Genomic DNA, 70,464 nt, shown 5'->3' on the forward strand with positions numbered 1-70,464 from the left:
TCAATCCCCAGCATCCACGTTGTGGCTTATAAGCATCTATTAACTCCACTTCCCCAGTGCCTTCTTTCAACCTCTCCATGGGCACCAGGCACACATGGTACACATACATACAGGCAGGCAAATAGTCATCTACATTAAAAATACATAAAAGGCCAAAGCCTCTTAATAGATCTTTCACAAAAGGAAATGTTGAACGCACATGCTGGTTAGAGAAATGAATGCTCTAACACAGCACCATTGATGGGGCACAACAGCAACTACGGCAGTTTTACTGCTGGATATGAGGTGGATCTCTTGAAAAGCTGGCCATTTACTATAAACACATTGAGAGACCCAGAGGATCTGGTAGGGGAGCATGGCTACTTGTATTCTCTAGACGGAGAAACTGTCTTCCTCAGCTGGGGAAACTCATCCTGTTTGATAGGGCATGCAGCTTTGAAAGAGACAGTGTGCTGAGGAAGATGAGACCAGCCATATTAATGCTAGAGATCAAGTGTGACAGATCACCCTCACATCCAGAAGTAAACAATCATGCTCCTTGCTATTTACCCAAAGGTGTTAAATGTTTACACAAAAAAACCGTTTTTATCGAGAGTGGCTTTATTCTTAATTACCTAAACTAGAAAGAAACTGAGGCATCTTCTAGGAGGCAAATGGAACTTGAATATCCAACTATTACTCAGCAGTAACAATAAATGAGTTATTAAGCCCCAAGTAGGGAGGTTAAAGGTTAAAATGCTAATACTAGGTTACACAGAGAAAGAAAACAGAGCTGGGATTTGGTGTATCTACAGTTGAAGACAGCAGCAGGATAACTTGAGCCCAGACTTCAACTTAACAAAGGGTTCAAAAACCACAAGAATTTAAACATTATCTCCTACCATGAACAAACCAGAATAAAAGTACTAATTTCTGAACCCAGAAACATGGAGGTAATAGCAATTTTGCTGCAGAGACCTATTTCCTTCAGTAATTTTCTTACAGTAAATTTAGTATAAAAAAAAAAAAAAAAAAAAAACCTCACATTTTGCCACCTAACTGGTCTGTTCAGTTTAAACAGTAACTTTCTCTAAGTGTTCAACCTGCCAACTATTTCTTTTTTTACCATATATTTTAAAACTAAAAAGGCCTGTTGGCGCACATCTTTAATCCCAGCGCTCAGGAGATGGAGGCAGGCAGATCTCTTGAAATTTGAGGCCAGCTTGATCTATAGTTCCAGGCTAGTCAGGGCTGCAATTTGTCTTGAAATAAAACCAAAAACAAAAAAAAGCTCTGAAGTCAGGCAGAAATGGTGGCTATTGTTCAAGGTCAGCCTGTTTCAAGTTTTGAGAACAGGAGGGATTATGAGACTGTCTTTGTTTTTCCTGATAAACTGTTACTTATGCATGTCATTTTCCTTCAGGTGAACTGCCAACCTGATACTTTCTGGGCCTTCCCAACTTGCAGTCAAAGTGGCTGGAGAGACAGTGCACTGTTGCTCCATTACCAGGTGGCTCACAATCATTGGGAATCCAATACTCTCCCCTCTGTGCACCTGCGCTAAATAAGCCCAACAAAAACTAGCTAGTCCTTTAATATAGTTGTAGCCCAGGCTAGATCCCATCTCAAAATGCTCCTGCCTCAGCCTCCAGTATGCCAATGCAGATATGTCTCACTATGCCAGGTCTCCAACTTACTATGTAGCAGAGAATGACCTTGGGCTCCTCATCTTCAGGGCTCCATTACCCAAAGGCTAAAATTACACTAATATTCAACACAGGGTCTGGTCACTGGTTAATAGAAACTGAATGAAGTACCAGCACGTTTTCAGTCTAAGTAGTGGTGGTCACTACTAAAATTTTAAAAAAGTGGACTAGAACTGTCACTGAGATGTGTACCACAGAAAAGCACACTGGCCTACACACAGCCAGTGCTCTTCCTGTGAAAAGCAGAACTGTTTACTGGGATAATGTTTTACTCCATCCCATCCCTTCAGGCTCTATTTAGAATGCTACACTATAAAGCTACGGGGTTATCTGTAACTTTTGGCTCAGATATACTTCCAAAAACTTGAGTATCAGGATTTGTTCAATCTCTGCAGATTTATTGAACAAACTTAATTTTTATCGAATACAGAACAATTAAAGCTAACCAAGGGCAACAGATAAGTCTGCCAATTATACATAGCTTCATACCAACCATGTACTCAACCCATCAATTCTAAAAACAAAGAAGCCAAGTGGCTTTCAACATCTAGTGGCCACCCAGCCAAATAAATCTGAGGCAGACCAGTATTCAAGTTGCAAGACTATCAGACAACTTTGTTGAAAAAGCCTAAAATGGACAAGGACAGACTCCTGTGCTACTTGTTTTTACACCAAGGCTAAGAATATAGTAAAAAGCTTGTCCAAAAAAACAAAACACTCAAAAAGACCATTACTGCCCTATTATGCTTAATATATTTAAGGTCTGAATAAGAACCTACTTGGCTATATCACTCTAAGGTCTACCAAATACTAACAAAAGAAAAAATAAAATAAAATAAACTTAAAAACTTAGCTACATGAAATGCTGCTAAATATGGAAGGTTTACAAAACTGCTTTGTCTTGTTAACATTTTTGCTTGACATCTCTATACCAGCTTGGCAAAATATAAGTGCTTGTTGTCAGGAACTGCAAAATCTAACTCCGATAACAAAGTTTTTGTTTTTCACAGGATAAGGCAATCCATTCAAAGGAACAGTATTGGGACTGGATAATTTTGCAAAGCTGGTTTACAAGGTTTTGTTCCAAATTCAGACAATTCCTCAAACATGCATTTTTTTTTTTTTTGGTATTAAATTGGCTGTTCGAAAGAAAAAGTACATTAAGCAGAATCATCCTAACTTAGTCAGAAAAGCCACACAGCTACTAAGAATCTCAGCCTCTAGGAATCAGTTTCTACTTCTTAATCACATTTACTTCAGTAACTGCTAAGTTTCTGTCATGCACCCATTTGTAGGCTAAATCAGTGGTCCCTCTAGCTTGACGATTTGAGATTGTTAGTTTGACTTCTAGTTAACACCAATTTTCAGTTAGAGATCTGCCATGATGCATTCATGCTATTAAGGACTCAAGATCAAATTACCCAAAGGTACAAGGGTAAAATGGAATTTTCAAAGTCCTTTAAGATCCTGGCCAGTGTTATGTATAGAACAGTTAATGATGTTTAATATTTAACACCATTAAACTTTGAATACAAGCCCATATAAATATGGTCAACAATAATTGTCTTCGACACCTGATGCTAACCCAATTGTAAAGTATTAATATTGAACACAAATCAAAAAAATCTAGTTAGAAACATTTTATTTAAATGTGCCAAATAAAAACCCACATTTTCAGACCATAAGATGTTAATACATTCAACAAAACAATATTTTACTGCTGTGAATTTTACAGAGTAATAATCCAGATCCATTCTGATTAGATGGTTGATCCTTCCTAGGTTACACTTTACAGACATAACAAATCCCTTATAATAATGTAAACAAAATAACTTTTCCCTAATGGGTGAACTTGAGAACTTCAGTCCATTCTTTCAGGACTTGCACTTCTGCGTGGGCTTCCTGATGGGGAACGACTACAAAAAACACAAGATTGGAACCAATTAGTGTAGTGAAGCTTCCTTCTTTGTACAAGTCATAACAATTCAGTATCTCAATACATTCAAAGGGATCAAATTCCTGTGGCCAAAGATCTAACTAACAAGCTAATTTATATAATCCCCTCTGATCTTGCTTGGTATTTTTTCTTAAAAGAGTATTTTAGTTATGGTGTGAAATATACGTACAGTACCTGGAGAGGGTCCCCTAACACCTGTCATGGGTACTGGGTTGCAAATAACAGTATGTGCTCTTAACCACTAGGCCATCTCTCCAGCCTCAGAATTAGGGTTTTAAAGAACCATTCTACTCAAAATGGCAAATTTATAGTAAATAGAACTATTTGAAGTTTAGGGGAGTGGGTCATAAGGGACAATGGAAAGGAATAATTTAGTTTCAATATTTCAATTTGCAACTATTTTCATGACTATAATTTTCATTATGTGGACATTTCCTTTTCAGCTATTATACACATAGGAAAAAAAAAAAGGTTTATTTCTTAAGCACAACGTTCCTACAACTAAAACAACTTACATTTTCCTAACACTTACGGTTATTTATTTTCAACTAAAGGTTAACTAACACAAGACAAAGAGCCATCATTTAAAAATGTCTCCAATCTATACAGCACCAATTTTCCAAAGAGTTCAAAGATCACTAAGTAGGCAGTTAAATTCTCCAAGAGGCCGTATGTTGACAAGATTTGGCAACAAAACATTTCGCTTACCTTCTTTTAGGAGATGGAGATCTGGATTTTGATCGGCTGTTAAAACATGAGAAATTCTAGTAAGAAAAGGCACTAACGAATCTCTTCCTTACAGTCCTATTATAAAAACAAACACCCAAATTATCTTATAATTAAAATGTAGCTAAAATTTCAGTGCCCATTTCATTTCCTTTAAAATGCCAATCTTAAAGGGCCTATTTTTTTTTTTTTTTCATAAAATGAGTGAACTGCTGTGTTACTACAGTTCATCTTTTACATACTGCCACAAAGCACATTTCTCAGAATGCTTCTCTTATGCACCTATAACTTTTAGGGCCTCTTAACCTCCAAAGTAAGTTCTCCATGAATTTGGCCACATAATAGGCCAGGTAAAAATGAAGTTCTCAACTGGATAAAAAGGTACAGTTATTTCTACTTAACACTCAAGCTTTGGGCTAACACCCAAGTCTCAATAATTTACAATACTTTGAACTCTTTGGATATTGGTGCTATATAATTTTAAGAGCACTGAATCAGATAAAATCTGACCCTACCTGCTTCTCGGTCGTGAAATAGACCTGGATCTTGATCTGGACCTTGAGCGGGATCTTAATAAAAAGGAAAGGGGACACAATTACACAAGAACTCCTTTATAACCTTCCCAGGTAGTATAGACAGGACAGAGAAGCAGAGACTATTGCCTTACACTGACCCCATGTAGTACAAATGATCTAACAGGAAGATTTCGAATACAGGGAACCACTGTTTCAAACATCTGCTTCCACCATACAATAGTCACTACTCCTGTGCAGGCACAACAGTCCCATTTTAAAATACAAATAAGCAAAATTAACAGATGGTTCCACCTGAGAAAATTGCTATGACTTGGTTTTTCATTCTTATCATGGTTGAAGGTCCTTAATTTGTCAAACCAAGTTAGGCTGACTATGTATCTCTTAAAAATCTTGGGGCTCTATAATTATCTAGTGATGGTTCAATTATTTTTCTCCAATCACTAATTCATGAATTAATGTACTTGAAGGTTTCTAGTATTACACAGCAGTAAAGTCCAGTGGCTTTTATATACAACCCCTTCATCTGTAGTACAAATTCCTTACTTACAAAATACATTTTAAGGCCTTCTATAGGGGTCAAGTTGACTTTTTAAATACATTGAATCCAAATATTAAGAAACCCCTATTCAGCTGGTGTGATGGTACTTTTAATCCCAGCATTAAGAGGCAGGTAGACTACCTTTCAGACTCTCAATGTACTCATTCCAAAAATGTTTTAAAATTTACATTCATCTATTGGAGTTTGTGTTTAAGTAGGTGAATGCCACAACCTTCCAGAAGTCAAGAGAGCAACTTGTGGGAATTGGTTCTCTCTTCCTTCTATGTGGGTTCCAGGACCAAAAGATTTATCAAACTTAGCAAGTTCTTTAGCCAAACACTTTCTTCAGCTAGCTAGTATCATGCCTGCCCAGATTATTCACTGGAATAATTTACATTTTTTTCTGTTCTGAGGTGGAATAGGCATCTCACTATGCTCCCTGTCTGTTTCAGTCTCTGTCTAAATGCTAGAAGTACAGGTGAGCACAACACTTAATAAACCTTTTACACCTCAAATAGACTGAAGGACCTCATTTAAATTAGATACTTCACTGTGCCATTAAGATGTGACAATCCATCCATCTACAAGTAAGCAGGAAAAAATGTGCTACATACTGGAAATACCTCGATCCTTTTATAGAACCAGACCTAGATCTTCTGAGTGAAGCTGATCTTGATCTACGAAGAGACACAGACCTTGACCGTCGAAGAGATGCTGATCTTGACCTAAAATTAAAAGAAGTTCTAAGTCCATGCCCCTCTCTTTTTCCCACTTGCTAAAACTTGAATTTTACAAGATTTCTCACCTCCTTCCCCTGCTCCTGCTGCGTGAGCGAGAGTATCGCCTTCCCCTGGATCGAGAATGTGATCTAGATCGTGACCTATTTTTCAAGTTAGAAAAATAGAAAGTATTAGACCATAACTCAGTTTTAGTGTTTGTGTACCTCTGCTGAAATCAAATCTCCAAACTATTTAAAATTTAGTATCTCTTTTGGAAAAACTCTGGGCCTATTAAGATTTTTTTTTTTTACTACCTAAAAAAAGATTTGTTAAAAGCTGAATTACAACTTAGAATTACAAATATAAAACACCATAATGTGTATTTAAAATAAACCTTGCAAGTTTGCAGGTCGACCCTCTTTGGCCCATGGTCTAGTAGTAGGTCTAGTAGATCTAGACGATCTAGAAGTATCTATAGCCGATCGCTGCATCTAGATGTTTTCTTCAATCTAACGACGATCATACTGACAGCCAAAAGAGCCAGGTGAGGCTTGATTGACGCAAGAAGATTTTTCTAGTTGGGAATGTGGTCAATCTGGTGTTCCTCTTTCTAAAGCGGAGGGGGGCCCCAATTGTAAGCCAAATTTACTGTTACGGCGATCACCGACTCAAATTTTCTGCCCTTTAAAGAATAAGGTGAAGCTAGGTGTAGATGACTCGAGGGGATCTGGCCTCTTATGCTGATCACCTCAAGGTCTAGGAGGATCTTAATTGTCGGATTTGCAAGGCGCCTCAGCATGATATCATAAGGCTCGTGACATTCTGAATCAAGGCGACTGACTCAAACGAAGAAACCTGAAAGGTTTTGACCAGGTTGATTATTAATATATTAACATTTTTAATTAAACAAAATTGTAAAATACACCTGTACAATTAACATTCAAGTTTATAGAAAAACACTAGTTTCTGCCTTGCTAATAAAAGAATTACTTTGATTAACTAGAATACCAACCATTCCTTCATTAATTAAATACCTGCTTCTTCTTCGACGGCTATAGCGATGACAGTCATAAGCATAATGTCCCTTTTCACCACACTCATAGCATCTATCATTAGGATCAAAGGGACGACGGGCAGGTGGCCTATCAAAACGAGATCTCCGAGGCATGCCTGTTGATAGTTCAACCCTCACTCGAGAACCACAAATCACCCTATAAAACATTAAGGAAATGCTAATGTTAACTAAATTTAAAATAAGTCTATCAACAAACCACTCATTCCCCTAGAAGCTTTGTCTTTGTCCACAATGCTCTCCCAATTCCACCTTTGGTCTTCAATCTTAAGGGACACTATCAAAAACAATGCCCACCCCCAAAGAATTTATGACCAGCACCAAGATTAATATCTAGCCATCTAGCCCACTGAACATTTTAAATTTTAAAACCTACTTACTTCCCATCCAATCCTCGAACTGCATCTTCTGCATCTCTGGGATCTTCAAATTCCACAAAGGCAAATCCTGGAGGATTTCTGGCGATCCATACAGTTCTTAAGGGCCCATAGTAACTGAATGCCCTTTCTAACTCTCCTTTACCAGCGCCCGTTCCCAGGTTACCAACATAAACCTTGGTTTCTGTTTAAAAACACAAGCAAACAAATGTTATTCAGAGCGTGCCTCAAGTTTGAATTAATCTCTTTAGCACGGAGCATCCTTACAAGAGCTGCACATGTTGTTTTGGAGACCTTGAGCCGGCTCTACTATGAAGCCACAACTACAAATATTTATCTATAGATCACAAGGGACCCTCGTGCCTCGGCCTCCCCTGGGCAGCTGGGACTAATGAATGACCTGGGCCACCATTCCTGGCTCCTCTTATCTGGCGCCCTTCGAGTACTACGTTTCAGTCTTTAGCCCCGTGAAATGCTGAAAGCCGGCCTCGCGACCGAGTTCTGGCGTCCTTACAGGGCGGAGACGCTGGAGAACTGCAAAGGAGCGTGGTAGGTACGAGGCGTGGGGTGGGCCCGGCCCCGCCCCCTGGGCCCGGCCGCCCCGGGCGCGCCAGCGCGGGGACTCCCGTGACCCGGCCCGCTGCGAGGTCTGCGCGGAAGAGGGCCGCAGCGGCTCCCGGCTCCCACAGCAGGCGCGGGCTCCCCCAAGTCCCCGCCCCAGGCCAGACGCCACGCTTGGAACGACTGAAGAAAAAAAAAAAAAAAAACAGAAAAAAAAAAAAAAAAAAAAAAAAAAAAAGAAAGAAAAGGCCTCCGCCAGTCGTAACGGTCCTCCCCTCACGCCTCAGTTCCAACCGCTCGGCTGCCGGTTCCTCCCGTCGCCGACTCGGCCGGGACCCTGAGGCCCAGACGGCCCCGCTCCGCTCCAGTGGCGGGAAAGCGCCGAGGAAATGCGCCACCGCGGTCGTCAATGCGCTCAAAATGGCAGCCGCGGCCGCCGAGGGCGGGGGGTGGCGGCGGCGGCGGACGGGCGCCCGCAAGGGCAGCGCCGCCGCGGCGCCCCCGCCGGGCTTCGGCCTGGCCGGGGGACCGAGGCGGCCCGGCGCCGGACCCCGCCGGGCACTCATGCCCTCGGGTCCCGCTCTCCCTCCCACACCCCGCCCCCGCGCCTCAGGCTTCGTACGGCGTGCGCCTAAGCCGCCATTACGCACGCGGAATAACCGTCTCCAACCGCCGCGCCGACCCTACGGCCTCGCTCGGCTCCGTCGGCGGACGGCCCCGGCCTCCCCTGGGCCCCGGCCGCTCACCTCCTCCATACCGCCCGTATCGCGACATGATGGCCGGCCCGCGCACTCGGCTCTAGCTCGCAGTGATCGCAGCACGAGTAGCACGGCAGCGGCGACGCAGCCTCCTCGCCAACGACCCCGGCGGCACTACAAGGAAGATGCCGGAGTCGCGCTTATATATGCGGCGGGCGGGGGATTCTTTTTTTTTTTTTCGCCTCGCGCATGCGCCGTGCCAACGTTCTGCGCGGCACAAAGGAGCTGGGCGGAAACAGCCTAGAGGCGGAGCGGAGGTAACCGGGAGGCCGGCTCTGGGCGCGGGCGGAGGGATACGTTTCCATGGGAACGCCGAGATCTCGCCCATAAACCTGTGGCCTTCCGGGAGGCATCCTGCTCCCTCCCCTTCCCCTTTCCCTTTTTCCGAACCCCACTTTCTCTCCTCACCTTCTCCCAATCCTTCCACCTCTTCATTTTAATCTGGGAACTGACAGCGCTAGTAACCTTAGTGCAGGTGCATTAGACCGATCTGTGCAAGTCTGTAAAATTTAACCGCTGATGTCGCTGTCGCCACCTTTCGGCTTGGGGTACCTGGCCTAGTCTGCTATTCACTGATCTTTAAGGCTCATCGGAGGTAATTAGACCGTGACCGGAGTGAAAACGAGCCATACCCCGCCATTCTGCGTAATGGTCATTGCATCACAGGCATAAAAAGGGGTGACTTCCCCCAGGGATAATACCTCTCCTATTTGCACTGACTGACAGTCCCTTAACCAGTCAGTCACTAATTTGTCACCAAGTTTGATCTGCCTCTTTAGGAATTTGCTGAACAAAGGGGTAGAGTTGGGGGGAAGTGGTTCTGGCAATGTTAAAATTGTAGAAAACTGTAAAAGTTTGCAAGCATACTGAGCCAAGACAATTCTTAAATTACTTGCATCGGAAGCACAAAGTAATTTATTTTCCCCTTCTAGTGCTTTGGGTTTTTGTTAAAGTTGTGCTTGAGTTTTTACTTAAAACCTTACAGTTCAGCCACTCACTATCAATAAGTGAAATTCTTATCTCTATATTAGAGTTGCTTAAAATCTGCCTTTGACTTTACACAATGCACTTGCCAGAATCCAGCTCTAAAAATACAGTTATGTTCTTTTTATCAACTACCAAAAAATACAGACATCACACCATAAACACTCAAGAGTTGGAAACTTAACACATAGAAGAAGAAATCCTTAGGTATGTGTATTTTATCTTTTTCCTTTTCATTTGGTGTGTATAGATGCAGGTGCAGAGTACAGAGAAAGGAGGCCTACTTGGTCAATAAAGTATGAGACTCAAGTGTTACCAATTTATATGCACATCAATTTTCAAATATTTCAAATTATAGACTGTTTCAAGACTTAACAAGTACAGCATATTAATAATTACTCAATAGCTTCTATTAGCAAATGTTAGGATTTTGTTGACTTAAGTAGATTCATTTAAACTGAATCTTGAGGCCGGGCATGGTGGTACACACGGTTAATTCAAGCACTGGCAAGAAAATAGAAGCTCTCTACAGTACATTTGCTCTTCCTCAGTCTTGCTGTTGTGGGTGCTTGCTTGCCACAGGCTCCCCTGCAGTCCAGGCTAGCCTTAGGTTAACTATGCACAGAACCCAGAGCTTTTACGTATGCTAGGGAAAACACCCTTCTAACCTGAACTACATCTCCAGCCCCTGGTTTTTGTCATCTGCTTCTCTTCTGAAAAGCATTAACAGTAATTATAAAGATTTTTTTATACTCTCCGAAGGAATAGCAATTCTATAAAACACAATTAATTTCACTTTTTTGTTTGATTGGTTTTCAAGATGTAGTCTCTCTGAATAGCCCTAGCTGTCCTGGAACTTCCTCTGTGGACCAGGCTAGCCTGGAACACACAGAGATCAGCTTGCCTCTGCCTCATCAGTGCTTGAATTAAACATGTGTGCCACCATGCCCGGCCTCAAGATTCAGTTTAAATGAATCTACTTAAGTTAACAAAATCCTAACATCTGCTAACATAAGCTATTGAGTAATTATTAATATGCTGTGCTTGTTAAGTCTTGCCTATGTTACCAGTTTAAAATTGGATGTTGTGGCTGAGACAGGAAAATCATTAGAGGCCAACCTGGGTTACATAGTAAATTATAAGGCAGTCTGATCTGCATCAGAAGACCCTGTCTTTGAATTTAAGAAAAAAACAAAACAAAACAAGGTAGAATATTGACAATCTTTTTGCACCAATTTTTAAAATTTATCTTCATTTACTAAATTTAGCATTTCCAGAAGAGAGTTAGACAGTCATTTTTGTTGATGGTGTTTGTTTATTGAAACAGAATTTTGCTGTAAGCTCTTCCTACATCTACCTTCCAGTGCTGAGGGAGAAGGCACCAAGATTCCTTACTTTTACATTTTTTAAAATATAACAAGGTGTTCCTTAGAAACCCTGGCAATTCTCGGTATTGTTTTAAACTCCTAAGCATCCTTGGCATTAGTTTTCTTCTTCCTCATTTTACTCTCACACCTCTGCTCTCACCCCCCCCCTTTTTTTTACAGTAGTGGAGACTGCACTTCCCTCATGCCTCAGGCATATACAGGAGGCAAGGAGAACATTCACTTATAAATCTTGTTTTAGTTTAGTTTTTAAATTACTGTCACCATTAGGTCAGATGAGAAAAAAACCTAAAACAAGACAAGCAAGTTTTTTGTACAGCGCTCTCTCTCTCTCTCTTTTTGGGTTTCTCTGTGTAGCCTTGGCTGTCCTCTGCCTCCCAGAGTGCTGGGATTACAGGAGTGTGCCCACCACGCCCAGCTTTTTCTCTCTTTCTTTTTTAACACAAAGAAATAATGTAGGCCGGTGGTGGTGGCACACATCTTTAATCCCAGCACCCAGGAGGCAGAGACAAGTAACTCTCTGTGAGTTTGAGGCCAGCCTGGTCTGTAGAGTGAGTTCTAGGACAGTAAAGGCTACAAAGAAAAACCATGTCTACAAAAACCAAAACCAAAATAACCCTAAAATGATGATCTTTAAATGTGTATTTATGTATGATCTACATACACATGTACCTATTCACTGTAGGTTACTCCAAATATTCATGCTCAACTAGATTCTTTCCTTCCTTTTCTGTATATCAAGATCATCTGATTCCCCCAGAATGCTTTTAGAAAATCTGGAAAGGAAAGGTTTGTAGAATATATAATTCTTTTATATTATAAGAAATGAACTTCTCATTAGCCGAATACTACATACATTTCAAACAATAGTAAAGTATGAAGGTGGAAAGCAATAATAAAGAGCTCTGAGTGCTTTAGCCACCTTCCAACAAATAGCGCATGGCAGCTCATGCCTATAATTCTAGCATTTATCAGGCAATCAGGAGACTCCTGGGTTGGAGGACAACCGCAGCTACATAGAAGACAAGTGTGTGGGGGGAAGAAAACTAATGCAAAGGATGCTTAGGAGTTTAAAACAATACCGAGAATTGCCAGGGTTTCTAAGGAACACCTTGTTATATGTAAAAGTAAGAAATCTTGACGTCCTTAACAAGTCAATCATGTTCTTTCTTCAGAAGAAAGAACACTGATGAGTGGGCCTGGATCTGATGAGCGATGTCTTAACTGCAGAGCTGGATTACTTCAGGCTTAGGATTCAACAGTTTATTCTGCCCTATTTTGGAAGGAGAGAACCGTGTAAGTAGAGGTAGTGCAAGGGTGAATGTGTGTAGTTTAAATAGGATAATTTTTGGAGGCTTTCTAAGGCAAACTCTTTAAAACTGTTTTACATCATAATTTAGTGTATACAGAATTGCTTGTGAACAATGTAAATTTCAAGGTTTCTTCCATGAAAAATATTGATCCTTAAGACATAGGATTCACAGCCAGGCACTCAGAGGGGAGAGGCAGGAAGATCTCTGTGAGTGTGAGGCTAGCCTGGTCTACAAAGTGAGTCCAGGACAGCCAGGGCTTGTTACATAGAGAAACTGTGTCTTGAAAAACAAAACAAAACAAAATGGGATTCACCTATGGAACCTTTGTTTGTAACTGGCTGTTGACTATACTTAGAGAAACACTTTAAGACCATTGACTTTTCTTTGATACTGATCTAGACCCTAGAAATGATTTGATTCTGCCATAAGTTAAGAAATAGCCAAGTGTGGCAGCATGTACCTATAATCCCAGTATGGGGGAGGTAAATTGAGAAGGATTACTACAAGTTTGAGGCTAGCCTGTTACAGGCAGAAAGTTATAGAGCGATCAGGGCTATGTAAGGAGACTGTCTTGAAAAGATGTTTAAAAGGCTCATAAGATGGCTCAGTAGATAAAGGTGCTGTTGCTATCCCTTAAAGTTTCATCTCCAAGACCAACTTGGTAGGAAGAAAGGTACTCATGCAAGTTTTTTCTGACTTCAACATGAGTGTGCTCTCTCTTTCTCTCTCTCTCATACACACAGAGTAAATGAATGTATTTTAAAATTTTAAATGTATTTTAGTTTAAAAAGTCATTTTCTAAGAAAATCCCAGCACTTAGGATGGAGAGGCAGGCATCTCTATGAGTTCAAGGCCAGCCTGGTCTACATTGAGAATTCCAGCTAGCCAGGGTTAGATAGTGATAGTGAGAGCTTGTCCCAAAATTTTTAAAGAAGGGAAAAAAACAGTGGAGATAGAGGCAGCAGAGTTAGGAATCCAAGGTCATCCATCACTATATAGTTTGAGGCTACCTTGGGCTACATGAGACTGTATCAAAACAAAATGGAAGAATAACAGACAGAGATAAAAATATCTGGGCCAGGTGGTTGGTGGCACATGCCTTTAATCCAGCACTTGGTAGGCAGAGGCAGGCAGATCTCTTTGAGTTTGAGGCCAGTCTGATCTACAGAGTAAATTCCAGGAGAGCCAGGGCTACACAGAGAAACTCTGTCTCAAAAAAACAAAAACAAACAAACAAAAAAGGGAAAATTTGTGTATACTAAGTATGTACAGAGTTGCCCTATTCAATACAGTATAACTATTTACACAGTCTGCATTATATTATAATAAATAATATAGAAATGATTTCAAGTCTTCAGGAGGATATGCATGGTTATATGCTTATTTATATAAGGGATTTGAGCATCCATATAGTTCAGTGATGGAGCTCAATAAGACAGCTTTTCTTAATGTGTAAGGCCCTAGGTTCAATCCTCAGTCTCCCCTATCCTCCAAAAACATTTTAAAATTCCAAGAGGCTGAAGGTAGCTTAGTAATAAATACTCATAAGGTTTTATCCCAAACATCAAAAATAAATAGGTGGGGAAAAAAACCAACTCTATAGCATGGTGATGCATGTTTATAAGCCCAGCATTTGGGAGGCAGAGGAAGGAGGACCATGGGAAGTGCTAGGCCAGTCTGATGTACACAGCATGTTCCACTGCAGCTAGGACTACATTGTAAGATCCTGTCCCAAAAGAGCAAAACAAGGGCTCAAGTGCTGTGGAGCAAGATGAAGGGCTGGAGTTCTGATCCCAGGACTCACACTAAAGCAGGGCAGGTGTGCTGGCCAACTGTAATTCCAGGGCTCCGCTGCAGAGAGAGCGAGGAGATTCCTGGAACAAGCTGGCTAGCTATATTACACAGAATCTGAGCTCTGGATCCAGGAAGTCAAAAAATAGAAAGCGATTGTAGAGAATGAGAGTCTATGATATACAATTTGAAAGTAACTTTGTAAAGGCCAGGGGAAGGCAAACTTTGTTCTCAGGCTGAATCTGGCTGTCACCTAGGTGCCTCTACATAACCTTAACAGCGCCACTGTCTCTAGTTTTAGCCTTCATTCCATTTTTCTTTTCTGCTGCTTTTGTGACACTAGGGATAGATCTCAGGGCCTTCTGCACAGTAGACAAGAACTCTACCACTGTGCTACATTTTAGGCACTACCCACTGCTGTTGCCATTCCAAGATTAGGTTCTCTTTCAGTGTACTGCATGGCTTTCCCATGCACAATGAAGTCTTTCAGGGATGTGGGTGGTTAACATTGTTTTACAAAGGTTATTAATTATAGCTGCTTAGTCCTTGAAACATAAGTTATAAAAACAAACATTTCCCTAAATAACCTCTGAGATGGTCTTCATCAATATTTTAAAAAAAGATACAACATTTTTCCTTTTTCCTCTCCCCCCTCTCTTTATTAAAAAAAAAAAGTTGCATTTCTAGTTCTTCTTTTTTTTTTTTTTTTTCCAAGACAGGGTTTCTCCATGTAGTCCTGGCTGTCCTGGACTTATGTTGTAGACTAGGTTGGTCTTGAACTCACAAGAGACCAGCCTGCCTCTGCCTCCCAAGTGCTGGGATTAAAGGCATGCACTACCACCACCACCACCACCTGGCTGAAAAGTTGTGTTTCTTTGATGGGCATGGGGGCTCATTTCTTTAATCCCAGCACTTGAGAGGCAGAGACAGGTGCATCTCTGTGACCTCAGGCCAGCCTGGTCTACAGAGTGAGTTCCAGGAAAGCCAGAGCTAAGTAGAGAGACCTTATTTCAAAACCTCCCACAAACATTCAATCAAACAGAAAACCTAGTTTCGGTGACAATATAGGCACACTATTAAGAATAGTTGGGAAGGCTTTTTCATTCTAACAATCTTTTCTCTTTGGACTAGACAATACACACCTTCCTTAATCTGGTATAGGAATCCTCTGTAAACAGATTCTTGTCTCCTTTTGAGAGACTATGCAGCTATCCTAGTAGAGTTCTGCCACAAAACACACAGAGTGTGAACTTATGCAATTTGTGCTGACTAGGTACAGAAGAACTCTGCTGCTTACAAAGGTTTTTCTTCTGAGTGGTTAGTTTTCTTTAGTCCATTCTAGGTGAACTTTTCGAAATCCGTCTTCTGGGTACATACGTGATCCTCTCCTCGTCTGACATAGATCGTAGAGAATACCCTAATTCTGAATCTCACAGCCAGTCTTGCATTTGCCTCCATTTTAACAGCGACACTTCTGACTGAGCTTCGTGTGGAAGAAGAGACCCTGGTCAGGAGTGCGGCAGCTACTGTCATTGCAACTCCACTTCAGACATCCTACCTCTAAGCAAGGAAGCAAATATGTCACAGTTCCTAAGCAATGAGAATGATGACAGCATGTTAAATATGTCCCTTAGTCTAAGTGAAGGGGAAAGTGACAGAATGCCCCGAGTAACTAGATCACTCAGTCTAAGAGAAAGTGAACCAGAGGACAAGTTTGAGGATGCCCATGAAAGTATCCCTGTGGCAACAACAATGAACCTCTTTTCATCCTTGGAAGAATGCACAACTGGGTTGTATTTATTTCTAAATAACAGATTCTCAGATGCCATCAATCTTATTCAACCGTGGTCAAAAAACAGCCCATACCACGCCCTAATATACAGTATGCTTATGGTTGTCAAGGCCATCCTGACCTTTGAGCCACAGGATATTCAGATTGGAATTAATGCTGCAAAGGATGCTTTGAAAACCTGCAACAATTTCCGAAAAAGACCTAGGATGACGACTTTATCTCGCCTAGTGAGTAGGCAGGGAATAAACTCTATCAAAGAGGAGGAATTGCATGCAGAAGTCTGTTATGCCGAGTGTCTGATCTTGAAGTCTGCCATAACATTTATACAGGACGACAGTTTGCTGAGTTTTTTTAAAAGTGGCATGAACTTTGGGTCAAGCTTTCAAATATACAAAGACTGCCAACGGGTCTTAGCACTTATGTCTGACAACCAGAGCAAAGCCCACAGACACCTGGATGGAGGGGTCAAATTTGGACTTGGCGTATTCAATCTGATGTTTTCACTTGTGCCACCAGCGTCACTTAAACCTCTTAACATGGTTGGCTATTCTGGAGACAGAGAAGTGGGCCTGGCTTTGCTTCACGAGAGTGCATCCGAACCCCACATAAATAACATCTTAAGCGTTTTCACTCTTCTATTTTATTACAATTATGTACGTGTAGTTGTTGGTGTTGAAAAGGTTTCCACTACTGCCACAGAGAGTCTCTTCCTAATCTACCTGGAGAGATTCCCCAACTGTGTTGTACTTAAATTTTTTTGTGCACGTTTTAGCATGCTAAGTGGAAATTTTGAAACCGCACAGTTAAGGTTACAAGAGTGCATCCTTACTCAGAACGAGTGGAAGCAGGTCCACCACCTCTGTTACTGGGAACTCATGTGGTGCCACATTTTCCTGCAGAATTGGAAGCAGGCATACAAATACGCCAATCTACTGTCTCAACATAGCAGGTGGTCTAAGGCAATATATATGTACAGCAAAGCTATAATACTGGCCTTGCTTCCTCCTGATTATGTGGAATCAGAAACTGAGAAAATGAGATCTGTCTTCTTACATGTGGATAGCCTTAGAATCAAAATTTTAGGCTCTTCTCTACCAATAGAAAAGTTTATTGCTGAGAAAAGTCAGCGCTACGGTTCCACAACAGGCTGGTTTACAGCACAGCCCCTTCTGGAATTCATTTACGCCTGGAGTGGTTTCCGAGTCATGAGCAAGAAAATAGAGCTTATTTCAAGTTGGCTAGCAATAATTGACAGAGGAAAAGACCTTTTGAGTGAGAATCAAAAAACAAGCAAGGAGTATGGCACAGATGACATGAGTTTGCTAAATTTGTTGAAAGGTCTGTGCCTGAAACACTTAGGCAAACACTTGAAGGCTGAGCACTACTTTATTCGTGTTATCAAGAAGGAGAAAATGTTAAAATATGACCGCTACTTGGTGCCATACAGTTACTATGAGCTGGGAATGCTGCACTATCTGAAGGGAGACTACACCAGTGCCATGAAGAACCTAGACCACATAAAGAACTATAAAGACTACTCCATGGAAGCCCGGCTACAGTTTAGGGCTCACGTTGCCCTTGAACAGATCTCTAAATTAGAGAAGTGATTCTTAACCCAGTGTACTTTAGTTTAGTAGAAGTGTGATATCTATGATCAGTCAAGTAATTAGTGGGTGGAAAAGTAATTCCTTCGTGGAAAGCAAAAATCCAAGAGGCAGGCGCTAAGAATCTGATAAGAAAGGCATATGTCATTTCTTTGCCCCCTCTCCTTCTCCTTACCCATAAAATGCTTAGACAAAAAAACGGAGTGATGCACATTCTTGGAAAAGGAAAGGCAAATGCTGTACATTGCAAAAACATGAGTTATTATGTTAACAGTTTGAAAACCTCCAAAGGTTTTGCCTCCCATTAGATACTGAATACATCTTGCACATAACAGAGTGAATGTTTATCTGTTAAAGAAATGACCTCAGTATCTTACTGTTTCAAAAATAATGGCACACTCGGTAGTATAAACTCTGAAAGGTTTTCCCTTATAAACAATCGTTTTCATGGGCTTTTATATAGAAGATGATTTTCCCCTGTGTGATAAGGAATATTTTTTACACTTTTACATAAGGAATACTAGGACGCTTTATTTTGAATTTATAATTTGCCAGAGAATAGAGAAGAAAGAAGTCTCCATCCACATATAATCCCTATGATGATAATTGGAGGAAATCAAGATGATGATAGACTATTGGGTAAACAAACAAACAAACAAACAAACACCAGGGAAATGGCTTAGCAAAGCTTGGCAAATTTGCCATAAGCATGAAGACTAGAGTGTGGTTCCCCAGAACCCAGGTAAATTCCTGTAAGAGGTGGGAGGAGATGGGTGTCCCAGGAACAAGCTGGCTAGTTAGAATGAGCCCACGTCTGAGAGCTGTAGGTTCAGTTGAGGCCTCCTCAACAAGGTGGAGAGCAATCAAAGACTGCTAACACCATCCTCAGGCCTCCACATGCACAGGCACACACATACATGTGTCCACGTGTGGGAAGAAGCAAGCACAGGCATATTACACACAACGGAAACAATTGAAAATGAATAAACATTTTTAAGGGAAAAAGGTGAGGCTGTTGGAGGTACAGTTAGTGACTGACTAGCCCTTGCTTTCACTGTCTTCTCTGAGGTGTAATTTCTATCTTGATACCAGCCAGCTCTTCAACGTCAGTAAGCCATTTGATTGGCCAATCTGAGAGCAAATGGTAGTAAGAGATTTGGGACTTGGTGTTGTTTTACCTGCCTCAGGGATAAAAACTGGTCCCCAGTTTCCAGAGCAGTAAGTTGGGCTGAGTATATCCTCGCCCCTTGAAACAAATATGAGGAGAGAAGCAGACACAGTGATGTAGCCTTATAACCCTATTGCTCTCAGGCTGAGGCAGGTGGATTCATCTTCTACCCATTCCTGGGCCACACAGAAAGACCTTGTGTAAGTGAAACAAAACAAAAAGTGAGGTTGATAATGACAGTGTTGCTTGGTTATAAAAGTGCTTGCCTAAAATGTGCAAGACCCTGAGTCTGATCCCCAGCACCCCACCAAAAATAATTATGTGGCTTTTTTTACTTTCTAAGTTTGGACTGCTAAAAACATGCTATCTTAATGCTTAATGAGTGTTGTGTCCAAAGAACTAACTGGAGCACAGTGAGGTGGCAAGTTATTTCAGATTTAGCAATGCTTGGTTTTTTAGATTTTAATTATTTTTAATGTGTATCTGTGTGTGTATATGTGTGTGTGTGTGTGTGTATGTGTGTGTGTGTGTGTCTGGGTGAGTGAGAAAGAGAGACAGAATGCAAGTGAGAGAGGAGTTACAGGCAGCTGTGAACTGCCTGACGTGGGTGCTGGGAACCAAACTTGAGTCCATCTGGAAAAGCACTGCACACTCATAACTGCTGAGCCATCTCTCCAACCCCATAGTTGTTTTGTGTGTGTGTGTGTGTGTGTGTGTGTGTGTGTGTGTGTTTTCTCTCAAGACAGAGAGAGAGAGAGGGGGAGAGGGAGAGAGGCTATTCTCTTGTGTCTAATCTCATCCGTTGGGAAGTGATGACAGAGGATCAGGGTTTTAGGGTCATCCTGAGTTACAAAGTGAGTTAGCAGCTAACCTGGACTACACAAGACTCTGTCTCAAAAACAAAAACAAAAGTAACTTTCATACTTTTCATTTATTGCTTTAGAGTTCGTAAAAGTGTCTTCATCTTAGGAAAACAAGACGAGCTTAAATTGATGCTGGAGAAATCAATCCTGGTTCTCTGAGGTTGTGAACCTTTCCCCTGGGCAAGGCACATAATCCTACTCAGTACAAAGACCCATCATTTTATAATTGGATTTTATATTAAAGATATGGTGTTCTGGAGGTGTTTTTCTGAATATCATTCTTTGCTTTGCTTGGGCACATAGTTTGTTTTACACGAACTTTTGTAGTGTTTTAGTTCTCTATATTCCCCAGGTCCAGTTTTTCTGCATTCCCCCTCCTCTTATTTTGGTCCTTGGAAATTGAGTCCCTGGCTGCTAACATGCTAAGCAGGTGTTTTACTATTGAGACATATTCATAACCCCCTTGCATCCATTCTTTGCATATCTATCTATCTATCTATCTATCTATCTATCTATCTATCTATCTATCTATCATCTATCTATCTATTTTTTTTTTCAAAACAGGGTTTCTCTGTGTGGCCCCGCTGTTATGGAACTCACTTTGGAGACCAGGCTGGCCTTAAACTCAGAGAGTTGCTTGCATCTGCCTCCGAAGTGCTGGGATCAAAGGCATGTGCCACAACTGCCAGGCTCTTTGCATTGATTTAATCATGTCATTACACAGTAAAAAATAAAAATAGACAATTACCTACAAGACTATTTATTCATGCATTAAAAAGACAGGAACATACAGTACCCTTTTAGAGGGTTGCTAGAGAATAGTCAGGGTAACAAAGTGAGACTCCTGTCAATATAACAGTAAGAAAACAATAAACCATTATTAATGTTAACCATTAGGGTTGGGATATAGTTCAATGATAAAGGACTTAACTAACATGCTTGAAACTCTGGGCCTCTCAATGACCACCCCCCCATTCTATATATCGATGATGTTGATGAGTTCTTACAGTGCCTGGCATAGGTGTGTTCCTGCGTCCTGTTGTGTGTCCCTCCTTACCACCCCAGTCTCTCTTGATGCTATGATTACAAGTATACAGCACTACTCCAAGCTTATACAATGCTGGGATCAAACCTAGGCATTCATACACACACTCTACCAACTGGGCTACATCCCCAGCTCAAACACAGAAGTTTTCTTATAGAAATAAAATGTGGTCTGGTGTGATGGTGTTCCAGCACTCTGAAGGCTGATGCAGGAAGATCTTAGTTCTAGGCTAGCTTGGACTACATAGTGAGAGCCTGTCTCAAAAGACAATAATTTTTTTTTAATTCTATTTAATCAGCCAGGCATGGTGGCACACACCTAATCCCAGCACATGGGAGGCAGAGAAGCAGGTGGATATCTGAGTTCAAGGCCAGCCTAGTCTACAAAGTGAGTTCTAGGATGGCTAGGACTACACAGAGAAACACTGTCTTGGGAAAAAAAAAAAGGAAAAAATATAAGCTGAGCACCTACTATATGCCAGGGATAGAGCTGGTTGTGAAGTACATGGTTGCCAATGAAACAAAACATGGCCCCTGCTCACCATTAGAGGGCTTCTAGGGTTAGTGATGTCTTAGTTACAAAATTTTAAAGCTGAAACAATTTTGGATTATCTAATCACACATTTTCATTTCTATATGAGGTGACTAAAATCCAATCAGTGGAATAACATTTACCCACACTTGTGTGCTCACATGCAAGCAAACACACACACAAAGGGAAAAAAAAATCTCGGTTTTTAACTATGCATGGTAATGGATGCTTGTAATCTCAGTACTTGGGAATGAAAGCCAGCCTCAGCTTCACAGCAAGTTCAACGACAGGATGGGCTAAACGAGACCCCACCTAAAAACAGATAATTCTGACAGCAGAAAACATAGCAACAAAACTATAGCAGTATTTTCTGTGTGTGCTTCCTGTGTGGGGACATGTATGTGGGATGCACATTTGTGTGGCTGAACACATGGAAAGGGCTTAGGGTCATTGTCACATCTTCCTGAGTCACTTCTCCAGCTGTGTTTGTGTGTGTATGTGTGTGTATTATATGCATGTATACATATATGCATGTGATGGCCTGGCAGGCACGTGTTGCAGAGAGAGGTTGACTTAAGATGTCTTCCTAAATCACTTATTACTTTTACTATTAATCTTTACTATTAATCTTTAATTATTAATCTTTACTATTATTATTTGAGACACGGTCTCTCCATGTAGCTCTGGCTATCCTGGAACTAATACTGTAGATCAGGTTGGCTTTGAACTCACTGAGATCCACTTGGCTCTGCCTCCTAAGTGCTGAGATTAAAAGCCTGTGCCACTACGCCCAGCTTCTACGTTGTTTTTTGAGTCAGACCTTCTCACAAAACTTGGAACTTGATGCTTTGGCTGACACAGCTGGCTAGCAGGCCTGGGATGGAGCAGTCACTGTTCCCCTCTAAGCCCTGAGGTGGCAGATGCATGCTGCCATGCCAGGCTTTTATGTGAGTGCAGAGGATCCAAACTCAGGACCTCATGGTTGCATAGCAAGGACTTTACATGCTGAACCATCTCACAAGCCCTCTACCTTGGTTTTGTTTGTTTTGTTTTCTGAGACAGGGTCTCTCTAGGTAGCCTTGCCTTGCCTTTGCCTCCCTACTGCTGGGATTAAAGGTATACACCATCACTCCCTACTTAAAACACATGTGTGTGAGGGCTGGAGAGATGGCTCAGCGGTTTAGAGCACTGTCTTCTCTTCCAGAGGTCCTGAGTTTAATTCCCAGCAACCACACGGTGGCTCACAACCATCTATACTGGGATCTGATGCGCTATTCTATCATGCAGGCATCCATGCAAATAGAGTGCTCATGTGTATAAGTACATCTTTAAAAACGTGTGTGTGTGTACAAAAGTCACAGAACTGCAGGAGTTAGTTCTCTCCTTCCACAAACCTCCCAGAGATCAAACTCAAGTCATCAGCGATAGCAGCAAGTTCCTTTACCACTGAGTCCTCTCACTGGACTAGAGGGGCTCATCTGTCTTTGAGGTGGGCCAAGATTCTCATGCTTTCAGTGCAAGCAAGCACTTTACTAACAGCCCTTACCCCAGCCCAATATTTTATGCTTGCATGTAAGTCTGAGCACCACATAGGAACCTGGTGACCAGAGGAGTGTATCAGCCCCTGCCACTGTGTGGAGACTGGGGATTGAATCCTGGCCATCTGAAGAACAGCCAGGACTTCTAACCACTGAGCTGTTTCAAATTTTTTTTTTCCGTTCATTCTCTGTGTGTAAGGGCAGCCTCAGCTTTCATTCTCAGGAAATCCACCCACCTTCATTAACACAAGATCTTATTGGCCCAAATCTTGACAATTAGCCTAGTGAGCCCCAGCAATCCTTTTGTTTCAACTTCCCAGCCATGGGATTACAAATGAACACCACCAAACTGGGTTTTTGTAATACAGCTATTCCTAGTCCCTCAACAAAATATTCTTGATGAATAAACATATACATAGAGGAGAGACACTTCTACTGGCTGGAAAAGCTAGAATACTTTAAATATCTTTTACCTAGTTGCAACACAATACTTGCACCTGAATTTTTATTTATTTATTTGTTTGCTTATTTATTTTTTGGTGACAGGGCTGGTCTGGAACTACGTAGACCAATCGGTCTCGGACTCCACCTACCTCTGCTTCCCATGTACTGGGATTGAAGAAAGGCCAATGTACTACGTGTGGCCCAAATGCAACTTAAATTTCTGATCGTTTGGACAGGGTAGGGGAGTAGCCTTGTCTCAAAAGAGAAAGAAAACATAAGGCCAAGCCTTTTGCGGGAAAGAATGAAGTTTAAAATGCAAGTGAACATGTGTAGCTCTTCTATTCTGCGTTTTTAAAAGGTCAAACATTTTTTCCCACACCCTAATAACTTGGAATTTACATTAGCCCTTTGTAGATTTACAGAGGGTTTTAGCTGGCAAAGTCTAACTTAATTCCTGAAAGCTCCTTAATATAAGCAGTCAGTCACTCAATGAGTGAAGGTTTTAAGAAGGATTATTTAATATGAAATTACAGGTAGTAATAAAAAGCTGATTCATTTTTGTTTTTGCTCTTTTGCTTGATAGTCTTTTAGCTCAATTTTTGTTCATCACCTTTGTTTTTTTCGTATCGGCAGGATCTCAGCATTTACTACCTTGCATCACTTTTCAGTATCACAGTCTCGAAAAAGATTCTGCAGTATGTCAGGGCCCAATTAACCACGTGCCCATAAATCTGAAACAGAAGCAAGGGCTGTATCCCTTTCCACCAGAGTGGTTTGTAATGAGTGACGGTATTCAACACAATCCAGCGCCGATCATTCCGATTTTCGCACCGCCCTTGGGATTTACTGAGCGCACGTCCCAAAATCGCATTTTATCTGCCCCCAAAGAGCCAAATAAGAATCTACGCCATTCACTTCAGCTTCTGGAGCTTTAAGATTTACCCAGAGAGCATTCAGTTGAATCCATGGCAAAATCTCATTTTCATACCCACTTGCCTTGAGGGCATAGTACGAACAATTTCCTCTTACAAAGATCACTTGAAATGTTCACGGTGGCTGAGTGAACTCAGATGTCCTAGTATACAACCTGCACGGCAGGTGACTCCGCCCAGTAGTTGGAAGGAGGCAAAGGACTACAGAGCCGAGGATTCTGGGGGAAGGAAATGACGTCAGGAGCAAAGCATGCTGGTCGCAGGCGGGCCGACTCAAGACAGCTTGGTCGCGTGTGAGCTGAGTGGGATGTAGTGAGGCGTCCTCCTGGGTGGTCGGGAGTAAACAGCCGGCTTGCGTACGCTGCACAGCTGCGTGCAACAGTGGCGGGTGTGGTGGCCGCAGTGCAGGGCCCGGCCTTCTAACTCGAGAGCCTCGCTGGCGCGTCCTCAGCGCTCTCCATGGACATTGGCGCAGACTCCTCTGGAGAGAGTAGGTGGGAATCCGAGAACTCCGCATCAGTTATGCCTGTAAGGGGGTTACGGAGAAATCCTTTTATCGAAGGAAAGCGGAGCTGAAGGGTTTGAGTCTCATCTGGAGGCCAGAGTTTAAGGCCAGGCTGAAAGCGGTATCCGGAATTGGGAGAAGACGGTGGAGTAGACATCAGAGGAGTTGCAGAATCACACCTGTTACCTTTCGGTAGCTCAGGCTGAATTATAAATAACTTTTCTTTTTCCGGATATGGTAAAAAAAAAAAAAAAAATCTCAAGAACCTTAGTATCAGTTTCTTATACCAAAAATAGGCTTTTCGTTTGTTTATTGTTCCTTTTGAGACTGGAAAACCGCACTGTGTCTCAAATTGATGTTCTCAGTGTGGTATGACAGTAAGTGTGAGTTACCAAGACCGGCTCTGTGTATTAATGCTTACTTGTATTAAAAAAAACTTGTTGATTTGAGGCACATTACAGACTTGCTACCTCCAGAATGGCGATTAAGGGTTAAAACACTTGCTTGTGTGGAATATGCATAGTAACTAACCCAAATCGGTAATGGTTTTAGATCTGGCCAGCTGGTAACCATGAGTGAATGGATGAAGAAAAGCCCCTTAGAATGGGAAGATTACGTTTATAAAGAAGTCAGAGTGATAGCCAGTGAGAAGAAGGAGTACAAAGGATGGCTTTTAACTACAGACCCAGTCTCTGCCAAGTGAGTATGCATCTTACCTTCCTGAAATGACAGTCCTATTTACTGACCTGGATAACCAAGATGAGAAGGCAGACCAATGAGAAGCTGGTTATTCCCCCCACCATAAGAATGGCTTTTGAGCCTGGTGTGGTAGTACATGCCTGCAATCTCAGCACTCAGGAAGGCAGAGACAGGTGTCTCTCCATGAGTTTGAGGCCAGCTGGTCTACAAAGTGAATCCAGGACAGCCAGGGTTACACAGAAAAACTCTGTCTTGAGAAACAAACAAAAGAATTGCTTTTGAGCTAAATGCCATTTTTAACTGCGGATTACAATAGCAAACTATACACAGTTATAGGAATAAAAAATATACATTCTCTCCTCTCCTAACTCTTCTTTCACAGGGTCTCATGTAGCCCAGGCTGGCCTTGAGTGGGCTGTACAGCTAAAGATGACATTAAACTTCTGATTCATCTGCTTTTACTTCCTGAATGCTAGGACACTGCAGTCAGCCTTTTCTTTCTTTCTTTTTTCTTTCTTTCTTTCTTTTTTTTTTTTTTTTTTTTTTTTTATAAGTCTCACATAACTCAGGCTGGCCACATTGTGTAGCTGAGGATAAATGTGAACTCCTGATCCTTCTATGTCTGTCTTCCATATATTGAGACTAGGTGTGAGCTACCATAGTTTCGAGAAATTCTCTCAAAAAGTAAAAAAGGGCTGAGGCTTCGTAGAGGGAAAATGCCAATACCGTTTACTGGCAAAATCTAAACTTTATTGAAGTACCAAGTAGAATTTTGAAAAAACTGTGGAGGAGGATTATATCATACCCTCTGTCTCCCATTCTCTGTATTTATTGTGAAATGTATCAAACTCAAAATCTTCCTACTTTAGCCTCATGGGCACTGTGATTATAGGCATGAGCTATCATACCAGGCTGAAGCTAATATCAGAAACTGAGGACAAGATTACAAAAAGGCTATTAAGCTAATTCCATTTATGAGTACAAACACCCAGATCGTTAATATATAGTCTCCTACAAAGAGACCTTGTTTTCAAAATAAAAAATTTCACTTCCATACTACTCTTTCCCCAAAGCCTCATAATTCTTAGCATATTTATGAGAAAACTCCTCACAGCCAAAAACTGAGACACTCTAAAAACAGCTCACTTGTACTTTTCAAAACTCTCAAGATTATAGGAAGCAAATTAAGATTGAAAAACAGATCAGAGGAGAGCAAGGAAACTGAAAAACATCAGAGGAGAACTAAATGAAACCTAAGATCTTGGATTGGAAATGTAACCTAGGATCTTAGATTAGATTCTAGAACAGAAAAAAGACCATCCGTGGAAAAGGCAATGCCAAATAACATCTGTGGTTTGGTTAGTATAAACTTAGTTTTGACAAAAGCACCATCAGTATGTGCGACTTTGGGGTTAGCTTAGTGATGGGTGGATACTCTGTAATGACTTTACAACATCTTTTCTGTTAGTCAGAAATCGTCTGTGTTTATGACAAATGGCCTAACTCTTAAAAAAAAAAAAAAAATATATATATATATATATATATATATATATATATATATATATATATATATATATATATATGGCAGAAGTGGCCACTAAACCTTTAATTGTAGGATTTAGGAATTAGAGGCAGGACCGTTTCTGTCTTTTAAGACTATTTTCGTCTATAAAATGAGTTACAGGCAGGGCTATACAGTGTCTCAAAAGAAGAAATCAAACAAACAACAAAAACAAAAAGGTAGGGGCCTTACCAAGTTGCCCCAGGCTGGCCTTGAGTTTTGATCCTCACACTTCATCCTTAAGAATAGCTGGGATTATATGTCTTTGCACTGAGGTCTGTTGTGGAAGTTTTCTAAGTTTCAGAATTATTGTTATAAATATGTTCATAATATTTTAAGTATGTTGCCTTATTACTAATATTGTGTCCCTTTTGTCTGTCTTGCCTAAGGTTTGTGAATTTTGGTTTTGTTTTGTTTTTCAAAAAACAACTTGGGGCTCAGTGTGGTGGCATACACCTTTAGTCCCAGCACTTGGGAGGCAGAGCAGGTGTATCTCTGAGTTTGAGGCCAACCTGGGCTTCAGAGGAAGTTGTAGGACAGCTTGGGCTACATAGACAAACCCTGTCTTGAAAAATAAACAGGCCTGGTGGTGGTGGTGGCGGTGGTGGTGGCGGTGGTGGTGGCACACGCCTTTAATCCCAGCACTTCAGAGGCAGAGGCAGACAGATCTCTGTGAGTTTGAGGCCAGCCTGGTCTACAGAGTAAGTTCCAGGACAGCTAAGCTAAGACAGAGAAACCCTATCTTGAAAAAAAAAAAGAAAAAAAAGAAAAGGAAAAACCAAAAGAGAAAACTTTGAGAGTGCATGTATGCACGTGTATACTTGGTGCTAAGGATTGAACCTAGAGCCTCATACATGCCAGACACAGACTCTACCACTCAGTTTACCCACCTTCAACTTTGGGTTCGATTATCCTTTGGCTTCTGCTTTAATATTTTTGAGTTTGAATTTTTAAATATTTTAAAATTTCTTTAAATTTATGCTTTGTTTTGTGTGTTCAGCTTTAACGTTTATTTTTCTTCACAGGTTTATGTCTATGGTCTATGTGCATGTATATAAGCATATTCATGCGTGGCATGTGCAGTGCAGTTAAGCAGGAACATAGGTGGGGTTTCCCACCTGAACCCAAAGCTTGCCATGTGGCTAGGCTAACCAGCCACATGGCTCTGGGGATCTTCTGTGATGCCCACATGCTGGGATTCTACCTGGACTGCCAGGGATCCAGCCTCACTCCTCGACACAGCTTCATCTACTTTTGCTTTTAATTCTATAGTTAAATGTTTACCTTGTCTTATACATATAGAAGGCGTTTATAACCCTTTTTATGTTTTTCTTTGTGCTAAGCATGCACTCCAAGCCTTTCACTCTTTAGATACTACAATAGCTATGTCCTGTAATGATTAGCTAGGCCAAATGTGTAAATTTTTAGGAGCTCGGTGAATACTTGTGGAACAAATAGAAGCACTTGGTGGTGAGATGATTAATTTTTAACAGGGACAGTTGTTCCCTTTTGTCCAAGGACCTGTTTGGGTTGGTGATGCTCTCATTCCACTGCTTCTTCATAGTTCTTGAGGTTTTTCTTTTGAAAATCTGCTCTGAACTTATCTTTTCTTTACAGTATTGTCCTTGTGAACTTCCTTGAAAATGGCAGATTGTCTGTGACTGGAATTATGGGACATTCTGTGCAGACTGTGGAAGCTGTGAATGAAGTGGACCATAGAGTAAGAGAGAAGCTGGTTCATTTGTTCACATCTGGAGATTCTAAAGGATACAGCCCTGAGGATCTGGAAAAGAAAAAAAATAGCCTAAAGAAATGGCTTGAGAAGAACCACATTCCTGTCACTGAACAGGGAGATGCACAAAGGACTCTCTGTGTGGCTGGGGTTCTGACGATAGAGCCCCCATATGCTCCAGAGAACTGCAGCAGTTCTAATGAGATCATCCTGTCCCGTGTTCAGGATCTGATTCAAGGACATAGTTCAGCCTTCCAGTGAGAGGCCAAGCACTATGAACCCGACCCAAAGGACGTCACTGTTTGATTCTGTATTAAATGCTTCGAATGTAAGTTGATTGTATTATAGGACTTCAGAAGCGTGTGTGTGTGTGTGCATGCATATTTTAAGTTTTTGTAAACTCAGATGAGATCATTAGTGATGATTTCCTTGAGAAATGAAGGGTACATGAATAACATTCCGTGCACTGAAATTAACACAAGAAAGTCAGACTTGTAAGGAGCTTTTTGTGATGAGGGTAAATCACCTTTTTTGTGAGGCAAGAATGCGTTTTGAATAGGTGTAACAATGTGAAATAAATTTATAAATTTCAATATAAGATATTAAGGTAAAAATCAGAGTCTCAGGTCCCTTGACTAACTATATCTCTGTTCTTAAAATGTTGGTCTTTCACTTTCACATGGACATATATGCAACTGAAATACCAGTACACATAAACACACACACACACACACACACACACACACACACACACACACACAAAAAGATTAGGGGCTGGAGCAATGGCTCAGAGGTTAAGAGCACTGGTTGCTCCTTTCAGAGGTCCTGAGTTCAATTTGCAGCAACCACATGGTAGCTCACATCCATCTTTTACGAGATCTGGTGCCCTCTTCTGGCAGGCATACATGCAGACAGAATACTATATACATAATAAATAAATCTTTAAAAAAAAAAAAAAAGGATTAAAAAAGAATGTTGCTTTTTGCTGGGTTGTGGTGGTGCACTCCTTTAATCCCAGCACTTGGGAGGCAGAGCAGGCAGGTAACTGAGTTCAAGGCCTGCCTGGTCTACAGAGTGAGTTCCAGGACAGCCAGGGCTACACAGAGAAACCCTGCCTGGAAAAACAAAAACAAACAAAAAGTTGGTCTTTGAGGTTGATTCAGCAACAATTTTTGAATTAGAGTAAGCTGTGGTTTGGCTGTAGCTTGTGCACCGTTCCAGTTCTTATGATGGGAACTTCTAACTTTAAGAGATGAGACTTAGAAGCCAGGCATGGTGGCTCAGGCCTTTAATCCTAGCACTTGGGAGGCAGAGGCAGGCAGATCTCTGTGTGTTCCAGGCCAGCTTGGTCTACAAAGTGAGTCTAGGATAGCCAAGGCTACACAGAGGAACTCTGAGTCAAAAAACAAGCAAACAAAAAGAGAAGAGACTTGGGGCTAGAGAAATGGCTCAGCGGTTAAGAGCACTAGCTGTTTTTCCAAACGACCCACGCTCAATTCCCAGCACCCACATGACAGCTTACAACTGTCTAACTTCAGTTCCAAGGGATCTGACATCCTCACACAGATATGCATGTAGGCAAAACACCAATGCACATAAAATAAAAAAATCATTTTTTAAAAAGTGAGAGATGAGACATAATGGCAGTCATCAAAGGTGTGCCTTATAGAAGTGTCTTACAGTTTTATTGCTGTGGACATCAGGACCACAGCAACTCTGGGTTTTTGTTTTTGTTTCCTGAGAGGGTTTCTCTGTGAAGCCTTGGCTATCTTCGACTCACTTTGTAGACCAGGCTGGCCTGGAATTCACAGTGATCTGTCTGCCTGTGTCTCCCTGAGTGCTAGGATTACAGGTATGCACCACTGCTGGCTGACAGTTCAGAGGCTTAGTCCATTATCGTCATGGTGGGAAGCATGGCGGTGTGCAGGCAGACACGGTGCTGGAGGGGACAAGAGTTCTACAGCTTGATTCACAGGCAGCAGCAGGAGACTGTGCCACGCTGGGCAGAGCTTGAGCATAGGAGACCTCAAATCGTGACCACAAGGTAAAACACTTCCTCCAAGAAGGCCACACCTACTAACAGCGCTACACCCTATGGACCTAGTAGTACTCAAATACTTGAGACTATGGGACCATTCCTATTTAAAACACCATAGGCAGGATTGTGGGACTTGGTCTCAAACTCCTGTTCGATGATGTAAGCTATTCTTTTACTGTGCTGTGGTGCATCTGGGAAAGGAAAAGTCTGTATGTGAACATGCTCCAGCACTGACCAAATAGAACTGATGCCATATTACTGTACTTTACCTCCAACATTGAGCTCAGTTTCTCTTCTTAAAAAGCTTGTTCCAAGTAGTTAATTTTAGTGACCCAAAGCTGACTAATAATAGATTATTATTATTTATGGTTGAAAGTTTGGATGCTGGTTAAAAAAAAAAAAAAAAAAAAAAAATTGTTCTTTTTGTTTGTTTTTGAGACAGGGTCTCACTATGTAGCCCTGGCTGTCCTAGAACTCATTCTGTAGATCAGGCTGGTCTCAAACTCAAGAGATCCATCTGCCTCTGCCTCCCAAGTGCTGTGATTAAAGATATGTGCCACCACACCCAGCTGTGTGCCTTTTTTTTTTTAATGTATTTTTGGTTCTTAGTCGATAGCCCTTGCTGATTTTGACCCCCTTGACCTCACAATCTCCTTGCCTCAGCCCCCTGTGCTGAGTGCTGAGATTATAAGTGTAAGCCACCATACCTGGCTTTTCCTCACAGCTGTAAGCATGATTTAAAAGATGCTCAATCCTCACTCAGAAAGACAAACCGGATGGGCGTCAGAAGAGGGAGAAAACAGGAAACAGGACAGGAACCTACAACAGAGGGCTCCTGACTCTACCCAGCAGGATATCAAAGCAGATGCTGAGACTCATAGCCAAACTTTGGGCAGAGTGCATGGAATCTTATGAAAGTAGGGAGAGATAGAAAGAACTGAAGGGGACAGGAGCTCCACAAGGAGAACAGAACCAAAAAAAATTGGGCACAGGGATCTTTTCTGAGACTGATACTCCAACCAAGGACCGACCATTCATGGATATAACCTAGAACCCCTGTATGGATGTAGCCCATGGCAGCTCAGTATCCAAGTGGGTTCCCTAGTAATTGGAGCAGGGACTGTCTCTGACATGAACTCAGTGGCTGGCTCTTTGATCACCTTCCCCTGATGGGGGAGCAGCCTTGCCAGGCCACAGAGGAAGACAGTGCAGCCAGACCTGATGAAACCTGATAAGCTAGGGTCAGATGGAAGGGGAGGAGGACCCCCCCCCCATCAGTGGACTTGGAGAGGGGCTTGGGAGGAGATGGGATTGGGAGAGAATGAGGGAGGGGGCTATAGCTGGGAAACAGTGAATAAACTGTAAATATAAGCAAAAATTTAATAAAAAATGAAAAAGTAAAATCCAGTGACTAAGACTCTTTAGAAAAAATTTAATAGAGGAAGGAGAATAGAAAAAAACTGGCTTGATCTTGGAAATTATTCTGACCAGGTAACACTGGTCAGAAAAGAAAGAAGCCATACAGGAAATTAACCACAGGGTCACTCAGGCTCGGTCTTAGCTCAGCAACAGATTCTGGGGCGTTCGTGTTGGTAATCTGTTGGGGACATGTTGTTTCTTGGCAACTGAATCCTCTGGCTGTTTAACCAATTCGCCTACAAATAAAACCTGCCTGCTGGAGAGGGCAAATGCTCCTCTCTGCCATGGAGACTGGCTGCTAAGGCAGTTTCCCTGTCGTTGCCTCAGCTAAGACCCCTGAGAGGTTAGTTCAGCTGTTTGTGATCCTAGGGCCGATGGTTGGGGCTCCAGCTTCCGCAAAGGCAGTCTTCCCCAAAGCTGCCTCTGCTTATGCCTGGCTCTAGGTGGCAGCCAGGGCAGCCTTTGAACATGACATCAATAGTACTTTAAAAAAGGACAAAACCAAACAAAAGACTTGGGCTGGCAAGATGGCTCAGTGGTTAAGAGCACATACTGCTCTTCCGGAGGACCGGAGTTTGATTCCCAACAGTCACAGACATGTCTCACACTATGTAGCTCTGATTGTTCTGAACTCACTTTGTATCAGGCTGGCCTCGAACTCAGAGATCTGCTTGCCTCTGTCTCTCAAGTACTGGGATTAAAGGCCAAGCTTCAAGCTTTATTGGTTTAATTGTTGGTTGTTTTTTTTTTTTTTTTTTTTTTTTTTTGAGCCAGAGTTTTTATGTGTAGCTCTGCTGTCCTGGAACTCACTCTGTAGACCAGGCTGGCCTCAAACTCAGAGATCCACCTGCCTCTGCCTTCCAAGTGCTGGGATTAAAGGCTTGTGCCACCACGTTCTGCTGGCTTTGAGATTTTTAAAAAATTGTTAGAGAAGCAAAGTTTGTAGTAATTTTTTTTTCTCACACAGTATTTATCTGATTTCCTAAACATCTCTATTGTTTCTCAGAGATATTATGGCTGAAATAGATTTTTTTCCCCTAAATTAAGTTTTAAAATCGTGTGAGCTGGTGAGGTGGGACAGTGGGCAAGGGCAAGTGCCACCAAGCCTGATGACCTGAGTTCCACAGTGTGGAAGCAGAGACCTGAGTCCTGCAAGCACCCCACACCAGCAAACAAACGTAAAAATAAAAGCACTAATGAAAATTTAAAAGCCTTCACAGTCAACTGTTAATTTCAAGAGTATTAATGGAAATGTATGATACTCTGAAAGACAGTGTGAGATGCTAGCTTGGGCTAAGGATTACTATCTAAATCATGCTTAGAATTCGGGAGAAATCAGTATATTGGGCGTCTACAGTTGTACATATTTAATTGCTTCTACTTCCAAATACAGTTGATCTTTATAAACCGTTGTTAAGAGATTTTGTTTTACGAAAGACATCCCAGGGTTGGGCAGATGGTCAAGTGTGTGATGTTCCTCCAGCACCAGCAGCAGGACCTGAGTTTGGGTCTCCAGCATTCATGCCTGATGTGGAGACATGAACCTTTGTGCTAGGTTGCTGAGACAGGCAGAACCTAGGGCCTGCTGGCTAGCCAGCCTAGCCAAAATGGCAGCTTCTAGGTTTGGTGATAGATCCTGTGTTGAAAATTAAGACAGGGTTGGAGAGATAGCTCAGCAGTTTCGAGCACGTGCTGTCCCTGCAGAGGGCCAGCGTCAGTGTTCCTGTGCCCTTCTCTGGCCTCCTTGGGCTCCTGCACAGTGTGGTGCACATACATTCAGGTACTTTTTTTTTTTTTTTTTTTTTAAAGTAAGATGGAGAAGTGATTGAGGAAGACATCCTGAATCAATGTCTGGCCTCAGTACACGCCTCTCTCACATGCATAAACCACAGACATAAATCATGAGAAATCACTTCCTTGTAGTCCTTGTAGTTTAATCATTCTGTTTTATCTATTTTTAACCCTTTTTTTTTTTTTTTGAGCTAGGATCTCTTATAGCCTAGGTTAGTCTTGAACAGTGGATGTAGCTGTGGATGGCTTTGAATTGCCTGATCCTCCAGACTTTGCCTCCCAAGTGCTGGGATTGTAGGTATGTGTTAGTATACCTGACAAAAAGTTATTTTTTAGAGAACCTGCGTGTCTCTCTGCTTCTGGGATATCTCAGGATGATCTTTTCTAGTTCCATCCATTTGCCTGCAAATTTCACGATTTCCTTGTTTTTAATAGCTGAGTAGTATTCCATTGTGTAAATGCACCACAATTTCTGTACCACAGTTCTTCAGTTGGGGAGCATCTAGATTGCTACCAGATGCTGGCTATTACCAATAATAGTATATGCTCACTGAAAAGTATATACCAATAATAGTATATACTCACTCATGGTATACTGAGTATACTCACTGAAAAGTGGATAGTAGCCATTTTATATAGGATAAACGTAATAAAATCTACAGACCTACAGAACTAAAAGACAAGGAGGACCCTAGGGAAGATGCTTAATTCTTATTCAGAAGGGAAAACAGAATGGACACCAGAAGCGGTTGAAGAGGGAACAGGACTGGAGCCCACCACAGATGTCCTCTAAAAGACTCCAACCAGCACAGGATCGAAGCAAATGCAGTGACTCACAGCCAAAGTCTGGACAGAGCACAGGGTATCTTATGAAAGAGGGGATATAAAAGGACCCAGAGGGGACAGGGGGACAAGCCCCACAAGGAGACTAACAAAGCCAAATAAAGCAGGACCCAGGGAGTACTGCAGAGATGCAGTACCAAAGACCATCCACAGAGAGGACCTGATGCATCAAGCAAAGACCATACATAGAGAGGACCTAGACCCCCTGCTCAGATGTAGCCCACAGACAGCTCAGTCTCCATGTGGGTTCCTTAGTAAGAGGAGAAGAGACAATCTCTGACGTGAACTCTGTTTCCTGCTCCTTGATCACTTTTTCCTGGTTGAGTGACCTAGCCAGTCCACAGAGGAAGAGGATCCAGATAGTCCTGATGGAACCTGAGAGGCTAGGGTCAGATAGTAAGGGAGGAGGACCTCCCCTATCAGTGGACTAGGCAGTGGGATAGGGGAGGAAGAGGGAGGAAGGATGGGAATGGAAGGAGATGAGGGAGGGAGCAACAACTGGGATACAAAGTGAATAAATTGTAAATAATAATATTTAAGTAATGGGGGTAGGGGGGAAAGAATCTGTATCTGTTAAGATGGCTCAGCTGTTAAAGGCACTTGCTCCAAATGTGAGTTTCACCCCAGGTGGAAGGAGAGAACCAACCCCTGAAAGTTGACCTTTGATCTCCACGTGTGTGCTGTACACACACACACACACACACACACACACATACACACACAACTATAAAAGAATGTTTATAGAAAGGATTGGCCAAGTGTCCAGTGTAACCACTCCATTTTATATTCCATCAGCATCATATCAGGGCTGTAAATGTCCTGCCCAGAAGACTACAGTCCTTTGTAGTTTTCTGCATACAAGACTTATGCTGCTTTTTAATTGTTGTTTCTTTGAGACAAGGTTTCTCTGTATAGCCTGGAACCAGGCTGGCCTTGAACTCACAGAGATCTGTCTGCTTGTCTCTGTCTTCTGAGTACTGGGACTAGAGGCATATACCATCATCACCCAGCTTGTATAACTCTTTTATTTATTTTATTTTATTTTTATTTTTTTGAGATAGGACCTTGGCCTTTCTGTATTTGCCAGGCTGGCCTGGTACTTGCAGTATAGCTCAGCCTGGCTTCACACTTGCAACAATTCTTCTACCTCAGCCTCTCAAGTACACCATCACTCCATTAAACAAGCGCATCTTATTTCGGATGGAGAGAGACTTGAGGATCAAACCCAAGGCCTCTTGCATGCTAGGCAAGTACCCTACTAAGCGCTCCATCTGTAGGCCTGAGAGTGGAAAAGCAGAGTTAGAAAACCTGATACCTTTACTTCCTTTCCTTTTAGTTTTAGTAAGTATCCAGATTCTTCGGCTGCCTTAGCCACTCTGTGTGGCTAAATTCTGTGTGGCTAAATTCTGTTCCAGACTGATTGTATCCGAGTCCACGCCATACCTGTTCTGTGTCCTTGTTTGTTTTTGTGCTCTCAATTTCTACCATGTTGACTGGTCTTCAGCAGCCGATTAAATGCGATGCTTGAATGAAACTCAGAGGTGGGAAGCATTTCTGCAGCTCTGCTGTGGGTTTCAGGATAGCACTGTGCTATATTTTGGTTGTAAGCTGGCCTTTTCTTTTCTACTGAGACAGCATGCCTCAGTTAGTCTGTTCTTAGCCATGCTCACTGTAGGAAAAGGTATGAAAATTATGTGTACGTGCAGAGCTGTGCAGGGCCATTCCGGACACATCTGTGATTACCAGTGGCTTTGTTCTGGACCTCATTACATGGAACAGTCCCTCTGTGCTCATCGTATAGCACGGCTGTGATTTAGTATGACATCCTCGGTCACCTAGCATGCCACACCTTGCCACTCTTTTGGCAATCTTACAAGTAAACAACCCTTGAAACCAGTGGCTTTTTCTAGTAAACCTTGGGAGAGAAGAGTTAATTACTGAGCCCAGAAATTAAGGTTCCTGTTTAGGTTTTACATATTAGCCAAAGTCTACCTGATTGGACTTTGTTCAATTAGCACGGAGATAAGATAATGGTATGTGCATGTTTCAGACCTTGTAATGTAGGCCTAAGTGTGATAACATGAGTTTTGAAGTGCCAGCTGTTAGTATCAGCAACCACATACAAATCATATCTTCATTTTTTTGTTTGTTTTCGAGACAGGATTTCTCTGTGTAGCCTTGGCTGTCCTGGAATGGCTTTTTAGACCAGGCTGTCCTTGAACTCACAGGGATCCAGCTGCCTCCGTCCCCTGAGTGCTGGGACTAAAGGTGTGTACCACCATGGCCAGCTTAATTTTTTTTTTTCTTTGTGTAGTTTTGGCTCTCCTGGACTCACCCTGTAGACCAGGCTGGCTTCAAACTCACATGGATCTGCCTACCTCTGCCTCCCAGAGCACTGGGATTACAGGTGTGCGCCACTGTGCCCGGCTCATATCTTCACATTTTTAAAATAAGTGATTTAAAAAAAATTGGAACTTGTAAATCATGTTTTTTAATCCCTCTCCATCTATACATGACTTTTTCGTATTTGTGCCTATCATTTTCTTGACCTTTACCCTTCTATACAGCACAACATATAGTCTTACATACACATGCTTATTTTTTGTGCACATATATGCATGTATATGTGTGAGTGCATGTACACAAGCCACAACACTTATATGGAAGTCAGGTTAAAACATGTCCAGGTTGCAAGTTGGTTTTCTCCCTCTAGTGTGTGGGTCTGGGGATCCAGCTCAGGTCAGGTTTGGCAGCAAGTTTCTTTATCCACCGAGCCGTCTGCCCCACAGTACTTGCTTGTTAGAGTTGCTTCAGCAGAGGTTTCATGTGTAGTATTCTCAAATATGTTTACATTTTAGAATGTTTTTTGGCACAATGTGTATTTGAATAATAAGCTGTTATGCTTTATAAACATATCATTATTTCATTTTAAATAGAGGTCCCTCTACTCCCTTGACAGTACTGACATTTTGGACTGGATAAATTTTTAGTCTATATCTTTAGGGAGTCAGTTCTTTCTTTACCTTATGGGTTCTGAGAATTGAACTCAGGTCTGCAGGCTTGGCAGTAAGTTCATTTACCAGCTGAATCATCTTCCTAGCCTCCAAAATGTAGGTTTTGGGGGCTGAAGAGATGGCTTAGTGTTTAAGATCACTGTCTGCTCTTCTAAAGAACCTGGGTTCAATTCCCAGGACCTACATGGCAGCTCACAACTGTCTATAACACTAATTCTAAGGGACCTGACACCTTCATAATAATGTACATAAAATAAAATTAAATAAAAAACAAAATGTAGGTTTTGGTATGCTTAAAACTTCATTTCAACTGGTGGTAATCTTGTCCTCTAGGGAAAACTTGGTGACATCCAAAATCATTGTTGGTTGTCATAGCTGAAAGAAAGCGCTATTAGGGTCTAGTAGAGCCTGAGGACATTGCTTAGTATCCTTACAAGGCACAGGATCGTCCCAATAAAATGTCTCAAGCATGACCTCACTCCAACACACACACATACAAAATAAACAAAAATGTACCTCCTAGATTTTGTCTGGAAGGTGCATTCAGGCAAGTGCTGCTATGCCTAGTATCTAATGCATCTGAAACCCAAGGACAGAATGAAGAAAAATTCATGCAAAGTAAATCTGGGTACAAGTAAGTCTTTTGAGCTGCTTCAGTGCAGAAGGAAAACATGCATGGATAATCTCTGTGATATCAGTTTATTCAACATGGAAGAAAAATGAACCATGTCCATCATCTTTAGTAAAGCCCAGGATGGAGGTGGCAGTAAGTGTATTTTCTGTGTTTTTTCTTGCCTTTATGTTGTAAAACTGCTCACTCTTATGGCAGCGCTAAGGATGATCTTGAACTCCTGATCTTCCAGCCTATATCTGCCAAGGCAAGGCTTACAGGACTGTACTAACATGTCTGGCTTAAAGAACAAAACATAAACAAACAAACCTCGTGGTTTGCTGTATCCTTAATGAAAATGTTTATTTGTTTTATTATGCCATATTTATATATTTTTTGTACTATGTCAAATATCACTTTAAGTCCTGTTCCTCATCCCTCATTTGGGTTACAAGATTGATCAGGTGGCCTCCCCTCTTCTCTCCTTTCCTCCTCACCCCTGCTCTCCCCTCCTTTCAAACAATTCAACTCTCTGATGACAAAGCATTCAGATATACGAGCTTGTGTGGGCTGTGGTGGTTTGAATAATAATGGCCCCCATAAGCTCATATATTTGAATGCTTAGTCATCAAGGAGTGGCACTATTTGGAAAGGCTTGGGAAGTGTGACCTTGTTGGAAAAAGTGTGTCACTAGGTACAGGCTTTGACTTTTCAAAAGTCCAAGTCGGGGTCAGAGTCTCTTTCTCCCTGCTGCCTGCAGATCCAGATGAAGAGCTCTCAGCTACCTCTCTAGCATCATGCCTGTCTGTATGCGCTATGCTACCCACTCCGTGATAATGAATTTACAGTTTTTTAATTTATGCAGCGTTTTGCCTGCATGTGTGCCAGCAGGCCAGAAGAGGGCACCAGATCTCACCAGAGATGGTTATGAGCCACCGTGTGGTTGCTGGGAATTGAACTCAGAACTTTTGGATGAACAGCTAGCGTTCTTCCTTCTGAGCCATCTCTCCAGCCCTGGACTAACAAATTACATGCTTTCTTTTATAAAAGTAAAACTTGACATGGTCATGGTGTGTCTTCACAGCCACAAAATAGTGACTAAGATGAGTCATTCATATCAAACTGCTACACGTACAGTGTCAGATATGTTACAGGGTGATAATTTCGGAATGACAACAAGTTCCACCATACAAGTGGGTCATCGTGGCTGCTATCCAATCACTGCAGCTTTACATTTACAGAACTAAGAGAGGGCCTGGAGAGGTGGCTTGGGAGGTGGAGTGCTTGCCTCGCAAGCCTGAGGACCTGAGTTTGAATCCCCAGCATCCAGGCCTATGAATCTGTATGCTCAGGCTTGAGAGCAAGCCAGTCTAAATAAACTGTTGAGCTCACTGAAGGTTAAAGGGCAATGGGGACTCCTGATGTTGGCCTCTGCCCCTCATGCCTGCCCCCGCCATGTTCCATACCGGCCTGGGTCACACAGTGCGACCCTGTCAAAACACAAAACAACAAAAACAAGGGCTAGAGATACAGCTTGCTGATAGTACTGTAGGGTCCGAAAATGACTTACAAGACTCAGACTCTGAGGGTACGCAAAACAAGAACAGATGTTATTAAGCAACTGTGTTCCAGCATGCAGGGGTCCACCATTCAAGAAAATGGCAACCCCATGAGCTAAGCTCTCTTCTGATGGGGGACGGGGCTAGGAGCAGTTACATGAGGCCCAAGTTGATTGTTTGGGGTCAGGTGGCTGGTTATCTGAAGCCATATTCTCCTGGCCTTTCAGCCATATGTGGTCAAACTTGAAGCTGATTGGCTCATGTTTACCCAGGACCTTTCTCGGGCTTTTTCCTGGAGCTAGGGGTTATCTGCGAGCTGAGGTCATTTGTGTCTAAGATGGAGTCTAGAGACAAAAAGGAATCTCTCTGGCCCTAGCAGTATGGGCCTAGCATGCACAAGGACTTGGATTCAGACCCCAGCCATGCAAAAAACAAACAAACGAACAAACAAACAAACAAATCCAACTTCTCCACTCCAGATGGTGGAGGAGGCCAAAAAGACATGGAAGAAGCCAGCCACGCTGGAACAGTCTGAAACTATTATTGTGACAAGAAAATTCTCTTGTCTGTTTCCATCTGGAGCACTCTGTCTTATGAACACTTAAATATTCACAGACACAGAGAGACTCATCATCAAGATGCTAGCATGTGTGAGTCCCTGAGTTTTATCCCAAGCTTGGGGGTGGAGGAGATGGGAATGAAATCTGCTTTTTTATTTTATTAATTTACTAAATTCTTAAGCCTCTTGAGTGTGGAGAGAACTAAGCTCCAGCTTTTCTGATTAGTTTCGGCATGCTTTAAGAGGGGAAAGCAGCATCTCCCCGGGGATGGTGGTTCAAGGCAGTGTGAGCAGGGCCATTATTTATGGGGCAGCTGGGTGACACCCGCAAGCTGCCTCCAGAGTGTCATTCATTTCAGATCTAGCAAGTAAGAAACGATATCACAGCAGGGTCCCCACAGATCCAGCCTGAGGAGCATTTGAAAATCATACCCTTGACCCCAGTGCCGCACAGACGGTGTGTGTATCTGTGTGTGTATGCATGCGCCAGAAATAGCACCAGAAATAGCCCTTCAGTGTCTTCCTTGGTTGCTTTTCACTTTCGATATTTTAAAATTTACACTGATTTATTATTTAGCATACGTGCACCACAGCATGTGAAAGTCAGAGGACAGGTTATTTCCTTCCATTTGGTGGCGACCAAACTCTGGAAACAAGTGCTTTCACCCACTGAACCATCCTGCTAGCCTCCACCTTAGTTTTTGATTTTTGAGACAGAGCCTCTCACTGAACCAGGAACTCACCAGTCTGGCTAAGCTGGCTTGCCATCAAGCTTTGGGGGTTCGCCTGTCTCCACCAGCCCCTTCTGTACCCAGCTGGGACAGGTACTCACCACCAGGCCACTGTACTTGGTTCCTCTATGGTGCTGAAGACCCAACCCCAGGCCTCTTGCAGCAAGCACTGCTCTGACAGCCGTGTCCCCAGCCTCTGAACACTGTAGATTTTTGTGTTTTAATTTTACAGAGTACTTTTTTCAAAATCTTATGACATTTTTGGAACATGTTTAGATGATGCCTGGAAAGGAGCTGACATTTACCATATGACTCTGATCTACATGCTGTACTTAGATGCATTATTCAAATGAAACTACTCAGATATAAAAGGAAAGGATAAGGATTCAAATTTGTTACCTGCCAGGGAGTGGGTTATAATAAACAGATAAGGAACTCAAGGAGGAAAGCAAATGTGTTCAGTTTCTTCAGTGTGAGACTTGTTACTTCCATTCTGATATTTCTCTTCAATAAAAACACCTAATTAATATATATTATATGTAGTATGTATGTATGGAGCTCAAGAAGAACCGTTGTCATTGGTTGTGACTCTGCCTTTCAGAATGGTAAGTTGTTCTAAACCATCTCAGACCAAATGCAAAACATTTGTGCAAAGTAATTATGGAGGAAATACTCTATTTCTCTTGCTATCCTGTGGCAAAACATATTTAAAGGAGCCATTTACCAATCTCTCCATAATCTTACATTAAATCCTGGCCATCCAGCTTAGAAATCTAATTTTACCTCAAAATATAACACTACAGTCTGATTTTTAATTGCAAAGAAATAATCACTTCATAATTCCATTGTAAATTTTTATTACTTTTTACTTCATAATTTTATGAGTTTTTAAAACCTAGTTCTAGGGCTAGAGAGATGGCTCAGAGGCTAAGAGCACTGGTTGTTCTTCCAGTCCTGAGCTCAATCCCTAGCAACCACATGATGGCTCACAGCCATCTATAATGAGGTCTGTTGCCCTCTTCTGGCAAGCAGAATATTTTATACATAATAGATAAATACATCTTAAAAAAAGAAAAGAAAAGAACTTAGTTCTAGAGGTAGGTCGTTTATTTGTTTTTTAGTTTTTTGAGACACGGTTTCTCTGTATGTGCCTCTGGGTGTCCTAGAACTAGATCTGTAGACCAGGCTAGCCTTGAACTCGTAGAGATCTGCCTGCCTCCACCTCTGCTGGGATTAAAGGAGTGTGCCCCCACCCCCCACCAAAAAAAAAAAAAAATAGCGGGTCATGGTGGCTCTTTCTCACTGAGCCATCCTTTTAGCCCAGGGCTACTGTGTTAAGCGGAGGTTTCCCAACTATTTTCACATTCAGGCAGTGACAGAATGATGGTATTTATGGATATGTGTGTCTGGGAGTGATCAGTCCACTGGCTGGCTTGGAGGATGGATGTTCTCAGTGCTCTGGTGGAAGGTAGTACTGTAGCCACCTCCCAGCTGTGCCACAAACCTGGGTTAAAAGCTTCAGTTCTGCCTTGGACAGGTTGTTCTCAGCAGGGCAGCAGGGGCTTTGCTGTAGCACCAACACTCAAAATTTGTTAAACACAAAACAAAGCAAAAAAAAAAAAAAAGTCCTCTTCTTTGGGCTAGAGAAGTGCCTCAGTGAAGAGTGAGGCACTGCACTGCAGGCCCAGTGGTGGTGGTGGGGTGGTGGTGGTAATGGCATTGGCAGTGCACGCCTTTAATCCCAAAACTCAGAAGGCAGAGATGGGTGGATCTTTGAGTTGGAGGCTAGCTTGGTCTATAGAGTTCCAGGACAGCCAAGGCTACACAGAGAAGCCTTGTCTGAAAAAAACCAACCAACCAACCAACCAAGCAACCAACCAAATAAATAAGTACTGCTTTGCAGAGGACCCAGGTTCAGTTCTAGCACCCTTTTTGGATGGCTCCCACCTGCTGGTGACTCCAGTTCTAGGGATCCAATGCTTTGGCCTCTGAAGGCGTCTGCACTCGTGTATATTCCTCCCTCATACACAGAATTAAAAACAACCAAAATAAATCTTTTGCAAGGCTGGAGAGATGGCTCAGGGGTCAAGAGCACTGGCTGCTCCTCCAAAGGACCCAGGTTCAAATGCCAACCAACACCCACATGGCAGCTCACAACTGTCTGTAATTCCAGGTCCAGGGGATCGACACCCTCACACAGACGTGGAGGCAGTATACCAATGTAAATAAAATCATTTTTAAAATGGTTTTTGGAGCGATCATACAGTTTTGTTCTCTGTTTCTTCTAAAGGGTCGAGCTTTATCCACTCTGTAATGAGAGCTTTGTTTCAGTAGCTGATCAGAACCTGAATACTGTGGGTGCTTTGTGTATGTTTGCTTTTTATGGAAAGCCAATTAAGAGACTAAAAAGTACTGCTTAGTCTAAGCCCTTCAGATTTGAAACTGAAACATACCCGATAATTTTGGGCAGCCTAGAGTTCCTAAGGACTTAGCTAAAATAATACATTCTTCACTGAGGTGTTCGGCGTGTGGGTGGCTGGCGCAGGTTTTGGGAATTGAACTCCGGTCCTCTGGACGAGCAGCAAGTGCTCTTAAGTTCTGAGTCACCTTTCACCCAGAGCAAAGATTCTTAAATGCACAAGTTGGTCTCCTTTTAGTAGGGGTGTTACAGAGACCAGATTGTATTTTAGTATCCTCACAGAACTAACTTTATTAATTTACTAATTTTTCTCTTTTGAAGATGGGAATTTATTTCTTTTTAAAAACTTGATCTTTTACAAATAAAAATAAAAATCCTAGCCGGTCGTGGTGGTGCACGCCTGTAATCTCAGCACTCTGGAAGGCAGAGGCAGGCTGATCGCTGTAAGTTTGAGGCCAGCCTGGTCTATAAAGCAAGTTCAGGACAGCCAAGGCTACACAGAGAAACCCTGTCTCGAAACAAAACAAAACAAAAGCCTAAAAAAAAAAAAAAAAAAATTTCTACAGCCAAGTTTAAAATGAAACTTTTATTTTATTTTTTTTACTCACATGATTTCTTTCTTTCTTTCATTTGAGTATTCTCAGTTAAGCCTTTATTATGAGGGAAAAAGAACCAAATCAAACATTTCTCCTCATGCCCAGTAAAAAAAACAGGAGAAAAGAGTTATCAATTATGTATAGACAATGCATAATAAAAAGTAGGAGAAAAAGAATACATAGATTAAGACAGAATCACATTAACATTCACTTTTGAGTTATGAGGTGAACTTCATTCAGTTTGGTACATCACGAAGAGACAAACTGGGTTTTAGACTGTCCTACCACTGATACTCCAAATTGTGCCGGGAGTGTCCCCGTGTTTTCAGAAACGCCAAGCATGGAGAGTGTCTCTTGGGTGGTGGGGCCTCGGCTGGCTCAGCACTCGGGGTCGGCGGCCTGGCCCTCCAGGCGGTCTTCAGTCAGGAGGTAGGAGTGCTGCTGGGACTGGCAGGGGACGAGAGGGGACCAGCAGGCAGCCCGGGCCCAGCCTCTACTGCGTGGTGACGAGCTTCACAATCATGCCAATGATCCGAGACCCTCTAGGACAGGTCCACAGGTCCATGCTCGGGTTTTTAATCTTGTCCTGGAGGAGCTGGTCAAGCTCACAGCGGAGTTCCTTTACCAGTTCAGCCACCTACGGTGGAAGCTGCAGAATTAGTTGTGCTGCAAGCAAAGGGGAGACGGGCTTTCCTAGAGAAATACCTAATTATGTGTGGCATGACTTAAGACTTCTGACATTATCTTAGAACATATTCTCATTCTGTACCGTGCTAACGAGGCCTGTGACAAACACATCTGTTTGCTTTTACTTAGAGATAAGCTCTTGCTGTGTAGTCAGGCTGGCCCGGAACTCTTTTCCTCTCGCCCCAGCCTGTGAGTGTGGCCAGATCTCCTCACTTTAGGAAGTGTGGGATTTTCCATGGCAGAGCCTGCTGACTTTGTGTGTCTCTGTGTGTCCGGGGATCTGGATTCAGGTCCTCATGCGCACACAGAGTGTGCTGTACTGCCGTGTCACCTCTCCAGCCCTGCTGGGTTCTTGAGACAATCTCACGCTGTAGCCCAGACTGCCTTCGAACTCACAGAATCTCCCCAACTCATCCTCCTGAAGGCTCTGATCCCAGGATTCCAGGCAAGCTCTACGTTCAGTGGAAACTTTTATTTATTTATTTTCTTCATTATTTATGAAATAATTTTTCTTTATTTTTTATTTATATGTATTGGTGTTTTGCCTGCATGCATGTCTATGTGAAGGTGTTGGATCCCTGGAATTGGAGTTGTCTGCAGACAGGTGTGAGCTGCCATGGAGGTGCTGGGAACTGAACTCCAGTCCTCTGAAAGAGAGGAGTGCTCTTAACTACTGAGCTATCACTCCAGCCCCAGTGGGAGCTTTTTAAAAACCATGTTTGGATTTATTGTTTTGACAGTTTTTCTCTGTCTTAGAACTTGCTCTGTAGAGCAGGCTGGCCTTGAACTCACAGAGATCTGCCTGCCTCTGCCTTCCTAGCGCTGGGATTAAAGGCGTGCGCCACCACACACACGTTTTCAATTTTTTATTTGGTGTGTTTGTGTGTGCATTTGGACCACAGCATAAGTATGAGGGCAGGGTAACCTGAGGAAGTCAGTTTTCTCTTCCTACCAAATGGGTTCTGAGACTGAACTCCATTTTTTAGGTTGGCAGCGAGCACCCTTATCTGCTCAGCCACCTCACCTGTTTTTTGTTTTTGTTTTGTTTTGCTTTCGAGACAAGTTCTTATATAGCTCAGGCTGGCCTCATTAATTGCTTTATAGCCGAGGTTAGGCAAGAACTCCTGATACCTCTTATTCTGGGATTATAGGTGTTACCCTGAAGCAAAGGTTTTTGTTGTTGATTTTTTTTTTTTTTTTTCCAAGACGGTTTCTCTGTGTAGCTGTGGCTGTCCTGGACTCAATTTACAGACTAGGCTGGCCTTGAACTCATGGTGATCTGACTGCCTCTGCCTCCCTGAGTGCTGGGACTAAGGCATGCGCCACCACGCTCAGCTCTTTTGTTTGTTTTTAAGGTAGGCTCTCATTATGCACTCAAAATGAACCTCGCACCGTGGCCTGCAAGCACTGGCATTGTAGGCAGATGCCAGCAGCACACCTTTGGAGGGAAGCTGTGGTGCTGTGCAGTTGTGAGGCCAGGGTCTGTTGCAGTTATCTTGCTCACGTGGGGAGATGGGCCTTTACCAGCACTGAGCTGCTGCCCCAAACCAGCCTTGTCTGGCTCCTTGGTATTGACAGCCACTGGCCATATGTGGCTATGTATTGACACATGAACTGTGCCTGGTTCAAACTGAGATGTGCTGGGAGTATAGATGCACACCTGTCTTTAAAAACTTAATATGGAAAGAGAATATTAACTAACTTTTTATTTTGATGACATTTTGAAACTAATACATGCTGGGTATATTAGGTTAAATAAGATATATTGAGATTAATTTCATCCTTTTTTAAAGTACTGGGCATTGTATCTAAAGCCTTACATATGCTGCATGCTCTACCACTGAGGTATATTCTTAGTTTTGTTCATTTTTATTTTTTTAAAGATACGGTCTTACTATGTTGTCCATTGCTAGTCTTGAGTGCCTGGCTTGAGTGATCCGCTTGCCTTAGTTTCCAGGTGGCTGGGATGGTATATGTAGTTCCTTTCATTTTGATTGAATTAATTTATTATTTATTGCTTTATTTTTGTGGTTTTGAAGATTAAACCCAGGGCCAACCAATGAGCTATAGCCTGACCACTTCTTTTCTTTCATGGTAATGGTAAGATCAGGGTGATTTTTATCAATTTATTTTTGCTTTTTTAATTGTCCATTGCTGGTATCATTAAGGAGGTTCCAACATCCCTTCTTTATAGATTCTGCAGTTTTTGTTTTTGAAGCCAGGCTTTGCTAGGTAGCTCTGGTTGTCCTCAAGCTCCCAGTAATCATCTTGCCTCAGCCTCCCAAACACTTGAGCCTATGGACTTAAATCTTTGTATCAGCTCTAACCCATCCCCGCCCCAGCTGCTTCCTGGCACTATTACTAGGGTCCTTCTCCACTTCATGGTTTCACTCTTCCTGCTCATTAGTTGAGCTGTTCTTGGTCTTGAAAGAATGCTATTCATTTCACATTACCAGAGCTTTGTGATCTGAGCCTTTGAACACATCAGCCGTCTGTTACCTGATGGGAAGCGGCTACAAACCGGATCCAACCATCATCCAAGGAGACAACGAACGCGCCCCTCTGAAGCTGCACATTCACTTGGCCTCCCCCAAACAGGACCAGGGGGTACACAGACACCATGCTGCAGTCCCGGATAAACACCCGACTAGTTTTGATTTTCTCATGGTACAGCAGGTAGGGACTGTCAAAGTGTCTGACCTGTAACACAGAGCCTCAGATGACAATGCTGACAATGACAACATAAGGAATTTTTACCAGTCTTGTGGATTTCAAAGCTGCCTGTCCATTAAGGGCCTTTACTCTAAGCTCCATGTTTTTATGTGTGACTTCCTAGTACCCGTTTAGACACTTAATAAGCACCTAACACTTTGCAAACACCTTGTTGTTAGGGCTCAGTGACAGAACATTTGCCCAGCACGCACAAGGGTGAGTTCAATCCCTGGCACCCCGTAAACAAATCAACAACAGCAACAACTCTTTTGGAGGTGTCCAAAAGAAGTTTTCAAAATGCTTTTTTAAACTTTACTTCTGTGTGTGGACACACACATATGCATGTACACATTACACACATGTAGGTCAGAGGACAACCTGGAGGATATAGTTCTCCTCTAGTGGACAGGGTACAACTGTCAAACACCTTTATCTGCTGAGCCATCTACACTGAAGTAAAACTGTATATGCTTATGGACCTTTTGTGATGTTATGATACATATACACAAGATACAATTTTTTCAAAGAGTTTTAGATTTATTAATTTTATGTGTGTTTTGCCTGTATGTATATGTGTCTATGGAGGTCAGAAGAGGGCACGGGATCCCTTGGAATTGGAGCTATGGACAGTGTGAACTATCATGTGGGTGTTGGGAATTGAACCTGGGTCTTCTTCAAGCTAATACCTAAAAAAATTCTTGATTCTCTCTACAGCTCCTTATTTCAGAAAATGGCAGCCCCTCTTGCTCAGTTATTCAAGCCCCTGTGTGTAAGACCTTGATTGCTCTTTTCTCTCCCATTCCACCTGGATCATCAAGTCCTGACAGCTTTACGTTTAAAATACATAGGAGCTGACATATTATTCTCATGACCCTTCTAGCTACCACCTCACTACAAACCGTCAGCCTTTCACCAGGACCATCACAGGGCTTCCTCTGTGCTCACGCCGCTGCCACTTCCACATCTTTACAGCCTCTTTTCACAGCAGCCACAGTGATCTTTCAATTATGGCCAAAAACCCCCACTCCAATGGTTCCCCAAAGGTTAAAAATCTAAATTCCCTACCATGGCAGATAAGGTTTGACATGACCCAACCCTGGCCCATTTGTCACTGATAACCCATTACTCTCACCTTGATCAGACATCCCACTCAACTGTATGATCTTTTGCCTTCCTGCACATTCTGGAACATTCCAAATACTCTTACCTCATTTCTTGGTGTTTATTTCCTGTGCTGGAATGTTCTCTCCTTAGAGGTCTGTATGGCTTGCTTTTCATTTAGAACCTGATTGTTTCTGACCCACAGAATTCTTCCCAAATTGCCCCTCTCTCAGTCTTGCTGCCTGCTTTATCTTTTTCTCTGGGGCATTTGCCGCTGACAGGTACTGGCTTATTTTCTGCCTGTGTGCCCAGCTGAGACAAACTGCTGGAGTGGAGGGACCCTGTTCACACACACTGTCCTTCATGGCCTACAATGGTCATGGCTGACAACAGTGCCCAACACAGAGCTCGGAATGCAGGTACTGCACGATTGCATGAATGACTTTGTCTCCCATGTGGCTAACTGAGAAGAGGAGTGGGGCTAACTCAAGCCTGTGCTCTCTAAAATGAAATACAGTCACATGAGTGGTAACCTCCTGGTCCTCAGGCTCCTCAAAGCTTGAGGAGAGAGAGCCTTCTCATGGTTTACCACCATTCTCTTCCATACATCATGGGCTGACCAGCGGTGACCTTTTAACCTCATTCCCACTCTATTCTTTTGCTTTGTTTTGAGATAGGGTCTCACTATGCAGCTCTGTCTGTCCGGGAACTCACTCTACGGACCAGGCCTGCCTCTGCCTCCCTAGTGTACCTTTTCTCCTTCATCTCTCCTGAAAGCTTCATGAAGCATCTACATCTACTTTCATGCATAACGCTAGGCTCTGGAAATGTAAAAAGGTTTCAGATTCCTGTCTTCAGGCATTTTACAGTTCCAGGACAGAGTAATGGGGTAAGCACAGAGGGCACAGGCATACCCAATGGCAGAAGAACAGTGGAAGTAGAGGAAGTTAGAGGAAAGCGTCACGAAGGAAATTCTGTTTGTTTTAGAAGTGCTGAGGACTGAACACAGGGCCTTGCCATACCAGGCTAGCACACTACCACCAGCCAGCAAATGATTCTGAGAGGGTAAGCACAGGCTTCCTAGAGAAGGAGACTAGCATTCTGGGAACAGAAGCAGCATGTCACGGTATGGGGAACACTGTAGCATTGCATGCACTGCTGCAGCATACTGAGTGACAGAGGAAGTGGACTTCGAGGGCCAGGGGCTAGATGTGGAGGGACAAGTGAGAATCTATGGTAGACTCCATATATGAAGATTTAAGAGAAGAATTAAGATATTCACAATAGTAATGCAGAGGCTGGAGAGAATTCTAGAACATTCTATTATTACAGTACTTTGGGCATGAGACAATGTTTGGGGTCTGAACTGAGGAGGCGGCAGTGTGCATGAGAAGAGGCAAAAAGAGCCTGAACTTGGTGACCAATTGAATCAATATGGAGAAAAGCAGAAGTCTTCATGACATCAGGCTCTAATTCAGACAATGCCGTTTACCAGGACAGACACACAGCAAGAGAATGCTGCACAGGAAGATGATGAGTTTGATCTGCGGCGGCTGGATGTTAGCTGCTGTTCTCCAGCAGGAAAGCAGTGGGTAGCAGAAAGCATGATGGTGTGCCCTCAGAGGGTCAAGGGGTATACAGACACTATAGTGAGAGAAGTAGGAGGAAGGCAGGCCACTGCCTCAGGGCAGAAAAGGGGACCTGGTGATGGAGACAGGAGATGAGGGACAGGAGGGGTTACTTCAGCAGCAAACATTGCTTCGAGAAGAGCAGTGTCAAAAGCCAAGAAGCAAGTGTGCTGATGGCCAGGTGATGACCCTTCAGATTTGACAAGTAGGAGTCTCCTGTGACCACGGAGGAGTCAGCCGATGGTCTGAAGACACAGCAGTCTCACAGCGCCAGGCTGAAGGAAGCATAGAACTAAAGGCTGGAAAAAACATGCTTACGATGTAATTAGCTCGGGACTCCTTAAACCAAGTCAAAGAAACGGCTTTCACTTGAGAGCAGGAATGAGCACTTTTGCCTACAGTAGAATTTCCTCAAAATGGAAAGCCTTTCTAGCTTGCCAGTCTGTCTATACAGATTCAAACTTCTCTAAATTGGTGGTACTGCCAGGGACGCTGCAAGCACAGAGGAAGGCCTGTCTGCTTTGGGGACTGCGTTTCCCATCTGAGGCTGTACAGTGGGTGACGCACTGAACGCTGCCAGGCTGACCTGATAGTTCACTGAGGAAGGGTGAATGTGGACATATCCGTCATTCTTGGTAACGAACTTCAGTTCAGCTGACTTTGGCTGCAGTCTGACAACTCCAGAACTGGTCTTCTGGAACTTCCCTTCTGGGATCTTGACCTATACAACAAGTATTTATAAACAAAACAAAAAACTCCATATATTTTCATTGTAGGACTTGTCCTTTGGCACAAATGAGGATTGTTGGAAAGCTTTTGTTTCTTTTTATGTTTCATTTTCTCAAGTCAGGTCTCACTGTACAGCCCTGATTAGCCTTGAATTTACTCTGTAGCCTGGTTGGCTTCAGACCTGGGGTCCTCCCATCCCATCTACCCGGTACACGCACACACATGCACACACACACACACACACACACACACGTGCACACACGCGCCCACATACACACGCACGTACACGCACACGCGCGTAGGCATGCATACCACGTGGAGGTCAGAGAACAGCTGCATGACTGGTTCTCTCTTCCCACCATGTGGGTCCTGGGGATCAGGGTAGCAGGCTTCAAGGCCGGCACCTTTACCCGCTGAGCCGTCTCTGTCACAGGATCGTTGTACCGCTTGCTTTTTCGTTTTGTGTATTGAACACGTTTTTATATTTGTTGAAGATTTTCCTAAAGCAGTGTTATCAAGAGTTGTATACTACGTCAGTTAAGTATCTATACTTTCACCGTTAAGGTCCATTTTTAATGTGGTCTTAAGCAGCTCCTTGGCCTTGAACGGTGTAGCTGATGCTGCCTTTCAGCCTCCGGCTCTCTGGCCTCCACCCCTCATGTGCACGTGTATACCACCACGTCTGCGGATTTAGATACTCTGCTGAATGAATACCCTCCTGGCTCTAACTTTGTGCCTATTTGCGAATTTTCTGTAATAGTTCTAGCAATGGAGCATGGTTAGGATGGATATGTAAATTTTACTCTCACCCAGAATGGTTATTTAAGGACTCACACAGCATCAGCATTAATTATTAAATGTTTGTTGTTGTTGGCAATTTAAAAGTAAGCAAGCCCATTTCCTTGTGTAAATCTGCATTTCTTTGTACTACTAAACTTAGGCACTCTTTTTGTGGTGCACTGAAGGTTTACATCCTCATTTCATACAAAATATGTGTCCTTATACAGACTGGGAGAATGAATGAATTGGGAAGCCTTGTGAGCTGTGTGTATGTCTTTAAGATGACGAATGAGCATATTTTAAGTTTATCCTGTGGTCACTACAAAACAAGAAATTGGAGGATTTGGAGCAAGTGTAGCTACCTGCACTACATTTGGATACAGAGCGGCGCACAGCACTGCTGATATCAGCTTGGGGTTCTCAGCATTTGAGTTTGCCTATGAGAGAAACACAGCATTAGTCATATGAGGTGTTTCAGTAGGTCACCTGTTTGCCATCAAATTTCTCTTTTCTTCTGAGACAGGGTTTCACTATGTGGTCCTGGCTGGCCTGAATCTCACTCTGTAGACCAGGCTGCCCTCAAGCTCACAGGGATCCATTTGCTTCTGTCTCCCAAGTGCTGGGATTAAAGGCGTGCACCACCATCCCCAGCCATTGTATTTCATTTAGTGTCTATTTTAAAACCAAGCGACCAACAAATTGTCTGATTTCCTATTTATTATAAAACAAATTCTTCCTAAGAAGAAACTAAATCTTCCAAACCATAGTCACACAGGGAATATCTCAAACAGCTCATGGTGATTGATTCCTTCTAGATTCATGCTAGGCAGTTACGAGGCCAGTGTTCTTGACTGTGAGGTGGCTAAAGGTCCCTAGAGCTGAGGTAAAACTGGCGCCAAGGCATGATGCTCCCAGGGAGATCACGGTGAACTCTTGGTGTACAGGTTTAAACAAATACAGGTGGGGCTGATAAGCATCATGGAAGACAAAGAGCTTGGTTTGCAAGACAGTCAGACTCTCTGGCAAATACTAATTGCTACAAGACAAAGGAACGGAAGTAGAAGTATTCTTTCTGTATTACACCTAAGAAGTTGGTTGGCAAAAGCTGGCTTGCTTTGAGAAAACATTACTAGAGCCTACTGTGAATTATAGAATTATCAACAAGTGTGAGATTTAAAGACAAAGCAATGTTGCCAATGAACAGAAAAAGTCCCGATCTCATGTTAGCTGACACATTGGTGGACAGGGAAAAATTAAGAGTGCCGCTGACCCCTGCTCACAGGCTGAAGTGTGGTCACAGTGCCACAGCCCCTATTTCCGTCACACGCCACAGGAATTAAAGTGAAACAAGACAGAAGTGCACGTTCTTTACCTCTTCTCCTGTGGCCTCCAGGACACCATCTCCTCCTTGGGCTCTTTTTTCAATTTCCCTTGCTCTGAGTCCCTCTTTTACAAACCCTATGTCGGACAACAGTTCAGTGAATTGCCGTTTGAGGCTGGCCATTTCCTAAAAGAAGGGACAAACCTTTAAAACCTTCCTTTAAAAGGAGCTAACATATCATCAAAGGTGAATAGCTCACAAATGTGTAACATCAGTGATTAACATTTTTAAACAGTGGTCTTATTACAAACTGGCAGGAAGAGACAGTTACATGGAAATGGAAATCCAAAGCCTTCAAAAACCTTGATGATCATTTTACATTTTAAACATTTTAAGTGGAGTGCGGTAGCTCTGATTTTCTTGAAAATTTTGGGGATGGGCAAAAAGAATGTAATTAATTTTGCTTGTGGCAATGTTTGTTTGTTTGTTTATTTGAGACAGGGTTTCTCTGTGTAGCCATGGCTGTCCTGGAACTCACTCTGTAGACCAGGCTGTCCTCTAACTCACAGAGACCTGCCTGCCTCTGCCTCCTGAGTTCAGAAATTAAATTTGATGCCAGCTTGTTGCCTTATTTATTTATTTTAAGATTTAGTTATTATGTATACAGTATTCTTGCTTGCATGAACAGCTATGCTCCAGAAGGGGGAACTGGATCTCATTATAGATGGTTGTCAGCTACTATGTGGTTGCTGGGAATTGAACTCAGGATCTTTGGAAGCGCAGCCAGTGCTCTTAACCTCAGAGCCATCTCTCTAACCCATTGCTTCCTTCTTTAATCTTTCTGTCTGCATTTCTATCCAAGTCCTGTCAGTTCCTTACCTGGGCCTGGAATGGCTAATATTTCTGTCTCACCTGCAGAACTTTAACTCTTTTTCTACTTGTGGTCTTACTGGATCACAGCTGAGGCTGGGACTATGAGGACATCATGAAGTATTTAGATTTAGATTTAGATTTAGATTTAGATTTAGATTTAGATTTAGATTTAGACAATAAAAGGTGCAAATGTCTTCGTACTGTGGCTTTTGTTCAAATATGGGCTGCAAGAATCAGATTCAGTGGCTCATGTTTGGGAGGCAGAGAGCCACAAGAGGGCTGTTTGAGGACAGGTGTTTGAGGATAGCTTTGGCAACACAGGAAGAGCCCATCACTTTAAAAGTGGTGGGGGTGGGGGGTGGTGGTGACAGGGGACAGGCCACTGAGGTGGTGGCAGTGGTGGCGCAGGTCTCTAATCCCAGTGCTCAGGAGGCAGAGGCAGGTGGATCTCTGCGAGTTCTGGGACAGCCTGGTCTACAGAGGGAGTAAAAAGGTGGGGCCAGATGCGGAAGGTAGAGGTTTGTTTGCTTAGCATGCTGGAAACATTCACATTGCCAGTCTGGACAAAACAAAGAATGTGTCTCTACTCCGCTACAACTATTCAGAACTTTCCAGAAGGGAAAGAAATAGATGTCAAGTGGCAGAGAGTACTAAGAACACTGATTTCATGTTTCATTTCCTCCTTCTCCAGCCTCAGTCGTTAGCAAAATGAAAGCTTTGTGGAGATCTGGTCCATCACTACCTGGGCTTTCCAGACACTGTGGAAGGAGGCCTAAGATAGCGCCACAGGGGAAGATAGAAATTCTATCTGTGGTTATGCAAAAGACAACAAACGTTTCTTTCTCTTCTATGTTCACCACTCACAGACAGCATGTTCTGAAGGTGGACGTAGGAACAAATTAACCAAGAAAATCAGACTCAACATTAGTACTTGGGCTTTGCCCAAGAGTTAGGGGGTTACACAGACCCCACTGAGTGTGGTGAGAACTATAGGTTGGCACACGATTCAGGGTTGTGGATCCAGGTGCATGCCTGTTACAATCACTGAGAAAGAGGGCTGGCCATAAGCAGCCCCCCTCACCGTGCTGACAGCCTACTCCGTCTCCCACACTGAGGAAGCACACGTGCAGCAATGTGGAAAACCAGGTCAGTGAGAGTTTCATCACCAAGAGCCTCATGTCATGCAGTTCAGGAATCCATTCTGCACAACTGAGGAAACCAGCCATGCTCAGAAATAACATTCCCATTGTCCAGACTGGACAAGTGAGGTGACGCTGCAACCTCTCTGGGAAACTGCGAGCTACTACAGTGGACATAAATGAATAAATAGCACACAAGAACTCACCTGCAGCGTTCTCCCGGACAGGAAATTCTGTCTGCAGTAATTATAACCCGCCCTTGCACTTTCTTTTGTACACAGCTGCCAACCCTAAATTGTAGAGAAAACCAAGCTGAACTTACTCTGATGTTCGTGCCCACCGTGGCTCCAAACCTAAGCTCTGAGGTCACCTTACCTTATATGCACACAGAAGGGCCAGATAATCACTGTTTGCAAATGCAAATTCCAGCTTTTTCTGATTAGCCTCTTCTTTTTTATCCCAGGGAGACACCTGAATGAGGAATGGATTTGAAGGACACGTTTATCTGAGGTTTCAAATGGCACTTTCCTACTGCTGAAACCACTGCCTGGAGAAAGCACCTTGCATGGGACACAGTACTGAGCTCATGTTCCATGTGTGGGCTCACCCAAGGCAAGCACGATAGGGAAGCTAATGAATGGCCTTTTGTTTTTTGAGTTCAAAATGAGCACAAGATAATCTTTTCTGGTCCTTTAGGACCAAATGGAAAAGACCATCAGCAAGGACCTACTCATTTTATATTTTTAGCATTGTTGTGTGGCTCTCTCTTTCTTCATTTTTTTAAATTTAATTTTATTTTATGTGCATTGGTGTTTTGCCTGCATGTGTTTATGAGGGGTGTCAGATTCCCTGGAACTGGAGTTAGAGACAGCTGTGAGCTGCCATGTGGGTGCTGAAAATTGAACCAGGGTCCACTGGAAGAGCAGCCAGTGCTTTTAACTGCTGAGCCATCTCTCCAGCCCTGTTTTGTTGTTTTTAAAGTCAGTCTCACTGTGAAGCTCTGACTGGCCTGGAATTTGCTATGGACACCAAGCTTTGGCTTTAAGTTTGTGGCGATCATTCTGCCTCTGCCTCCAGAATATGCACCATCACACCCAGCTTATTTTTTTCTTTTCTATTTCTGAGACAGGGATTCTATTCTGTAGCTCAGGCTGGCCTTGAAAACGCTTCATAGTGGAATACAAGTGTTCCCCCCTGCACTGGTGGTGGAGAATGAGTATGCGGCTTCACACATGCTAGCATATACTGTACTTTAACTCCCAAATGACTAAAATACTGACTTAAATACTTTTAAGTGGGTGTGCAAATTATCTTTCAATAGCGTTTTAAAGTTAATAAATTTATTCATTACCTTTTGAAATTATATAGTGTATCTTGCTGGTTTACTTATTTTTTGATTTTTCTATAATAAGCAACAGCAAACAAAAAGTACATTATTTTAATAAGCTATACCTCTAATTTCTAAGGTTTTTTGTTTTGTTTTGTTTTTGGAGGGGCTGGGAATACAGATCTTCTAAGGATCAAATACCACTGTTCTGAAAATTTTCACATCCCACATAGGAACAAATTTTTAGGAGGCTCACATACATCTGAAGTCTAAAGATTCCTTTGAGACCCGTGACATAAACTCCAATTTAGACAAACATTCACTTACAAAAGGGGACTTGAAGGCCAAGCAGGCAGCGATGGTGAGAGCAGGGTCCAGACAGCGGAAGATGGAGCCAAACAGCATCAGTTTGCCGATCCTCACGTCCACCGGCAGGGAAGCCAAATGATAGCCCAGAGGGGTCAGTTTTTCATCCAGAGTTAAGGCTCCCAAGTCTCGCAAGCGGACTTTTGAGGCATGGAGAGAATTGATATGTGGAGGCTCAATGAACCGAGAGAACACAGACTGGAGGTTATGCGTGCTAAACATTTCTAAAATTTTAATTCTGAAAAAGAAAAGAAAATCCTAATTTGTAATTTGCTATCTTGTAGAATGAAGCTGAGGAATAACTTTTGTTCCTTCCTTTCTTTTTTTTTTTTTTAAAGATTTATTTATTATTCTGTGTACAATATTTACAAATGCAAATTCCAGCTTTTTCTGATTAGCCTCTTCTTTTTTATCCCAGGGAGACACCTGAATGAGGAATTGATCTGAAGGACACGTTTATCAGGTTTCATGTACCCCTGCACGCAGAAGAGGTCACCAGATCTCATGGATGGCTCTGAGCCACCATGTTGCTAGGAAGTGAACTCAGGACCTTTGGAAGAGCAGCCAGTGCTCTTCTGAGCCATCTCTCCAGCCCCAACTTTTGTTTTGTAAGTAAGAAATGCTTTTTTTTTTTTTTTTTTAAAGATTGATTTTAATAATTTCTAATTATGGGTAGGAATGTCTGCATGTAGGTATGTGCAGACACTGACAGGATCTGCTGGAATTATAATTACTAATGGGAGCTGTGTGCTGTGGGGCTGGGAACTGACCTCAGGCCTTCTGGAAGACAGCCAGGGCTCTCAATCACTAAGCTAGTTAACTCTCCAACACCCGTGCTTTCTAAAGGCGCACAGTACTTCTTGGTTTTGAGACAAGCAGAGGCAGCCTCCCCAGCTCTAGGAAGAGAGGCAGGGCCCACACCTAGCTGCAGTGCTGGTTTAAATAAAACACTTCAAAATCTCTTGTCCTCTAGTTTTCTTAGCAATAAACTCAGAAACACTTCAAGTTCTGAACCTACCCATGCTAAAATAATTCTTTTTATAAACTTTCAAACTTTTTCTCTTAACAGTGCGTTCAGGTTATGAAGGAGAAATTCAAATGGTGAAAGAAGTGTTGGTACGATGTGGAAATCTTAGACACTGCTGGTGGGCATATGACCTGGCTCAGCTGCCACAGGAGGCTCCTCAAAGAAACTGAACACAGGACTACCATCAGTCCTACTTTATTTGTTTGTTTTTTAAATTTATTATTAATATAGCATTCTGCCTGCATGTGCTCCTGCATACCAGAAGAGACACCAGATCTCACTACAGATGATTATAAGCCACCATGTAGTTGCTGGGAATTGAACTCAGAACCTTTAGAAGAACAGCCAATGTTCTTAACTTCTGAGCCATCTCTCCAGCTCCTGTTTTTGTTTTTTTGAGATAGGATTTCTTAGCCCTGGAGTTGCTGGAAACTCACTCTGTAGACCAGGCTGGCCTTGAACTCAGAGATCCACCTATCTCTGTCTCCCAAGTGCTGGGGTTAAAGGTGTGTGCCACCATACCACTGCCTGGTTCTTAAAAATAATACTTTTTAAGATTTATTTTTAATTTGTTGTTAAGTGTGTACCTGCATGTGGGAATGTGTGTGTGTGTGTGTGTGTGCTGGTGCCTGGGGAGGCCAGAGGTGTCAGAGCCCCTGAGAATGGAGCTATAGATAGTTGTGAGCCATTATGTAGGTGCTGGGACTTGAACCTATGTTCTCTAGGAGAGAAGCCAGTGCTCTTAACCACTGAACCCTCTTTCCAGTCTCCTAAATAGACACCCTAACATTCAGCCTACAATACAAACTTCCTGCGAGTAGGATGATGAAATAGCTAACACGTTATAAAGCATGTATTATGTGTCAGGGATTAAAGGCATTTGCCACCAACACCTGACCTTATAATTTCTTCTGAAGTTATCAACACAGATAACAGTTGCTTTTCATTACTGGACATGTATTTGTTACTTAGCTTTTTTCACTTGAGGTAGTTCCCCAGAACTGACACACGTGCATGCCACCCCATGTAGCTTTTTCCTTTTCTTCTCTCCTTCCTTCCCTCCCTCTTTAGCGCTCCCCATCCCCTTCTTAAGTGTGGGTTCTGGGGATTGAACGTCGTTCCTGCCAGTACTTTTTCCTGAGTGACTTTTTAGAATGTCATCAAGAGCACAAAAGTGATGTGCTGACAGTGATGAATGTACTGACATTTCAAGGAGGAAAGGAAGGATGAACTCTGTTTTAGGCTATGTAGGCTGGCAAATAGGATTTCCCCGCCTTGTAACGATTTGATATTTGGATAAAATCTCTTACACTACACGTCCCCTCTCTCATCCTTCAGGAGTCAATTTCCACAGTTCTCTCAACTCCCTTCAGCTCCCTGTTTGCACCAGCACTGTCTTGGAGCAGAGCATCAGCTGCTCCAGCTGCTTTTTGTTTTTTGAGACGAGCTCTTGCTGTGCACCTGATGAGGCTGGCTTCAAGGCCGGGGTCCTCCTGCCTGAGACTCTCAGTGCTGGGATTGTAGGTGTGCACCATCCTGCCTGGCTTCTTCCTCATCTTTAAGTGTAAGGATGAACTCAGTGTTCCTGTATCCATTAGAATACCTGCTACATGGAGGAAGAGCTATAGGGCTGGCATTATAGCACAGTGGTAGAGTGCTTGACTAGCATGCATGACACCCTAGGTTCAATCCCCAGTGCTTAAAAAAATAACGAGCTTTATACAACTAATCCTTACCCCCTTGGTTATTTTTTTCCTCCTTAAGTTAACAACTAGATTAAAAAAAATTGGGTAAAAAAGCATGGATAATTTGTATTTCTTATATATCACCAAGCAATTAAAAACAACAACATTGAATTGAAACTTCTTTAGGTCATGTAATATTGAATCTGTTCAACTACTCACAAAAACCCTATTTTATGACATTTGTCCATTAGCTAATAACGTGGTTGTAAGTTTTGTTTACTTTTCTGTACCTGACGAAAAGGCTGTAGATTTTTCCCCTGGTATACTGTTATGTTTATGTGTCCCCTGGCAAGTGCGGTTACTTTCCTAACTTACAAACATATTTTTTGGGCTTTATCGTAGGGCCACTTTCTGCAAATGTGAGAATTTCCATGTGCAGAAGTTAAAAGGAAAGGAAAGGAAAGGGCCACACTGATGTGCTTTTTTGCAATAAATGCGTTCATGCACTCTATTCTAAGCAAAGTGCCTTCTACTAGGAAAAAGAGAACGTGAAACTTAAATAGAACAAGAAACACTTGGACTTTTTGGAAGCGGAGCATGCAAGTCAAGATGTGACCTTAGGCACAGCTGTTCCAGCGGCACTCTCTGCACTTCTGGTATCTGCTGCTTCAAAAGGTGATGGCTGTAGTGGTGACTTGTGAAGAGATGGAAGCAGACTCCAGAGGCCACACGGCCAGCTCGGCCTTTTCTCTGCAGAGCATTGGCTTGAGACACAAATGTGTCTTCTAGACTTTCCATCCCTTTGCCGGCATCGTATCTAGGAAAGGAAGCACAAGATTGAGTTAGTTTGTGTGTCTGTGCACAAGTGAATTTGTGTGTCTGTAAGCCAGAGAATAGTCTTGGCTGTAGGTCTTTAAGCACTGCGCCTGCCTGCCTGTCTGTCTCTCTGTCTTTCGGAGACAAGGTCTCTTACTGGCCTGGGGCCCTCCAAGAAGGGTAGGCTGGCTGAGCAGTGAGCGCCAGTCACCTGCTGGCCTCTCCTTCCCCAGAACTGACACATGTGCATGCCACCCCATGTGGCTTTTTCCTTTTCTTTTCTTCTCTCCTTCCTTCCCTCCCTCTTTAGCTCTCCCCATCCCCTTCTTAAGTGTGGGTTCTGGGGATTGAACGTAGTTCCTGCCAGTACTTTTTCCTGAGTGACTTTTTAGAATGTCATCAAGAGTACTGGGCAAGGTCCAGCAGTCTTACTTAAGACACCCACCTTACTCCTAGAGATCCACAGTGCTCTGTTTATGCTTGGACTGGAATAGCTAGTACTGATTTAAGTGCCATCATATACTACTGCACATATTTTAAAAAGCATTTCCTTTCATCCAAATATGAAAACTCACATGGGAAAATGAATTCATTAATTCTGAGGCAAAACATTAATTTTTGGCTTTAGCATTCATGATGTTGGCCATGGACTCTCATACAGTGTTCTTTTAAGAGAGCCTCAGCATTAACCAGTAACAGCTATGCTGTCCTATGCAGTCCCTCTGTTCCTTCACCAAAAAAGAATACCTCTTTTCTTTCATCTTCCCAGAATCGATGACATAAACGACATCATCAATGGTTATGGATGTCTCAGCAATGTTGGTGGAAATGATAATCTTTGTTACACCTACTGGAGGTTTCACAAACACTGCCTGCTGCTCTTCACTGGATAAAGATGAGTGAAGTGGATGAATAACACATCTAAAAGGAAGTAAAGCCACAGTGAGGATTCTGGCACACAGCATTTAGACTGAGCCGGAGTGGGTGACTATCTGAAGTTAATTAAATGACTTCGGGAGTCACCAGCACTTCGCAGTGTGAGGGCTCCTTCTCATCTTACGAAATACAGCCTTCCAGAGACAAAAACCCTGTGCCAACCTGGGAATAGTTCTGGGTTAATTCCGCAGTAAGCCACCCAGAGGAATGAATTATTGATATAAGTTGCCAGCCTAAAACAAACTAACCAGCAAAGAATCATCTTTTGCCTTAAATCCGGGGTGGGGGGGGGCAAATTGTGATGTAAGTTAGAATATTCATTGTTAAATTTCTAGTTAGTGTTTGTTAGCTAGCCTTGCCCTAGTATGTGACTGCACACTCAGTAACTGGTGAAAAATTGTTTTCTCTCAAAATGGCAGCATGTCTTTGCTATTATTAATGCTGGCCTTCATCGGCTTCCCCTCCTCCTTAGGAACCTGGCAACTGAAGCTGCATGCAATATTTGCTGAGTCACTGTGATAAGTCAAGAGAAAGGTCTGTCCTTGATGGAACAGAGTAACACTTCCTGGAGCACAGACGGCTGCCCATGTGAGCTGGCATAAACACACACGTCTGCGAGGTGATGCCACAGTCTAAGGGGGTAAGGGCCATAGGGTCCCGTCTGCTCCTCATCTTTATAGATGGCTGCAGTGGAAGACCACAGAGAAAAAGCAAGTGGCTTACCGATGACTTCGTCTGTTGTTGAACAGAGAGTTAGACTGCAGCTGTTCATAAAGCATCTTGATTTCTGCTAGCCCAGGTAAAAACACAAGGATAGCACCTGGGTATATATATATAAAAGAGAGAGAGAGAAGAAGAAACTAAGATAAATGAACAAGGAAAACTAACATAGGTCATAAAATCAATAATCTGATAATTTTTCTCTTAGTTTTTCTTAGTATTTAAATAAATATGAAATCACATTTTTGTGTATACTCTGATTTAATAAGGAAAAATAGAGGAGGAGGAGGAGTACCCTTTTCCAATAGAAAACTGAGGTATAGAAAAGCAAGCCTTAAGTTATACAAGAAGCACTAGCCAAGCTATGTGTGTGTGTGTGTCCTGATGAATCTGCACGTGTGTATGTGTGCATGTGGGCACACATCAAAACATCTGAGGACTGAAACCAACACCGTGCAGACAGCAGACCCAGCTAAGCTCTTCAACATACTTCCTCAGGACCTGGCCACGGCTGTTTTCACAGTTATCTCTGTAGAAGAGTAACCTTTTAAGATTCTTTTGTTAATGAGATCCAGATATTTTATTGGATCTGATAAAAAGAAGCTATAACCGGTGGTCTGACCTGGTTATCTAAATTCAGATACATTTGAAAGCGACAGTATTTTAACTAGCTATGTCTTATTAACCTCTGATGGCCTTTAAAATTGTCCATTAAAGACAATAAGCAACAATATGAGACTCTAACATATTCTGTCCTAACGGCAGTCCCTCCCCAATAGTTATTCTCTTTTGTAGATCTCTAAGACAGCGTCATTTGGTAGTTCAGTGGTTTCGAGACCTATGGTTCAGGCTAGCCTTGAGCCTGTGTTGACTCTCCTGTCTCCCCCACTGGGGTTACAGGAAGGAGCCTCCACATCTAGCTTTCTCTTGTGCCTCGCTCACTCAAGAAGCTGATAACCTCTTCAGTAAAGTCTCCCTTAGTCTCACACATGTAAGCAGGATGCCATGCCACCTATGAAGCATGGATGTAAAACAGATCTCCCGAGCTCATTATCCACAGCCATGCTTACTCTCTCCACGAAACAAGGAAGGAATTGAAACCATCACAAAAATAGAGGAGGGACAAAAGCAATCTTGCAGGTTTTTTTTTTTCCCCCACACACATTACCTCATTTGGCCTTCACAGCCACCCTACGTAAGAAGGGTGTCAGCAGGAGACACACTACTCAGTCCTTGGCTAGGCTGGAGCTGGTAAGCTGACTGCCTCAACACAGACTTTCAGTTTCTGGCAGATCCATCCCATGCTCATCTGTGCTAAATGACACAAGACTCAGAGTGGTAAGACAGCCTGTATACAGATGGGAACTTGTCTATATTTTTACCTATTTTTTTAGGATTTAGTCTTCCCTCATGGCTCGGCCACCTGTCAGGTAGGGCTCTCATATTCACGAATATATCACTGATTCATTGTTATTTTTTGAGGCCCACCTCTTCTTCCCAGTGGGATTAACAGCATGTGCCACCATGCCTGGTAAATTTTGGTAATTTCTAAAATTTCTTTTTGGCTGACATGTTTTCTTTCTTTCTTTCTTTCTTTCTTTCTTTCTTTCTTTCTTTCTTTCTTTCTTTCTTTCTTTCTTTCTTCTTTTTTTTTTTGTGAGACAAAGTTTTTTTTGGCTGTCCTAGATTCGCTTTTTAGACCAGGCTGGCCTTAAACTCACAATGATCCGCCTGCCTCTGCCACCCAGAATGCTGGGATTACAGGCTTGTACCATCATACCCAGCTAGCATGTTTGTTTTCAATAAACATTTTTATTTAGAATGAAACCAGGCCACCAGTCCATTGGTAATGCATTAGCAACACATGACCACTTGCCAAGAGAAGAGAAATAAGGAATTTAATCATTTACATGGCTTTCAAGTCTCCTTAGAAAACATCATGATGATAAAGTCACCGAGAAAGCAGTCATTACCATATTTTTAAGGACTGTGTAATGAGCATATAAAGTCTTTATTGATCTGTTACGTCACTCAATCAGCACCCAACCTTTCAACAAAAATTTCTTTTAGCTGGTCATGGTGGAGCACACCTTTAATCCCAACACTCAGGAGGCAGTGGCAGGTGGATCTCTGAGTTTGAGGCCAGCCTGGTCTACAAAGTGAGTCTAGGACAGCCAGGGATACACAGAGAAACCCTGTCTTGAAAAAAACCAACCAACCAAAGAAACAAAAATGTTCCAAGAACTTTCCTAGGGGATGAGAAATACAGGGTGAACAAGAAATCCCTGATCTTTTTGTTTTTGTAGACAAGGTTTCTCTGTGTATCCCTGCCTGTCCTGGAACTCACTCTGTAGACCAGGCTGGCCTCAAACTCAAGAGATCCACCTGCCTCTGCCTCCCAAGTGCTGGGGTTAAAGGTGTGCAGCACCATGCTCAGCAAAATCCTGCTCTTAAAAGTTTATGTTCTACTGAAGAAGATGGGTAGGTTAGCAAAATAATTTCAGGCAGTATCAAATACTAGTTCTTTTGGATGTTATGATGGAATAAGAGTGAGGACAAGATCACAGACAGCATGGGCTACAATGGGGACAGGTGTGAGGAAACCCAAATGATGTGAAAGATACAGTCAAGAGAGAATCTCGACTACACTGAGGATAAGGAACTACAAGTGAGGTGACGATGGCTAGCATGGTCAGAGGACAGTAAGTAAAGGAAAAATACTATCAGCCAAGCATGACCTAGAACGTGGGATTTTCCTCTCTCTACCTTCCAAATGATGGGGTTCCCTGCAAGTACTACCATTTTGATTTATGAGACACTAGAGACTGAAACCAGGGTTTTCTGCATGCAAGGCAAGCACACTACCAGATCAGCTACACACACAGCTTTATTTTTCCTTACTTTTTTAAAAAATTATTTTTACTTATGTACACATATAAATTATATGTGGACCTGTGCATGTGAGTATAGGTGCCTTTGGAGACCAGAGGCACTGGATCTCCTAAGGAGCTGGAGTTACAGGAGGTTGTGAGCTGCCCAACATGGCTGCTGGAATTGAAGTCAGGTCCTCTGCAAGAGTAACAAGTGCTGTTAGCTACGGGGCCATCCCTCCAGCCTCCATTGTTAAATGTCTTTAAAGGCAACTTTTCCTGCATGTCATGATGCAGGATCACACCCCTGCTTTTACACGCTGACCAGGCGTTCCACCACTGAGCTGAACCCCAGCCCCACACGGTTTCTAGCAATAGTCGAAACAGCTTTATGCAAGATTTACTACTGTCCTCATTTCACAGAGAAATTAAAGTATACAAAAGATAAGGATTTATCCACGGGAATGAGATTCCTGGACAGTGCGAGGCTGGGAAGTCAGACTCTGGAGCGTGAGGTCTTCCCCAGTGCCCTGCGGCCCTGTGTACAGTGCACGCGGAGCTTGAACACTCAGGACCAGACTTGCAGTTTGCCAAGGAGTGAGTGTTTACTATGTGCACCATTGGGGCCAGAGAAAAGCAACGGTTACCTGGAGGGTAGGAGTGCTCGCCCTTTACAATCCACTCTAGCAAGGCCTCTATTAAATCCAGGTTAACCTTTTCAAAATCCATGACAGACATTGTCTTGATGACTGACCTGCTCACCCCTGAAAGAAAGGTAAAAGTCAGAACGATTACCGTCACACCTGTGAGGTTGGTGAGTCCAGGTTGGTTCAACAGCAGAGCTATTCACATTTGAAGTACTTACTTGGTGAACTTTTTCTTTTAGTCCCCCAGAAAACACTGATTTACAGAGGTACATACTCTCTTTCTCTGGCAAGGTGAGCCTTGTACTCAAGATGAGCATGATTGTTTTTTGAAGTGCTGGTCATCCTGTCTCCATGTCAAGTGCTGGAATGTATGTGCACAGCAGCACACCTGGGCAGCACACCTGGCTTATGTGTTGCTGGAGAGCAAACCAAGGCTCCCTGCCAGGCACATGCACAGTGTTAGCTGAGTTACATCCCAGCCCAAACACACTTTGTGTTTCTGCAGCGGAGACCCAAAGAGAAAGTGCTTGCCCCATTTTAAGTTTCTCCTACTTTTTCTCCTTTTCACCATCACATATTTATTCAATGTCTAAGATCTAGAACAAAATTCAGTGAGACACATTTTAGAAACTCCTTTTAGATTCAATCAAACCCTGAGTCAGGTCATCTGGAAGTTCAGGAAACAGTCACCAGAGGGAGACACGAACAGGGCACAGCTGTTTCATTAGCATCTTTACAACAGTGCTAAACTTTTAGGTCCCTTTGAGACAGTGACAGAATTGGTGGCTCTTCCTTGAAGAATGCATGTGAATTAAAAACATCCTCAATGCTGGGCATAGGGCTGCAGACCTTTGGTCCTAACACTTGGCAGAGGCAGAGGCAGGTGGATTTCTGTGGGTTTAAGGCCAGCCTTGTCTACATAGTGAGTTTCAGGATAGCCAGGGCTACACAGTGAGACCCTGTCTTGAAACACTGCTCTTCCCCACCTTCCCGCCCTGCCCTCCCTCCAAAAGAACTTCCTGCTCACTGGAGTCTCAGCAAAAGCCTCCTCAGCTCTGTGGGTCTTTCCTGAACCTGAAGCCCAGTTTCAGCTAGACCGATGCCAGTGAGTCTCGGGATCCTCCTATCTGATGGACGTGGCCTATCTCCACCTCGTGTTGAGGTTATAGGCGCTCAATGACGTGCCTGGTTTTCATTGGAGCTCTGGGGATATGAACTCCGGCTCTCTTGCAGGCGCAACTAACATTTTACTCACTGGCCCATCTCCCCAGTCCAATATTGACATTTTAAAGATTATTTTGCAGCAGGTCGCTCTATTTGGCTGTATCTGATATGTCACTACAATCAAATTAAATCATGCATTTTTGACTGAAATACCACAAAACAATGCTGAATTTTCAGTGAATAACTGAGGTATGCAATCTCTGCTTGCCTCATTATGGGTGGTTAACTTGACCATCAAGTTAAGATTCTCCCCTGTGTAACTGTTACTAATTCCCTTTGTAGTTAAGTCACTCATGAAGAGATGTTTGAGACTACTTAAGTGTCAGGTAGATTTTACCCACCATACTTCTAAAGTAACATATTTCAGCGGGGTATAATAGCAGATGCTTACAGATCCAGCCACTTGGGAGGCTGAAGCAGGCGTTCAAGACTAGCCTATGCAATATAGTAAAACCTTTGTCTCAAAAGATAAAAATGCCAGATGAGGCGACACCTTTAAAAATTCCTCCTTTTTAAGTTTAACTGTGGTGTTAGGGATGCCCTCCTCCTGTGGCATGCTGCACCTGGCTGCTGTGCGGCCTGCTATGCACATAATCATAGATGAGCACATAGGATGTGCAAGGTTCCCACTTTGCCTTTGTCCTTAAAGCGCTCTTCCCTAGACTTCTATCCCTTCTTCATCTTTTGTCAGAGCCTCTAACCTGTTACTCCTGCAGGGTCAGCTGGTTTTCCTTTCTCTCCATCAAAGACTTAAAAAAAAAATCAGAAAACACCACTACCACCACCACCAACCAAACCACACTAAAGAAAAATCAGTTGGCGGAGATGACAGCTGTAATCTATGCATTAGAACTGCCTTTTTTTTTTTTTTTTTTGTATTTTATATACAGTGGTGTTCTACCTTGCATGTTTATCTGTGTGAGGGAGTCCGGTCCCCCAGAACTAGAGTTGTAGACAGTTGTGAGCTGCCATGTGGGTGCTGAAAGTTGAACCTGGGTCCTCTGGAAGAACAGGCAGTGCTTTTAACCACTTAGCCACCTCCACAGCCCCAGAACTACCATTTTTGTAAGTTTAAAGTTGTTCTGACAAATTTAAGGCAATGTCACTATAAAACAAGTCCTATTTTTCTTTTTCTGGGTTGTGGTGGGAAAGAAATAACAAGAAATTTTTGGCATACTTCATACTACTCCCTGAGTAAGCACATTACCTTTATAGCGTATGGAGAGCTGATTAAAATCTAACTGTTGATCTGGTATCATGTCTTTGATGGCATCTTCCTCATCCTCGAGATGAAGGGAAAGTCTCAGGTCTTCCTCCACTTCTTCGAATGCAGTTCTGTTGTGTCTGGCTTTAAGCTTTTCCCTTGCCATCTTTTTCATGGAACGCATATAGGGGCTCCCATCCTGTAACACATACCTGAGGGAGAAGACAAAGTAATGTGTCTCTGTGGGTGTGTTCCTGCTGAACAAGAAAGAAGTTAATTCTCCCATGTTGTTTGTCCCCGGCAGAATGCTGCTCTGCTTCTGTGTAGCTCATGTGTTAGCGTCTAGCAGTCCAGGATTCTGCTGCCTGTGCCCTGTTTCTGGTTGGGAACACTCTGCAATGAATGCCATTGGTTCTGTCCGATGTTCTTATCTAAATCATATATGACTATGGAGAAAAGGCCTATCCAGGAAAATGGCACAGACATTCAGAAGACATTTGAGCTCTTCTCAGTTGCAGTGTCCCTGACTTTAATTCCTTCTCTGAGACTCTTATCTATCTCCCAAAGGCTCCAACTATAATTCTAAAGCAGATCATTCCACTCCATGCAACCAAACATAGACCAGTTCTTTTTGAACACTGCTACAAGACCATCTTCAAACACACTCTTATTAGATAGTTAAGACTCTTATTAGATAGTTAAGTATTTGTTTGAGATAATGCTATTCTTATGGTGAAGGGGAAAGGTCTACATTTGCTACTAAAAGCTCTAGGTTTGAGTTCTAGGTCTGCCACTAAGTCACCATGCCATGGAACTTCTGAGACTCCATTTCAAAGGCCTTCTTTTCTCATTATTTGAAAGAATCGATTGACCTAAATGGAAATTACTTCCCCGGGAGGTCTAAAGGTTCCCCAGAGGCCCTGTGAAAGGTAAGGGCTAGGGGATAGTGAACACAAGTGGGGTTCTCTTCTTTCCTTCTACCTTGTTCACCCAGATGAATTCGTGTTTTTAGTTCTCACTTCAGCCAACCTAGTTGCTGGGAACTGAACTCAAATCCTCTAGAAGAGCATCAGGTAGGCATAAGCTCACTGTGTAATTCAAACGCTGATTTCTGTATCCTCATATCTGGTTGCAATCCTTGCTCTGAGAATCTCCTGTTTTAATGTTGTGTAAACACTGCTCCCCAATTGTCTCCTGATATGCCAATAAAGCAGCTTACAGCCAATTGCTGAGCAGGAGAGAGAATAGGGCTGGCTTCCTGCCAGCCAGGGAAGGAGGAGTTAGAGGAGGTAGGTGATTGAACCACAGAAGTCCAGGAGACATCAGGAGAGGAGCTGGAGCAGAAAAAGTTACAGAGTGCAAGTATCTCTGAGATGTACGCTGGAGGAAACCAGATTAGTTTAGAGGGTTAAAAATAAGTAATAACTGCTCAGTTATATGTGTTGTGAAGCTATTATTAAACAAATATAAAAGTGTCTCAATTATTTGCATGATGGTTGGGTTAAAAGAGAAGCTGAGAAACAAACACAGTTTTATAAAAACAACATTAACTGCAGCAAGTGCTTTTTTGTTACTCTAGTTTAATCTATTACTCTAATTCTGCAACTGGTCCTTGTAACCCAGGGAAGTGTTAATATTAATAGACCTATTTGACACATGATGGAACTGAGATGCAGAGATACTAAACAACTTGACAGACAGTAAGAAGTAGGACTTAAATACAAAGAGTCTGTTTACTGACAGAAAAAGGAAAAAAAAATAGAAAAGTTAAATGAAAGATGGAAGATAATTAAAAAGGAAGATTAGCACCCTGACACACTGAGGATAAACAGTAACTGTGTTTATAAAGTTTTTCTTCCTTACCTTGTCACAGCAATTGCATCCTCCAGAAAAAATTGATCAACAGGAAACGCACGACCTAGAAAAACAAGAAAACAAACTAGAAAGGCATCAGAATACCCACTAAGCTAGCTGGAAATTTTGTGTGTAGTTTGTACACGCTATCTACATATTAAAACAATACTTGGAATAAGAAAGTAGTGTTTGTTCTGTGTTCTTTGAAGTACTGTGTTTCTTTGTTTGTTTTTTGAGACAGGGTCTCTCTGCATAGCCCTAGGTGTCCTGGAATTCACTCTGTAGACCAGGCTGGCCTCTGCCTCCCTGAGTGCTGGGATTAAAGGCATGTGCCACCAATACCCACCTGGCAGGTCTAAGTTCTAATGAGTACAGAGAGAAGAAATGGATAGGAAAGAAATGATAATTTTCTAATGGGATTTT

The 70,464-nt window shown here is 42.6% G+C and overlaps 4 protein-coding genes across 11 annotated transcripts in view; 2 read left to right on the plus strand and 2 right to left on the minus strand.

Moving 5' to 3' along the window:
- Positions 1–3,310: 3,310 nt before the first annotated feature.
- Srsf7 (serine and arginine rich splicing factor 7) lies at positions 3,311–9,078 on the minus strand. 4 transcript variants are annotated; one of them, XM_055618711.1, is made up of 8 exons: positions 8,918–9,076; positions 7,614–7,794; positions 7,196–7,372; positions 6,248–6,322; positions 6,066–6,167; positions 4,884–4,937; positions 4,351–4,386; positions 3,311–3,601 (listed from the first exon to the last, which is right to left on the minus strand). In XM_055618711.1, the coding sequence occupies exons 1-8, from the start codon at positions 8,943–8,945 to the stop codon at positions 3,547–3,549; spliced, it is 708 nt and encodes a 235-aa protein (XP_055474686.1). In that variant the 5' UTR covers positions 8,946–9,076; the 3' UTR covers positions 3,311–3,546. The 4 variants fall into 4 exon arrangements, with proteins under 4 accessions (XP_055474686.1, XP_055474676.1, XP_055474704.1 ...); XM_055618701.1 differs by having other exon boundaries at positions 6,057–6,167; positions 8,918–9,075; XM_055618729.1 differs by lacking the exon at positions 4,351–4,386 and having other exon boundaries at positions 8,918–9,078.
- A 51-nt stretch (positions 9,079–9,129) lies between these two features.
- Positions 9,130–29,179, plus strand: Gemin6 (gem nuclear organelle associated protein 6). Of its 4 annotated transcripts, none has more exons than XM_055618743.1 (3): positions 9,130–9,186; positions 25,377–25,523; positions 28,702–29,179. In XM_055618743.1, exons 2-3 carry the CDS (start codon positions 25,396–25,398, stop codon positions 29,075–29,077), a joined length of 504 nt encoding a protein of 167 aa, XP_055474718.1. In that variant the 5' UTR covers positions 9,130–9,186; positions 25,377–25,395; the 3' UTR covers positions 29,078–29,179. The 4 variants fall into 4 exon arrangements, with proteins under 4 accessions (XP_055474718.1, XP_055474726.1, XP_055474735.1 ...); XM_055618751.1 differs by lacking the exon at positions 9,130–9,186 and adding an exon at positions 24,588–24,813; XM_055618760.1 differs by lacking the exon at positions 9,130–9,186 and adding an exon at positions 24,588–24,809.
- LOC129685260 (tetratricopeptide repeat protein 39B-like) lies at positions 15,957–17,832 on the plus strand. The gene has a single exon (XM_055618688.1). It carries the CDS (start codon positions 15,981–15,983, stop codon positions 17,799–17,801), a length of 1,821 nt encoding a protein of 606 aa, XP_055474663.1. The 5' UTR covers positions 15,957–15,980; the 3' UTR covers positions 17,802–17,832.
- A 15,191-nt stretch (positions 29,180–44,370) lies between the features above and the next one.
- Dhx57 (DExH-box helicase 57) overlaps positions 44,371–70,464 on the minus strand; it is a 53,780-nt gene continuing 27,686 nt past the window's right edge. For both annotated transcript variants that reach the window (XM_055618783.1, XM_055618778.1), the window contains 14 exons: positions 70,051–70,105; positions 68,191–68,399; positions 65,760–65,876; positions 62,246–62,342; positions 61,334–61,507; positions 60,387–60,587; positions 57,020–57,296; positions 55,741–55,836; positions 55,572–55,655; positions 53,405–53,539; positions 52,395–52,469; positions 51,110–51,244; positions 47,582–47,782; positions 44,371–45,032 (listed from right to left, as the gene is read on the minus strand). In XM_055618783.1, the coding sequence (XP_055474758.1) occupies positions 44,889–45,032; positions 47,582–47,782; positions 51,110–51,244; positions 52,395–52,469; positions 53,405–53,539; positions 55,572–55,655; positions 55,741–55,836; positions 57,020–57,296; positions 60,387–60,587; positions 61,334–61,507; positions 62,246–62,342; positions 65,760–65,876; positions 68,191–68,399; positions 70,051–70,105 (2,000 nt within the window). In that variant the 3' untranslated portion in view covers positions 44,371–44,888. The remainder of the gene's footprint in view (positions 45,033–47,581; positions 47,783–51,109; positions 51,245–52,394; positions 52,470–53,404; positions 53,540–55,571; positions 55,656–55,740; positions 55,837–57,019; positions 57,297–60,386; positions 60,588–61,333; positions 61,508–62,245; positions 62,343–65,759; positions 65,877–68,190; positions 68,400–70,050; positions 70,106–70,464) is intronic.

The sequence above is a fragment of the Psammomys obesus genome, unplaced genomic scaffold (genome assembly GCF_907164565.1).
Source record: "Psammomys obesus unplaced genomic scaffold, mPsaObe1.curated_primary_1811, whole genome shotgun sequence".
Taxonomy (NCBI): domain Eukaryota; kingdom Metazoa; phylum Chordata; class Mammalia; order Rodentia; family Muridae; genus Psammomys; species Psammomys obesus.

Excerpts from the sequence above, each read along its gene's own strand:
- LOC129685260 (XM_055618688.1), top strand. The coding sequence starts at position 15,981 with ATGTCACAGTTCCTAAGCAATGAGAATGATGACAGCATGTTAAATATG.
- Srsf7 (XM_055618701.1), bottom strand. The coding sequence starts at position 8,945 with ATGTCGCGATACGGGCGGTATGGAGGAG. Across the intron at positions 6,323-7,195 it reads AGCCGTCGAAGAAGAAGCAG|GTCACGATCTAGATCACATT; the intron begins GTATTTAATTAA and ends CTTGAAAAATAG. Across the intron at positions 4,387-4,883 it reads ATTTCACGACCGAGAAGCAG|CCGATCAAAATCCAGATCTC; the intron begins GTAGGGTCAGAT and ends ATGTTTTAACAG.
- Gemin6 (XM_055618751.1), top strand. The coding sequence starts at position 24,779 with ATGGACATTGGCGCAGACTCCTCTGGAGAGAGTAG. Across the intron at positions 24,814-25,376 it reads GACTCCTCTGGAGAGAGTAG|ATCTGGCCAGCTGGTAACCA; the intron begins GTGGGAATCCGA and ends TAATGGTTTTAG. Across the intron at positions 25,524-28,701 it reads ACAGACCCAGTCTCTGCCAA|TATTGTCCTTGTGAACTTCC; the intron begins GTGAGTATGCAT and ends TTTTCTTTACAG.